The sequence below is a fragment of the Bombina bombina genome, chromosome 4 (assembly GCF_027579735.1).
Source record: "Bombina bombina isolate aBomBom1 chromosome 4, aBomBom1.pri, whole genome shotgun sequence".
NCBI lineage: Eukaryota > Metazoa > Chordata > Amphibia > Anura > Bombinatoridae > Bombina > Bombina bombina.
In genome coordinates, this window is record NC_069502.1 from 182,172,773 (window position 1) to 182,244,861 (window position 72,089).

Below are 72,089 nucleotides of genomic sequence, written 5' to 3' on the forward strand. Positions count from 1 at the left end.
TCTCACCCGGGAAACCTATGGATTGGTGAAGACAGGTGTGGCTTACGTCAGCTGTGGATCGTTTGAGAGGCCGGAATACCAGTGGAGAGGTGCAAACAACTGTGGATACTTTCTCCAGATGATCGTATTCGTGCAATCAGATTTAATCCCAAATGAAATGGTGATTGTTCAAATAAGGAAAAGTGTTCGATATCCAACCAAATATAAAATCAATAGGACATCAATATAAAATAGCAAAGAAACCGGGTCTGTATAAAAACAGAATATTTTATTTGCTACGCGTTTCTCAGTCTGTAAAGGACCGTTTCCTCAGGCATATACATAGGTGTTTCACAGGTGACTATTTATACCTGATAATGACCCGGAATCTAATCTGGAGGTCATCTCCAAACAATTGTACATTAAAAAATATATATTGTTAAAAACAAAGTAATAAAAGTGTCATATTGAGCATGGTTCGGAAATGATATACATGTCTTAAAAAAATGTATAAAACTTTTTTGCAAGTAACTGTTTAAAAGCATGTTTGCACTAGTGATGTGACCTGTAGTAATGTTACTGAAAATGCATCACCCTAACTAATATGCTCAGTAAGTGATCATTTCACAAATAGGGTAGTTAGGAAATGGCATAATAACCATTCAAAAAAAGAGAACAGCGCTTTTTTTGTCTTCAAAATATTTTAGGCTTCAATAAAGTTCTAGGTTGGGCTCGAACTCTTGACCCTATGTGTGCTAGGTTTGTGTTTATCTAAAAGAGCTAATCAAATGTAATGACAAATTAGGTAGTGTTGGTCTAGATATACCAGAAACATGCCAAAGTTATAGTATGAAAATAGATACCGAAAATTATACGGGTACCAATTTGTTAAACAATTATTATAGAGAGGCATCATGATTTGTTACATGAATAGTATAATTGGAAAATAACATAAAAAACAATCCCCAAAAAAGAGAACAGCGCTTTATCTATCTTGAAAATAATTTGAGATTCAATAAATTTCCAGGTTGGGCTCAAACCCATGACCTTATGTATACTAGGTTTGTACTTATCTAAAAGAGCTAATTGGAAGTAATAACAAATTGTGTGATGTTGGTCTTGATATACCAAAGACATGCCAAAGTTATAGTAAGAAATAAAAGCAGAAAACTATCATAGTACCAATTTGTTGAACAATTTGTTATTGCATAGCAACATGACTTGTTGCAAGAAGCAAACATGGTAATGAATATTAGATAGATGTTATTGGATTCTGAATGAGACTAAAAACATACTTCACTATGTATATTGTATGATAATTGTTAATAAAATAATATATTTGTGTATGCGGTATAGTGGTCGCAAGAATGAGTTGGATTTAGCAATGAAGATAAGTGGTAGTGATGGTGTTGTAGTTGGAAATAATATAGGTCTGATGTGAAGAAAATGATTAATGGTGAATTTTTCACCGGTTGTGGGGTGGACACGAACTCGTGTCCTTGTGTATGGCAAACCTATACTTGGTCTGATGGGCTATCTGTGAATGACAGATTATATAAGGATCTGGGTTTACTAGACTCTGAACTGGTGGGTGGATCTTATATATTATTAAGGACTAATTACAATGTTTGGTCTGATTCATTCTCTTTGTATGTATGTACCTGAAATAATGTTTGTGTAATACAGATGTGTTTATAAAACCGGTGCAGTCTATTGATGTATACAAAGTGTAATATATAATAAATTCTCTGTATTTGATGATAATGTGAATAAATTTAAATGAAGGCTGCCAAATCAACATTGGCATTCAAACCCTGGGGGTACAGTGTTTTGAGTTTGTGTATCCAATATGTTTCTAATTGTCTAAGTTTAATTAGACGATCGTAATCTGTCGAGGGGGGTACATGATCTATTGGAATGATTTTGAAAATGTCTGATCTACCATCATGTATCATTTCACAATGATTAGGAACACTATGGTTAATTTTACTTTTCTTACAATTCTTGCAGTTGCGATAATGTTCACCCCAACGGGTGCGTATGTTTCTAGTAGTACGTCCAATATATTGGACCCCACATACACAGTTTAAAAGATAAACAATGTACTTCGATTCGCAATTGAGATGATGTGAGATCCGGTAAGTAAGACCGGTGGTATTAGATTTAAATGTTTTTTGGGAACTGATAAATTTGCACATATTACATCCTCTCTTGCCACATTTATAAGAACCATATGATCTTAAAAAGTTCAGAGTTTTTTTCGGATTATTAAGAGAAGATTGGCAATGTTTGAACCCTTTTACTTGGTGCTAATTTGTTCCTAAGGGTTGGTGCCCGTCTATAGACGATTTTTGGTCTTTCTTTAACTATATTTTTCAATAAAGGGTCCTTTTGGATAATGTTCCAATGTTTGTACAATATATTGCAAATTTTTTTGTGGTTACTGTTGTATTGTGTTATAAAAAGAGGTTCGCTATCTGCCTTAGCACTAGTGGGATCACTGGAATTAGTTGTTTTGTTTTCAAATTTGTTAAAAAAGAGATTTCTGTCTAGATCTCGTGCTCTATTAAGACAACGATCGAGTAGGTCTATAGGGTATCCCTTGTCAAGAAAACGTTGGTATAGAATCTTGCTTTGTGACTCAAAGGTGTTAATATCTGAGCAATTCCTCCGTATTCTTTGGAATTGACTGAAAGGGATATTTCTTTTCCACCCCATGTGGTGGTTACTGGAAAAATCCAGGTAACTGTTGCTGTCCACCTTCTTAAAGAAGGTTTGGGAGACAACATTCCCTGTGCTATCCCAGCTCAACAGTAGATCTAAATACTCTATGGTACAATTCTGAATGTTTGCTGTAAACGTGAGACCCATATGGTTGGTATTTAGGTGTTCAACTATGGAATTGGCTGATGTGAGATCCCCTCTTAAAATAAAGATAAGGTCGTCAATGTAGCGGCCATAGAATACCAGGTTCGCCCAAAAGCCTGCAGAGTAAATATATTGGTCTTCGAAAATCCCCATGAAGAGATTGGCAAAGCTTGGGGCGAACCTGGTACCCATGGCCGTACCCTTGACTTGCAAGAAAAATTTGTCCTGAAAAATAAAATAATTGTGTTTGAGTATATATTCTATCCCTTCTAAAATAAATTCCTTTTGGAGATCAGGCATATATGGATCATTGTCCAAAAAAACAGAGATCGCATTGATTCCCATATTGTGACAGATGTTGGAATAAAGAGATCCCACGTCACAAGTGATCCATATAAGATCATTGTTGTTACAGACATTTTTGAGTTGGTATAAAAGATGTGTGCTGTCTTTGATGTAGGAGGGTAAATTGACCACATATTTCTGTAGAAATTGGTCTATATAAAAGGATAGATTGTACGTGAGATTGCCTATGCCCGCTATAATAGGGCGCCCCGGTGGATTCACTTGATTTTATGTATTTTGGGCAAATGGTAATAGTGTGCCACACTTGGATTGGTTACTTTTAGAAATTCCTTTTCTTCTTTGTTCAGAATACCCGTTGTAATACCTTTCTGTATCAGATTGCTATATCCCTTTAAAAAGGCACTAGTGGGGTTAAACATGATTTCTCTATAATAATGGGTGTCTGTTAGAATTTTATTAGCCTCTCGTAAATAATCACCAATGTCCTGTAAAACTATGCCACCGCCCTTATCAGCATCCCTGATTATCAAATTTTCGTTATTAACTAAAGTGCTTAAAGCTATTTGTTCACTTTTGTGAAAATAATATTGTTTCTTTTGATTTTTGGATAATTTTTCTAAGTCTTCAATAACTGATCTCTGAAATAACTCAATGTAATGATTGGTGGATAAAGATGGTGTAAATTGTGATTTGACCTTTATATCTGTATGTATGTAATCATCAAACAGATGAGTGGTTAGGCCCTCTGTATCAGAATATATCACTTGCATGTTATTATTTGGAGTCATATTGTTTACTAAGATTGTCTGTGTGTTTTCCGTGTGTATATATTTTTGTTGCTTGAGTTTCTTTTGTGCAAAAAATTTTTGCAGAGATCATTTCCTAGTAAATTTGTTCACATCAACAAATAAATGATATAAATTATGGGGATTGGGTGGGCAATAAGAGAGGCCCTTATGGAGTACTCTTTTTTCATTGGTAGTTAGGATGTGTGATGACAAATTGAATATGCCCATTGAATATGAGTTTTGCACAAAAGAAACTCAAGCAACAAAAATATATACACACGGAAAACACACAGACAATCTTAGTAAACAATATGACTCCAAATAATAACATGCAAGTGATATATTCTGATACAGAGGGCCTAACCACTCATCTGTTTGATGATTACATACATACAGATATAAAGGTCAAATCACAATTTACACCATCTTTATCCACCAATCATTACATTGAGTTATTTCAAAGATCAGTTATTGAAGACTTAGAAAAATTATCCAAAAATCAAAAGAAACAATATTATTTTCACAAAAGTGAACAAATAGCTTTAAGCACTTTAGTTAATAACGAAAATTTGATAATCAGGGATGCTGATAAGGGCGGTGGCATAGTTTTACAGGACATTGGTGATTATTTACGAGAGGCTAATAAAATTCTAACAGACACCCATTATTATAGAGAAATCATGTTTAACCCCACTAGTGCCTTTTTAAAGGGATATAGCAATCTGATACAGAAAGGTATTACAACGGGTATTCTGAACAAAGAAGAAAAGGAATTTCTAAAAGTAACCAATCCAAGTGTGGCACACTATTACCATTTGCCCAAAATACATAAAAATCAAGTGAATCCACCGGGGCGCCCTATTATAGCGGGCATAGGCAATCTCACGTACAATCTATCCTTTTATATAGACCAATTTCTACAGAAATATGTGGTCAATTTACCCTCCTACATCAAAGACAGCACACATCTTTTATACCAACTCAAAAATGTCTGTAACAACAATGATCTTATATGGATCACTTGTGACGTGGGATCTCTTTATTCCAACATCTGTCACAATATGGGAATCAATGCGATCTCTGTTTTTTTGGACAATGATCCATATATGCCTGATCTCCAAAAGGAATTTATTTTAGAAGGGATAGAATATATACTCAAACACAATTATTTTATTTTTCAGGACAAATTTTTCTTGCAAGTCAAGGGTACGGCCATGGGTACCAGGTTCGCCCCAAGCTTTGCCAATCTCTTCATGGGGATTTTCGAAGACCATATATTTACTTCCGCAGGCTTTTGGGCGAACCTGGTATTCTATGGCCGCTACATTGACGACCTTATCTTTATTTTAAGAGGGGATCTCACATCAGCCAATTCCATAGTTGAACACCTAAATACCAACCATATGGGTCTCACGTTTACAGCAAACATTCAGAATTGTACCATAGAGTATTTAGATCTACTGTTGAGCTGGGATAGCACAGGGAATGTTGTCTCCCAAACCTTCTTTAAGAAGGTGGACAGCAACAGTTACCTGGATTTTTCCAGTAACCACCACATGGGGTGGAAAAGAAATATCCCTTTCAGTCAATTCCAAAGAATACGGAGGAATTGCTCAGATATTAACACCTTTGAGTCACAAAGCAAGATTCTATACCAACGTTTTCTTGACAAGGGATACCCTATAGACCTACTCGATCGTTGTCTTAATAGAGCACGAGATCTAGACAGAAATCTCTTTTTAACAAATTTGAAAACAAAACAACTAATTCCAGTGATCCCACTAGTGCTAAGGCAGATAGCGAACCTCTTTTTATAACACAATACAACAGTAACCACAAAAAAATTTGCAATATATTGTACAAACATTGGAACATTATCCAAAAGGACCCTTTATTGAAAAATATAGTTAAAGAAAGACCAAAAATCAGTCTATAGACGGGCACCAACCCTTAGGAACAAATTAGCACCAAGTAAAAGGGTCAAACATTGCCAATCTTCTCTTAATAATCCGAAAAAAAAACTCTGAACTTTTTAAGATCATATGGTTCTTATAAATGTGGCAAGAGAGGATGTAATATGTGCAAATTTATCAGTCCCAAAAAACATTTAAATCTAATACCACCGGTCTTACTTACCGGATCTCACATCGTCTCAATTGCGAATCGAGAGTACATTGTTTATCTTTTAAACTGTGTATGTGGGGTCCAATATATTGGACGTACTACTAGAAACATACGCACCCGTTGGGGTGAATATTATCGCAACTGCAAGAATTGTAAGAAAAGTAAAATTAACCATAGTGTTCCTATCATTGTGAAATGATACATGATGGTAGATCAGACATTTTCAAAATCATTCCAATAGATCATGTACCCCCCTCGACAGATTACGATCGTCTAATTAAACTTAGACAATTAGAAACATATTGGATACACAAACTCAAAACACTGTACCCCCAGGGTTTGAATGCCAATGGTTGATTTGGCAGCCTTCATTTAAATTTATTCACATTATCATCAAATACAGAGAATTTATTATATATTACACTTTGTATACATCAATAGACTGCACCGGTTTTATAAACACATCTGTATTACACAAACATTATTTCAGGTACATACATACAAAGAGAATGAATCAGACCAAACATTGTAATTAGTCCTTAATAATATATAAGATCCACCCACCAGTTCAGAGTCTAGTAAACCCAGATCCTTATATAAATCTGTCATTCACAGATAGCCCATCAGACCAAGTATAGGTTTGCCATACACAAGGACACGAGTTCGTGTCCACCCCACAACCGGTGAAAAATTCACCATTAATCATTTTCTTCACATCAGACCTATATTATTTCCAACTACAACACCATCACTACCACTTATCTTCATTGCTAAATCCAACTCATTCTTGCGACCACTATACCGCATACACAAATATATTATTTATTAACAATTATCATACAATATACATAGTGAAGTATGTTTTTAGTCTCATTCAGAATCCAATAACATCTATCTAATATTCATTACCATGTTTGCTTCTTGCAACAAGTCATGTTGCTATGCAATAACAAATTGTTCAACAAATTGGTACTATGATAGTTTTCTGCTTTTATTTCTTACTATAACTTTGGCATGTCTTTGGTATATCAAGACCAACATCACACAATTTGTTATTACTTCCAATTAGCTCTTTTAGATAAGTACAAACCTAGTATACATGGGTTTAAGCCCAACCTGGAAATTTATTGAATCTCAAATTATTTTCAAGATAGATAAAGCGCTGTTCTCTTTTTTGGGGATTGTTTTTTATGTTATTGTCCAATTATACTATTCATGTAACAAATCATGATGCCTCTCTATAATAATTGTTTAACAAATTGGTACCCGTATAATTTTCGGTATCTATTTTCATACTATAACTTTGGCATGTTTCTGGTATATCTAGACCAACACTACCTAATTTGTCATTACATTTGATTAGCTCTTTTAGATAAACACAAACCTAGCACACATAGGGTCAAGAGTTCGAGCCCAACCTAGAACTTTATTGAAGCCTAAAATATTTTGAAGACAAAAAAAGCGCTGTTCTCTTTTTTTGAATGGTTATTATGCCATTTCCTAACTACCCTATTTGTGAAATGATCACTTACTGAGCATATTAGTTAGGGTGATGCATTTTCAGTAACATTACTACAGGTCACATCACTAGTGCAAACATGCTTTTAAACAGTTACTTGCAAAAAAGTTTTATACATTTTTTTAAGACATGTATATCATTTCCGAACCATGCTCAATATGACACTTTTATTACTTTGTTTTTAACAATATATATTTTTTAATGTACAATTGTTTGGAGATGACCTCCAGATTAGATTCCGGGTCATTATCAGGTATAAATAGTCACCTGTGAAACACCTATGTATATGCCTGAGGAAACGGTCCTTTACGGACTGAGAAACGCGTAGCAAATAAAATATTCTGTTTTTATACAGACCCGGTTTCTTTGCTATTTTATATTGATGTCCTATTGATTTTATATTTGGTTGGATATCGAACACTTTTCCTTATTTGAACAATCACCATTTCATTTGGGATTAAATCTGATTGCACGAATACGATCATCTGGAGAAAGTATCCACAGTTGTTTGCACCTCTCCACTGGTATTCCGGCCTCTCAAACGATCCACAGCTGACGTAAGCCACACCTGTCTTCACCAATCCATAGGTTTCCCGGGTGAGACCTCCAGCGAACTGACTGCTGGTTTTGAATGTCAGCCTGCCTGCACGCACCTTGTTGATTTAAGGTGCCACTCCACTTGTGAGTATATTTCTTATACTTTATTTCTCAGCTGATGTAAATTGATTCACACTATGTTGGCGCCCGTTGTTGCTTTTATATCCCAACAAACTACATTACTCAATTACTCCTTCTCCCTCTCAACCTTCACTGTTTATTAGCCCATCTCTCTTAAACTCACATTACTTTTGTACTCATGAACTTTACCTATTTCTAAACACTCTCTCTCCCCCCTGCACCTTGTCTCAAAAGCAGTCTCACTACTGCAAATCTGTATCTCATCTTATGTCACTCTCCCTCTTGCTTCTACTAACTGCTGGCGACATCTCCCCTAATCCTGGTCCCCAACAACTGCCTAGCCGTGCACATCCATGTGTACCATCCCACAGACTCAAAAACCAAAACTCTGACAACTTTACTCACATTCATCTTGCATCAAAAGCCACTTCCCCTTTCACTTGTGCACTTTGGAACTCTCGCTCTGTTTGCAACAAACTCACTTCTATACATGACCTCTTTATCTCCCGCTCCCTCAACCTTCTGGCCCTAACAGAAACCTGGCTCTCTCCCCTAGACACAGCATCCACTGCTGCTCTGTCACATGGGGGTCTCCTAGGTCTGGTAATAGACAAGGAGGTGGTGTTGGTATTTTATATACCGTCCTCCTGGCTCCTCAACTCAATTTCTAGATCACTTGGCTGCATGGCTACCTTATTTCCTTTCCTCAGACACCCCTTCCCTCATTCTTGGTGACTTCAACATCCCTCTTGACAATCCCACTGCCTCCTCTGCAAAACAACTTCTGCAACTCACTTCCTCTTTTGGTTTGTCACAATGGACTGATTCTCCCACTCACAAAGATGGTCACTCCCTTGACCTGATCTTTAGCTATTGATGCACCCTCTCAAACTTCACAAACTCCCCCTTTCCTCTTTCTGACCACCATCTCCTTCTTTGCAACATATCATCCCTCCCCACAACTCTCCCTTCTTCTGCTCCTCACACCAAACTTCACAGAAGCATTACGTCATTAGATCAACAACAGCTTTCTAATTCCATCAAACCTCTCCTCTCATCCTTCTCCTCCTTTTCATGCCCTGACCAATCTATCTGCCACTATAATTCCACCCTTACATCCGTCCTTGACAATCTCGCCCCTCTTACCATAGCTCAGAAATCAAACACTCATCCTCAGCCCTGGCATACTCCACTGACACGATACCTACGCAGATGTTCCTGTACTGCTGAGCGGCACTGGAGAAAATCTAGGAGTTCAGCTGATTTTCAACACTACAAATTTATCTTGAACTCCTACTACTCTGCCCTTAATTTCCATAAGCAACACTACTTCTCTACTCTTATCTCTAATCTTTCTTCAAACCCAAAACGTTTGTTCTCCACTTTCAATACTCTTCTCCGCCCTCCCCCACCTCCTAATACAACTTCTCTGTCAGCTCAAGACTTTGCCAACCACTTCAATAACAAAATCAACTCCATCAGAAATGAAATCAGCTCTCAACATAATTCTATTCCCTCACCCCCTCAAATGCTCTCAATCAACCACAACCCACATAACCTTAAACTTAGCTCATTCTCCCTTGTTACTGAGGAAGAAGTTTCGGCACTTATACTGCACTCTCACCTCACTACCTGTCCCCTTGACCCTATCCCCTCACAGCTACTCCCCTCCCTCTCTGCCACCCTTACCCCTATACTCACACACACTTTCAACCTCTCCTTCAGCACCGGTATATTTCCCTTATCGCTGAAACATGCACTGGTTACACCTATCCTCAAAAAACCTTCCTTTGATCCTACCTCCCCATCCAACTACCGCCCTATTTCCCTCCTCCCTCTTGCATCAAAGCTTCTCGAAAAACTAGCTTATGCACGCCTTTCCCATTTCCTTAGAATAAACTCCCTCCTTGACCCATTGCAATCTGGATTTCATCCCCATCACTCCACAGAAACAGCAATTGTTAAGGTTACCAACGACCTACTTACAGCAAAATCAAAAGGCCACTTCTCCATGCTTATTCTCCTTGATCTGTCCGCAGCCTTTGACACTGTTGACCACCCTCTCTTGCTCCAAACCCTCCAATCCTTCGGCATATGTGACACAGCCCTCTCGTGGTTCTCTTCCTACCTGTCAAACCGTACCTTTAGTGTAGCCTTCTCTGGGGCTTCCTCTGCCCCGTCACCACTTTCTGTCGGAGTACCGCAAGGCTCTGTCCTCAGTCCCCTTCTCTTCTCAATCTACACGTCATCACTAGGTTCCCTAATAAAGTCCCATGGTTTACAATATCATTTGTATGCCGACGACACCCAAATCTACTTCTCTGCACCAGACCTTTCTCATTCCTTGCTAACCCGTGTCACTAACTGTCTTTCTCACATCTCCAACTGGATGTCCTCTCACTACCTCAAGCTAAATCTCTCCAAAACTGAGCTCCTTATTTCTCCTACATTGGTGTGTCCGGTCCACGGCTTCATCCTTACTTGTGGGATATTCTCTTCCCCTACAGGAAATGGCAAAGAGAGCACACAGCAAGAGCTGTCCATATAGTCCCCCCTCTGGCTCTGCCCCCCAGTCATTCTCTTTGCCTGCTTTGAACAAGTAGCATCTCCACGGGGATGGTAAAGAGTATGTGGTGTTAGTTGTAGTTTTATTTCTTAAGAGTTTGTTATTTTAAAATAGTGCTGGTTTGTACTATTTACTCTACAACAGAAAGTGATGAAGAGTTCTGTTAAAAGAGGAGTATGATTTTAGCAACAGTAACTAAAATCCATTGCTGTTCCCACGCAGGACTGTTGAAACCAGAGAACTTCAGTTGGGAGAACAGTTTGCAGACTTTTCTGCTCCAGGTATGACTAGTCTCTTTTCTAACAAGACATAGTAATGCTAGAAGACTGTCATTTTCCCTTATGGGATTGGTAAGCCATTTTCTTAGACTCATAACAGAATGAAGGCTTATAAATGGGCTCTATACTGGTTGACACTATTGTGGGCTAAATCGATTGATTTATATATTATTTATATGACTTTTGGAGTGTTTTGTGACTTTGAAACACCTTTGGGAACGTTTTTATTACGTCTGGCAGTTGTTTAGACACCTAATCTAGTCAGGAAGGCCCCTTCACTCTGGTATGCAGAGGGAGGAGGCCTCATTTTCGTGCCTCAGTTGCGCAGTTACTTTTGGAAGCAGTGCATGCAGCTTCATGTAAGAGGGTCCTGTGGCCATAAAAATGATTTCAAGAAGGCTTATTTCTGTGGTGAATAACCCCCAAGGAAGGTAAAAGCTGCAGCAAAGGCTGTGGCAGGGACTGTAGTGGGTTTAAACTGGTAAATTGAACAATTAGCTCCGGTTTGCTCATATAAGGGGTTAGAGACTTGAAATTTGGTGTGCAATACTTTCAAAGCATTAAGACACTAGGGTGCAGTAAAGATTGGATATTTCCTTCATAGTTTTTCAAACATTCAGAAATAAAGTGTGCTCTGTTTATTATTTAAAGAGACAGTAACGGTTTTGTTTAAAAACGGTTTTATTGCATTAATAGCCTGCCAAAGTCTGTCTAACATGTCTATACCTTCAGATAGCATATGTTCTGTGTGTATGGAGGCCAAGGTTGTTGCCCCTTTAAATGTATGCCATGGCATCCAAACAAAGTAAGGACAGTACTGTCACATTTAATAAGGTTGCCCAAGATGATTCTACAAATGAAGGTAGTGGGGATAGTTCATCATCCTCTCCTTCTGTGTCAACACCAGTTTTGCCCGCGCAGGCAACACCTAGTACATCTAGCGTGCCAATGCTTGTTACTATGCAGCAATTAACTGCAGTAATGGATAATTCTATAGCAAATCTTTTATCCAAACTGCCAGCATTTCCCAGAAAGCGTGATTGCTCAGTTTTAAATACAGAGGATGAGCAAGTGGGCGCTGACGATAATTTATCTGTTATACCCTCACACCAGTCTGAATTGGCAGTGAGGGAGGGTCTGTCTGAGGGAGAAATTTCTGATTCAGGAAAAGTTTCTCAGCAGGCAGAACCTGATATCGTGGCATTTAAATTTAAGTTAGAACATCTCCACGCCCTGCTTAAGGAGGTGCTAACTACTCTTGATGATTGTGACTCTTTGGTGATTCCAGAGAAATTGTGCAAAATGGACAAATTCCTAGAGGTCCCTGTGCACGCTGATGCCTTTCCGATACCCAAGAGGGTGGCGGACATAGTGACCAAGGAGTGGGAGAAGCCAGGTATACCTTTTGTCCCACCTCCTATATTTAAGAAAATGTTCCCCATTGTCGACCCCAGAAGGGACGCATGGCAAACAGTCCCTAAGGTTGAGGGGGCAGTTTCTACGTTGGCCAAGCACACAACTATTCCCATTGAGGACAGTTGTGCTTTTAAAGATCCTATGGATAAAAAATTGGAAGGATTGCTTAAAAAGATATTTGTTCAGCAAGGTTTCCTTCTCCAACCAATTTCGTGCATTATTCCTGTCACCACGGCGGCGTCTTTTTGGTTCGAGGAACTAGAAAATTCGCTCCATAAGGAGACTCCATATGAGGAAGTCATGGAAAGAATTCACGCACTAAAGTTGGCTAATTCCTTTATTTTAGATGCCGCTTTTCAATTGGCTAAATTAGCAGCGAAAAATTCAGGTTTTGCTATAGTGGCGCGCAGAGCGTTTTGGCAAAAAGCTTGGTCGGCGGATGTGTCGTCCAAGACAAAACTGCTTAATATTCCTTTCAAGGGTAAGACCCTTTTTGGGCCAGAATTGAAGGAGATTATTTCAGACATCACTGGGGGAAAGGGCCATGCTCTCCCACATGATAGGCCTTTCAATGCTAAGAACAAATCTAATTTTCGTTCCTTTTGCAATTTCAGGAACGGACTGTCTCTTAACTCTGCAGCCTCTAGACAAGAGGGTAACGCTTCCCAGCCTAAACCAGCATGAAAACCAATGCAAGGCTGGAACAAGGGTAAACAGGCCAAGAAGCCTTCTGCTGCTACCAAGACAGCATGAAGGGGTAGCCCCCGATCCGGGACCGGATCTAGTAGGGGGCAGACTTTCTCTCTTTGCTCAGGCTTGGCCAAGAGATGTTCTGGATCCCTGGGCACTAGAAATAGTCTCTCAGGGGTATCTTCTAGAGTTCAAGGAACTTCCTCCAAGGGGAAGATTCCACATGTCTCGCTTATCTTCAGACCAGATAAAGAGACAGGCATTCTTACATTGCGTAGGAGACCTATAAAAGATGGGAGTGATACACCCAGTTCCAACAGCGGAACAAGGTCTGGGGTTTTACTCAAACCTGTTCGTAGTTCCCAAAAAGAGGGAACTTTCAGGCCAATTCTGGATTTGAAAATTCTAAACAAATTCCTCAGAATTCCATCATTCAAAATGGAAACCATTAAAGGATGCGTACCTACATATTCCTATCCACAAAGATCATCATCAGTTCCTAAGGTTCGCCTTTCTGGACAAACATTACCAGTTCGTGGCTCTTCCGTTCGGTTTAGCCACTGCTCCCAGAATTTTCACAAAGGTGCTAGGGTCCCTACTAGCGGTTCTAAGACCGAGGGGCATTGCGGTGGCACCTTACTTAGACGACATCCTAATCCAAGCGTCGTCCTTTTCCAGATCAAGGGCTCATACAGACATTGTATTAGCTTTTCTCAGGTCCCAAGGGTGGAAGGTGAACGTAGAAAAGAGTTCCCTGTCCCCGTCTACAAGGGTTCCCTTTCTGGGAACAATAATAGATTCTGTAGAAATGAAGATTTTTCTGACAGAGGTCAGAAAATTAAAACTTCTAAACGCTTGGCAAGTTCTTCAATCTATTCCTCAGCCTTCCATAGCTCAGTGCATGGAGGTAATAGGACTAATGGTTGCAGCAATGGACGTGGTTCCTTTTGCTCAAATTCATCTAAGACCATTGCAACTGTGCATGCTCAAACAGTGGAATGGGGATTATGCAGACTTGTCTCCCCAGATTCAAGTAGACCAGGTAACCAGAGACTCACTCCGCTGGTGGTTGACTCAGGATCACCTGTCTCAGGGAATGAGTTTCTGCAGACCAGAGTGAGTCATCGTCATGACCGAAGCCAGTCTCTTAGGCTGGGGCACGGTCTGGGACTCCCTGAAAGCTCAGGGTCTATGGTCTCGGAACGAGTCCCTTCTCCCGATAAACATTTTGGAACTGAGAGCAATATTCAATGCGCTCCTGGCCTGGCCTCACCTAGCGAAGGCCAGATTCATAAGATTTCAGTCGGACAACATGACGACTGTAGCATACATCAATCATCAGGGGGGAACAAAGAGTTCATTGGCGATGACAGAGGGATCCAAGATCATCAAATGGGCGGAGGATCACTCCTGCCACCTATCTGCAATCCACATCCCAGGGGTAGACAACTGGGAGGCGGATTATTTGAGTCGTCAGACTTTCCATCCGGGGGAGTGGGAACTCCACCCGGAGGTCTTTGCCCAGTTAACTCAACTATGGGGCACTCCAGATATGGATCTGATGGCGTCTCGTCAGAACTTCAAAGTTCCTCGATACGGGTCCAGATCCAGGGATCCCAGGGCGACACTGGTGGATGCATTAGTGGCGCCTTGGTCGTTCAATCTAGCTTATGTGTTTCCACCGTTCCCTCTCCTTCCCAGGCTGGTAGCCAGGATCAAACAGGAGAAGGCCTCGGTGATCCTAATAGTTCCTGCGTGGCCATGCAGGACTTGGTATGCAGACCTGGTGAATATGTCATCGGCTCCACCATGGAAGCTACCTTTGAGACAGGATCTTCTAGTACAAGGTCCATTCGAACATCCAAATCTAGTCTCTCTGCAACTGACTGCTTGGAAATTGAACGCTATCTAAGCGTGGGTTCTCAGATTCAGTTATAGATACTCTGGTTCAAGCCAGAAAGCCTGTGACTAGGAAGATTTACCATAAGATATGGCACAAATATATCCGTTGGTGCGAATCCAAGGGTTTTTCTTGGAGTAAAATCAAAATCCCTAGGATTCTTTCCTTTCTCCAAGAGGGTTTGGAGAAAGGTCTGTCAGCTAGTTCTCTAAAGGGACAGATATCTGCTCTGTCTGTCTTGTTGCAGCCGTGCCAGACGTACAAGCGTTTGTACAGGCGTTAGTCAGAATCAAGCCTGTTTACAGACCTATGACTCCTCCATGGAGTCTAAACTTAGTTCTTTCAGTTCTTCAAGGAGTTCTGTTTGAACCTTTGCATTCCATAGATATTAAGTTACTATCTTGGAAAGTTCTGTTATTTCATGCAGATAAGGTAGTTTTATGTACCAAACCTGGTTTTCTTCCAAAAGTAGTTTCCAACAGCAATATTCTTTGGAGGCTGTTTTTGGGAGAAAGGTTTTGCAAGCCGTGGTGCCTTCCGTTTAGGTAACCTGAGTTGCTCCCTCCCTTCATCCGTGTCCTTAAGCTTTGGTATTGGTTCCCACAAGTAAGGATGAAGCTGTGGACCGGACACACCAATGTAGGAGAAAACAGAATTTATGTTTACCTGATAAATTTCTTTCTCCTACGGTGTGTCCGGTCCACGGCCCGCCCTGGCTTTTAGTCAGGTTCGAAAATTTTTTATTCCATACACTACAGTCACCACGGCACCCTATAGTTTCTCCTTTTTCTCCTAACCGTTGGTCGAATTACTGGGGGGCGGAGCCAGAGGGGGGACTATATGGACAGCTCTTGCTGTGTGCTCTCTTTGCCATTTCCTGTAGGGGAAGAGAATATCCCACAAGTAAGGATGAAGCCGTGGACCGGACACACCAAAGGAGAAAGAAATTTATCAGGTAAACATAAATTCTGTTTTTCCCCCCTTCTTCAAAACTCTCCACCCCCAATCTCTCTATAACTGTCGACAACTCCATCATTACCCCTACCCCGCATGCCCGATGTCTCGGGGTCACATTTGACTCAGATCTTTCTTTCACTCCTCACATTCAGTCTTTGGCTAAAGCCTGCCGCTTCCACCTTAAAAACATCTCTAAAATTAGACACTTCCTTACACAAGACACAACTAAGATTTTAATCCACTCTCTCATCCCCTCCCGCCTCGATTACTGCAACTCTGTCCTCTCTAGTCTCCCCACCTACCGCCTAGCTCCTTTACAATCCTTAATGAATGCCCCTGCCAGACTCATCTTCCTCTCTGCCAATCTCTTCACTGGCTTCCTCTTGCCTCTAGGATCAAACACAAAATTCTCACTCTGACATACAAAGCCCTCAACTGCACTGCTCCCCCCTATATCTCAGATCTTGTCTCCAGATACTCTCCTTCCCGTCCCCTTTGCTCTGCTCAAGACCTCCTACTCTCCTCCTCTCTTGTCACCTCATCACACTCCCGTTTATAGGACTTCTCCAGACTGGCTCCCATCTTGTGGAACTCTCTGCCTCGCTCCACAAGACTCTCTTCTAGTTTTAAAAGCTTCAAGTGCTCCCTAAAGACTCTACTGTTCAGGGATGAATACAACCTACGCTAACCTTACTTTATACCAGTTCCTCTCCTCCATTGCTATCCCCTGAACCCCCCTAGCATGTAAGCTTAAGAGTCCAGCTGTTTGTTGATCACCTTCTCAAGAGCTGACTACAACAGTGCAACTCTTGGCAGGGCCCTCTACCCATTTGATCCCTATAACTGTTTTTTTTTGTACTCCGCCTTTGTTAATAGTGCTGCGGAATCTGTTGGCGCTCTACAAATAACCGATAATAATAATAATAATAATACATACAGATACACACACACACACAGTTATGGATACAGATAGACACACACACTGCAACATATATGGGTATCTGTAATTCATTGTATGGGGTCCTGGGGTTGGCACACACATTAGCTGGCAGTCTGTGGTTGCCACTGTTCGTTACCCTGGTATTAGCACTGCTCATTGTATAAAACTGAAGGCATGCTAGTATTATCACTAGGGGTTAGACATCATCACTACCAGATGTAGGTTAGAGAGGTCACCATTACCCGTGGTCAGAGTGTATACAGCGTTCTTACTCCTGTTTAACCCACACACCATTCCTTTTCCACAGGGAATCTAACAGGTATCTAACCCTGTAAGAGCAAAGCCAGCTGCTTCTGAGTATGGGCACAATAGAATTTAAAAAAAAAAAACATTTTTTTTTTTTTTTTTTAATGCATGGGGCAAATCGGGACAGATGGCTTGCAATCCGGGACAGGGGGACAGACCCCTAAAATCAGGACTGTCCCGCAAAAATCGGGACAGTTGGGGGGTATGCAAAAGTTATCACTGTTTTAGTGTTAACATTTTTCTCTGCATGTGCATGTGAAGCATAGCTGGATATTCTCAGTGGGCCAGAACTTTAAATACTGCAGCTGCTCAGAGCAAACGTGGGGCTTGTATCATGTCATAAATTAACAAACTGAGTTATTACCATATGGTGCAAGCGTCTTAGGCTATGTATATTACAAAACTGATTGATCCATGTGGATTGCAATTTTGGCTGGAATGTCCTTTAAGTTAACAATGTCAGCTATATTATATTAGTACCAGTTCTTTAGATAACATCATGTGATTATTATGATATTCAACATGTTTTCATGAAAGTTATAGAAATGGATTAGCAGAGCGGGTGGAAATATGGCAATTGACATGGGACATTCTTTTGCAGATGGACATGTGGCAATTGGCAGCTTTTCTCTCCTTTTCAACATTCTTTTTTATGCTCTCTCCTTGTCACACTTTCTTTCATCGCCTCCCTTTCAAACTGACATAGATTCAATAAAATCAGTACCTGAAACTAATAACTCACTGATAAACTTGTCACAGTAATGAACCTCTAAAACTGCAGTATTAAAAAGATGTACCCTTGTCACAAACGCTAGTTGTGTATGACTCTTTATTCTAATCAATAATCAATGAAGCATCTATCTTTTAATTGTTTGCCTCTTGTGCATAGAGCCAGTTCCACTGTGAAGGATTACAACATCACAAAAATGCCTTGAAAACATTTAAGATAAAACAAAACATTTCCCTCTAACAAAACTTGAAAACAGTTAAAGAGAAATAAAATTAAGATAAAATAAACAAGACAACCTTGTCAGCTTTTAAATAGCAAGACATGGATGCAAGACAAAATACTTCACTTAGGCAAGAGTCTATTGTGAATTGTGCATGCTGGGTGAAAATCCTGACCACAGATCTAGAAGGCTCCGGAATATTCATGACCAGCCATTCATCACTGTGTGCGAGATTCCTGAGACACCTATCTTTCAATACAGGGAGACTATTTTACATAAACATATATATACAAACATTTTGCAACTACAAACGTAAACAAACTGTTTGACAAGAGTTTCTGAAGTATTGCGGTAAAAATGATTGCTTTTCATATGCTAGCGGTTCTCGCTTGAGTGTTTATGTTTATGGTATGAACATCCACCTACAAATTTGGAAAATATAGGTCAAGAGATGCTCGATAAGTTTCATAACAGGAATCTCGTCCACTATCCCTCTTTCTTACTATCTGCCTAGCCATAATAACGTTTGGTATATCAGATAATTAAAAGTGAAGTTTTAACAGGTTATAATTAATTATTATTATTAGTACATTTTAGATAAATGTGTGGGAATTGTTTCTTGTGAAGTAACTCTGTCAAGAGATTCAGTGTGATCAAAACTGTTCTCTCCTATACATTACTCTCACTTTTGTGAAGAGATTATTTCAAATAAAATAATTGTCACTATTACGTAAAAGATAATTTCAGCGTTAAAAATAGACTACTTAGTCACTAGGTATAAGACCAAATAATTACTTTGCCTTAGATGTAAAACGGTAGGCAAAACAAACATGAGATGAAATGAATGTAACACCACCAACCAAGAAAAAAACAATCTACCTAGCCAAGTTAACCTTTTAATAAATGTTGAAGTTTCCTTCATTGGACACATTTTCTCCAAAACATATTGATTGCAATTACATGTCAATTAGAGTATGTATCTCCACTGGTGTGCAAAAGTTATTTCTCGTTTGTTAAAATAAACAAATTCTAACAAAACATGGAAGTTAAAGATCAAAAATGTGCGTTCTGCAAGGATTATCTTTGTTTTACTAAAGATCTAAATTGTTTAGTGTAGTTTTCAGCTTAAGGAAAATAGCAAAAATGCTTTGACTAAAAACTTTAATGAATAAATAACCTGTTCTTTCTTGTTTAAAACCTCCTACCTATTTTCCACATTACATTTTTCCCACGCTGAATGTTTTCATTTTGCTTCGGGCAAGCTGCCAATTTTAACTATGCTCAGAGACCAGATGCAGAGACAGCGTTTCCCCTCAGTGAGCTTTGGGATATATCATGCATTTTACAGAAACTTAAGAAGCAAGAACGATAATGAAGTTTAATAATGTTCAGAGTAAAGTAGCTAAATGTTCTATTCATCTTTTTAACTTTTTCTTTACATGGTCATTTAATGATTCACACATATGTTTGTAAGCAAACTAAAGAATGTGTATATATATATATATATATATATATACACTGCATACACTGACAACACACACACACACACACACACACACACACACACACATATATATATATATATATATATATATATATACTGTATATACAGTATATATACAGGTATATATACTGAATCCAAATAGTGCACTCTCACTTGCCAACCATAAACATAGACCAGGGTGCTTAAAGTAATATTCAATCAAGTCAGGTAATAAGCACTCACTGGATTTAAGCACAGCACACTTTATTAGGCAGTGACGTTTCGGGGCATTCACCCCTTCTTCAGACGAAGACGGGTCTGAAGAAGGGGTGAATGCCCTGAAACGTCACTGCCTAATAAACTGTGCTGTGCTTAAATCCAGTGAGCGCTTATTACCTGACTTGATTACAGGTATATATATATATATATATATATATACTGTATATACATTATATACAGTGTATATAATATAAAGTCATGGCCAAAAATATTGGCACCCCTGCATTTCTGTCAGATAACTTTGCCCAGTAAATTGTTGCAATTACAAAGGTTTAGGCATTCTCATGATTAATTATTTTGTTTGTATTGGTATGACACAAAAAAGTGGAGAAGAAAAAGCCAAAACTGACACATTCCATGCAAAACTCTAGAAATGGACTGGACAAAAATTATTGGCACCTTCTCAAAATTGTAAGAAACAATTGCATTCAAAGTTTGTGATGCTCCTGTAATTTGTAATTAACAGGTGCTGAAAATATAGAAATCACACCAGCAACCACTTGTTGTGTGTCTTTGTATGCCACACTGAGCATGGAGAAGAGAAAGAGCAGCAAAGAACTGTCTGAGGATTTGAGAAAAAAAATTGTGGGAAAGCATGAACAATCTCAAGGTTACAAGTCCATCTCCAGAGATCTTAATGTTCCTGTGTCCACTGTACGCAACATTGTCAAGAAGTTTACAGCCCATGGCACTGTAGCTAATCTTCCTGGATGTGGACGAAAGAGGAAAAATTGATTAAAGATTGCAACAAAGGATTGTTTGAATGGTGTATATAATGGTGTATACCTCAATCAACTTCCAGACAAATTCAAGCTGACCTTCAGGCACACGGTACAAATGTGTCAGCTCACACTATACATCGCCATTTTAATGAAAAGGGAAGCTATGGTTGGAGACCCAGGAGGACCCCACTGCTGACACAGAAACATAGAAAAGTCAACATCCTTTTGGGTGAATGTGCTGTGGATAGACAAAACAAAATTACAGCTTTTTGGTAAAGCCCATCATTCTACGGTTTTCAGAAAAAGAAATGAGGCTTTTAAAGAAAAGAATACAGTCCCTAGAGTCAAACATGGTGGAGGTTCCCTGATGTTTTTGGGTTGCTTTGCTGCTTCAGTCACTGGATGTCTTGACTCTGTGCATGGCATTATGAAATCTGTAAGACTGCCAAAGAATTCTGTGGTGCAATGTAAGGCCCAGTTTCAGAAAGTTGGGTCTCCGTCCGAGGTCATGGGTCTTACAACAGGACAATGACCCAAATCCCACATAAAAAAAACCCAGAAATGGTTTAAGACAAAGCACTGGAGAGTACTGAAATGACCAGCAATGAGTCCAGATCTCAATCCCATAGAGCACCCGTGAAGAGATCTCAAAACAGCAGTTGGGAAAAAGAACCCTTCAAATCTGAGAGACCTGGAGCAGTTGGCAAAAGAAGAGTGGTCCAAAATTCCAGTAGAGAGGTGTAAAGAAGCTCATTAATGATTACAGGAAGCAATTGATTTCAGTTTTTTACAAGGGGTCTGCTGCCAAATATTAAATTGAGGGTGCCAAGAATTTTGTCCAGTACATTTTTGGGATTCTGCATGGAATGTGTGAGATTTGGCTTTTTTTCTCCACTTTTTTGTGTCATACTAATACAAACAAAATAAATATGAGAATGCCTAAACATTTGTAATTGCAACAATTATCTCGGTGAAGTGGTGCATTATCTGACAGAAATGCAGGGGTGCCAATATTTTTGTACATGACTGTATATATATATATATATATATATATATATATATATATACACACAGTATACAGGGGTTGAACAATTCAATTGTCTCTGTCTCCCCCTTCCTCTGTGTCTCTGTTTCCCCTTCCTCTGTGTCTCTGTCTCCCCCCTTCCTCTGTGTCTTTGTCTCCCACTTCCTCTGTGTCTCTGTCTCCCCCTTCCTCTGTGTCTCTGTCTCCCCCCTTCCTCTGTGTCTCTGTCTCCCCCTTCCTCTGTGTCTCTGTCTCTCCCCTTCCTCTGTGTCTCTGTCTCTATCCTTCCTCTGGCTCTGCCTCCCCCATCCTTTGTGTCTCTGTCTCCCCCGTTCCCCTGTGTCTCTGTCTCCCCCTTCCTCTGTGTCTCTGTCTCCCCCCTTCCTCTGTGTCTCTGTCTCTTCCCCTTCCTCTGTGTCTCTAACTCCCCACTTCCTCTGTGTCTCTGTCTCCCCACTTCCTCTGTGTCTCTGTCTCCCCACTTCCTCTGTGTCTCTATCTCTCCCCTTCCTCTGTGTCTCTGTCTCTCCCCTTCCTCTGTATCTCTGTCTCTCCCCTTCCTCGGTGTCTCTGTCTCTATACTTCCTCTGATTCTGCCTCCTTCATCCTCTGTGGCTCTGTCTCTCCCCTTCCTCTGTGTCTCTGTCTCTATCCTTCCTCTGGCTCTGCCTCCCCCATCCTCTGTGTCTCTGTCTCCCCCTTCCTCTGTGTCTCTGTCTCCCCCCTTCCTCTGTGTCTCTGTCTCCCCACTTCCTCTGTGTCTCTGTCTCTCCCCTTCCTCTGTGTCTCTGTCTCTTTCCTTCCTCTGGCTCTGCCTCCCCCATCCTTTGTGTCTCTGTCTCCCCCGTTCCCCTGTGTCTCTGTCTCCCTCTTCCTCTGTGTCTCTGTCTCTTCCCCTTCCTCTGTGTCTCTGTCTCCCCACTTCCTCTGTGTCTCTATCTCTCCCCTTCCTCTGTGTCTCTGTCTCTCCCCTTCCTCGGTGTCTCTGTCTCTATCCTTCCTCTGGTTCTGCCTCCTTCATCCTCTGTGTCTCTGTCTCTCCCCTTCCTCTGTGTGTCTGTCTCTATCCTTCCTCTGGCTCTGCCTCCCCCATCCTCTGTGTCTCTGTCTCCCCCGTTCCTCTGTGTCTCTGTCTCTCCCTTCCTCAGTGTCTCTGTCTCCCCCCTTCCTCTGTGTCTCTATCTCCCCCTTCCTCTGTGTCTCTGTCTCTATCCTTCCTCTGGCTCTGCCTCCCCCATCCTCTGTGTCCCCCGTTCCTCTGTGTCTCTGTCTCTCCCTTCCTCCGTGTCTCTGTCTCCCCCCTTCCTCTGTGTCTCTATCTCCCCCTTCCTCTGTGTCTTTGTCTCTGCCCTTCCTCTGTGCCTCTGTCTCTCCCCTTCCTCTGTGTCTCTGTCTCTGCCCTTCCTCTGTGCCTCTGTCTCTCCCCTTCCTCTGTGTCTCTGTCTCTGCCCTTCCTCTGTGCTTCTGTCTCTCCCCTTCCTCTGTGTCTCTGACTCCCCCTTCTTCTCTCTCTTTCTCTCCCCCCTCTGTGTCTGTCTCTATCTCCCCTTCCTCTCTCTCTCCTCCTTCCTCTGAGTCTCTGTCTCTTTCTCTCTCCCCTTCCTATGTGTCTCTGTCTCTCTCTCTCTCCCCTTCCTCTTTGTGTGTCCCTCTCTCTCTTTCTCATCCTTCTTTCTCTGTGTTTCTATCTTCTTCACTCTGTCTCTCTTTCTCTCTGTCTCTCTCCCTTCATCTGTCTCTCGCCCCTTCCTCTGTGTTTCTCTCTGTCTCTCTCCCCTTCCTTTGTGTCTCTCTCTGTCTCTCTCCCCTTCCTCTATGTCTCTCTACTCTACTGTTGTGTGCCTCTCCCCTCTACCTCTGTGTCTCTCTCTGTCTTTCTCTCACCTTCCTCTGTCTCTCTCCCTTACTCTGTCTCTCTCTCTCTCTGTCTCTCCCCCTTCCTCTGTCTCCCTCCCCTTCCTCTGTCTCTCTCTCCTCTACCTCTGTGTGTCTCTCTCTGTCTCTCTCCTCTACCTCTGTGTCTCTATCTGTCTGTCTCTCTCCCCTTCCTCTGTCTCTCTCCCTTATTCTCTCTCTCTGTGTCTCTCTCTCTGTCTCTCTTCCCTTCCTCTGTCTCTCTCCCCTTCCTCTGTTTCTCTCTCCTCTACCTCTGTGTGTCTCTCTCTGACTCTCTCCTCTACCTCTTTGTGCCTCTCTCTCTCTGTCTCTCTCTCTCTCTGTCTGTCTCTCTCTCTGTCTGTCTCCCCTTCCTCTGTGTCTCTTTCTCTCTCCCCCCCTTTCTCTGTATCTCTGTCTCTCTTCCCAAACTGGCGCAAAGGAGAGAGGCAGGAAAACAGAGGTGAATGCGGATCTGCTGAAACCCTGGAACTCAGGGGGCCCTGCGCCACTGCCAGAATCAAAGCCCATAATGCTGGCCCTAACACGAATGTTTGTGCAGTTTGTGGGGGTCTGGAGCAGCGCTCAACTGTCAGCAAGTCCTGTGCTGCAATATGTGAAGACTGAGGGGCTAGTCATGGGCATTGGTTAGCAAGGTAAGGGCTGGAGCCTGTAGATTAATTACATATTTTTAAATGCCTTGCATATGGTCTCTTTCTTTCTCTTCCTTTCTCTCTCTCTCTCCCCCCTCCTTTCTCTCTCTCTTCCTTCTTCTGTCTCTCTCTTTTACCCTTCCTCTGTCTCTCTCTGTCTCCCATTTCTTTCTCTCTCTCTCTCGCTCTCTTTTTTTCCCTCTCTTTTTTTCCCTCTCTCTTTTTTTCCCTCCCTCTTTTTTCCCTCTCTCTTTTTCCCTCTCTCTCTCTCTCTCTCTATCTCTCTCTCTCTCTCTCTCTCTCTCTCTTTATCTCTTTCTCAAAAATTGGGGCAAAATAATGTGGATTCCAATTCTTTGAAGGGGCAGTATAAACCAATTGTCATATAACTGCATGTAATAGACACTACTATAAAGAATAATATGCACAGATACTGATATAAAAATCCAGCGTAAAACCTTTTAAAAACTTTCTTAGAAGCTTCCAATTTCTAGGGAAAGAAAATTCTAGGGTATAATGTTCCTTTTAACTGAAAGGTTATTCAGTTTATTGTATTCATTTAAGAGGAACTGTTTAAAAAAAAAAAAAAAAAGAAGCTTAAATAGGTGTGTAAAACCTGTATAGAAAGTGTATTTTTGTTAATACAAATGTGTAATATGAGCGTGTATCATGAAATCTCAATTTTACACATTCAACGATGCCAAAATATGAAGTAAACAAATGGAACCACTAAGAAATTTGATGGGACCACTAGCTCTTGGACAACTTTTCCAACCCATATATATATATATATATATATATATATATATATATATATATATATATATATATATATATATATATATATATATATATATGAGAGCTTGTATTGTGTGGCTGTTTTAGGGTCCCAGGTTTTTGGAAGGGACCTTGACGTGGTACCTGGGCTTGTCCCATTTGGCCAAATGTGGTAACTAACCCTTCCATTTTTGCTTTTAATCTTAGCTGAGAGCTTGTATGTGAGTGCTGACTTTCTCTGTGTATGTATGCGTGTATGTATATATATATATATATATATATATATATGTACATATACAGTGTATACAGTATATATACACATACAGAAAAGTGCACTCTCAGGATGAACAACTAGCTCAATAACTTGCTCACCTGTTCTATAGCAATTTACCACCTGTACACACAAACATCAGTACAAGAACCAGATAATCCTTAGCATTTATTTTCGAGCTTCTTTAATTATCAAGTTACTAGAAACTATTTTTGTCTGTATGTGATGAAAGAATATATAGTATACATTCAATTTATTTGATAGAAATGTATAACAATGGTTGTGTACCTACAACTCAAATGATAATTGCATGAAAATAGTGGACTATTTAATCTATCTATCTATCTATCTATCTACCTATCTATCTATATATCTAATTATCTATATAATCAATCTATCTATCTGTCTGCCTGTCTGTCTGTATCTGTCTATCTATCTATCATCTATTTATCTATATCATCTATCTATCTATCTATCTTTCTGCCTGTCTTTTAAAAATCTCTCTCTCTATTTCATCATTATTTTTTAATCTGACGCCAACATATTACACTGTGCTATGATGTTAGGTATAACATTGCAAAGTGCAATAATCAAAATACATTTACATGAACCATTAAGGGTAGATGAAACTGCTTGTGAGTCATCGTTAGCTACAAACAAACTTTACATGAGGCGATTGAAAAGAAAGATGGACTTGTGAACTTACAATCTTCAATATACTACAAATATTGCTATTTATTGACGTGATTGCTGGGGTACAACCTTAAAAATTTTTATATTTTTGAACCCTCATGTTTGTGTTGAGAATCTCCTGTATGTCCATTGCTCAGTACCTCCAATTTCCATTTTCTCACCACCAGTGCAGCCAATCATAAGTTTACTACTAGCCTAATTAAAAGCATGCAGACATTGTTCATGCACTTATGATGAAGTGACACTGGCTGTCATTGACTAATCAAAATCACTAAAGCAGAGGTGTGGGAGTAAGTTCTGCATGCGTTGATTAAGCTGTATGGTATGGCATCTGTACCACCCACCGTGACATTTTTTTTTTTTAAAAAGGTTTGAATAAGGGGCCACTGGGTAATCCTCTAAACAGGCACCTATGGGGGTCCAAAATATACTCTGCAAAGTTATTTTTTTGTAAGTTTCTACCTCAGTAATTAAGCCAGTATAAACAATGGTTGGAAAATGCAGAACAATTTAAGTATGTTTACTGTCGTTTTATTGCACCTTTTCCATGTCCCTTTAAATAAAATAAAAAAATCTTATTTTATATGATTGAAAATAAAGCATATTTTTATTATTTCAGTCTTGATTTTGAATTAGAACAAAAGATAAAATAAAAGCCTTAGGTAATAGTGCAAAAAACGTATTTACATTAAATTAACTGAACACCACTTTATCACATTTAGCCATTTTTTATTGGTAAAATATATATGAAGCCTGCATGAGTACTTAAAAATACGTTAACAAAAGATAGTTAAAGGTTCCTATTATTATTATTATAAAAAAGCTTCCAGATTATATAAATACATGTTCCTAGACATAACAGTGTATGAATACATCATAATATTGGACACATTTAATTTCTTCTTGGCATAGGAAATAACTTCTGGTGCCCATGAATACATGAAAATCCAAGTAATGATTTTTTGGGGGAAATTATTTTGTATTTTTTTCTGTATCAAGACACAATAAGAAGTGTTCAAAATTGTATTATTCTCCATTATCTACCTGAGAAAAAAAAACAAGATTTCTTAGGTTATTTGTCCAGCCAATTTGCATAATTATAGCTACTCCAATTGCTTGAAAATGTGTAATTGGCTTAAATTGCATCCACATAATAGTGATTACATAGCTTGAAGCAAATAGCTGAAAATATGAGTGTTTTTGCATTGCATGCTTTAAAGATGCACTGAATTGAAAAATATGCTGAATATTGCTTTAGGTCTCAAAATATTTTAACCCCTTGACTACCGGGACTTTCAGAGAAGAACTTACCCAAAATACCGGAGAATTTTTAGCATTTTTGCTATCACTTTATTTAAAAAGAAACAGAGCCTTGTTTTTTGTATTTATTTGTCAAAACAATATAATTTTTAAAGTAGACAACCCAAAGTATCGATCTAGGCCCATTTTGGTATATTTTATGGCACCATTTCACTGTCAAATGTGATTATATAAAAAATGATGAACTTTTTCACAAACTTTGGGTTTCCTACTGAAATTATTTACATACCACTTGTGCAATCATGGCATAAATTATTGTAAACACTTCTCTGGAATACCCTTTGTTCAGAAATAGCAGACATACATTGCTTTGCCATTACTTTTTGGTAATTAGAATACAACTGTTTGCAGCAGTGCACCACACTTCTATTATTCCTGGCAGTGAAGAGGTTAAGCAGGTAGCTTGTAAGGTTAAATTTAGTTTTAGTGTAGATATTATCCTCCCACCTGACATTTCCCACCCCCTGATCCTTACCTGATCCTTCCCAAATAGCTCTCTTCCCTCCATCAGCCCCCACTGGTTACCACCATCTTAGGTACTGACAGACAGTCTGCCAAAATTTTTATTGTTTAAAAAGATAGATAATTCCTTTATTACCCATTCCGCAGTTTTGCATGACAAAAACAGTTATAATAATACATGTTTTACCCCTGTAATTACCTTGTATCCAAGTCTCTGCAGACTTCCCTCTTATTTCAGTTTATTTGACAGACTTGCATTTTAGCCAATTAGTGCTCACTCCTCTGTAAATTCACGTGCGTGAGCTCAATGTTATCTATGTGAAACACATGAACTAATGCCCTCTAGAGGTGAAAAACTGTCAAAATGCTTTTAGATTAGAGGCGGCCTTCAAGGTCTAAGAAATTAGCATATGAACCTCCTAGGTTTAGCTTTCAACTAAGAAAACCAAGAGAACATAACAAAAATTCATGATAAAAGTAAATTTGAAAGTTGTTTAAAATTACATGCCCTATTTGAATTATGAAAGGTTTTTTTGGACTTGACTGTCCATTTAAGGCTTTTTTTTATTATTTTTTTTTTTTTTATTTTTTTTTCTGTTTTCTTAAGTGTAGAATCCCCCTTACCCTACTACCTACCTTATCCCTCCCAAAAAGCTCTCTAACCCTCCCACCCTTTAACTAGTGTCTGCCATAAAACAGTTTATATATATATATATATATATATATATAAATTTAGTTTTTTTTAAAAACAATTTTCTGGTCCCCCCACTTCCCCCCTTTCCACGATCATTAGTTAGGGATAAGCAGAGTACCGCACAATGTATGCAAGATACATTTGCATTTGTCCTTGATACATTTGTTAGATAGAAAATGTTTTATGATGTAAACCAGTGATTTTATTTATTTACAACTAGGATCTACTAAACAGATTATTATTCTGCTACACGTTTTACTTTTATTTGTATGGTTAAAAAACAAACAACCAATCATCATTATTATTGCTGAGTTCACTCTTTGCTTTATTGTGGTATCAAAGGATCTTGCCATAATCTCATATGATTACACCATGTTCTTGCAAGATAGAAAATTTCCTTAAAGGGACACAAAACCCAAAACATTTCTTTCATGATTCAGATAGAACACACAATGTTAAACAACTTTTTTGTTATACTTTGTTGAAAAGCAGGAAAGTAAGTTCAGGAGTGTGCACATGTCTTCAGCACTATATGGCAGTAGTTCCGTAAACATGTTATACATTAGCAAGAACACTAGATGACTGTGCATGCCAGAAGACTGTACATGCCAGATGCACACTCCCTTGCAGGTCCCAAGACAAGCATTCTGATTGGATGTTTAAGATCCCTGTACAATATGATGAACTATAGGGAAAAAAATGAGTTAAAATATTTGTATTTTTTTTTACATAGAGCTATTTATGTGATATTTTCTAGACAGCTTTTTACAGATAAGCTGAACCACTTTCAGCATATACTTGCTGGGACAAATATTTCAACAAATATGTGTATGTATGTATGTGTATGTATGTTTATGTGTGTGTGTTTGTGTGTTTGTATGTGTGTGTATATGTATGTGTGTGTATGTGTGCATGTATGTGTGTGTGTGTGTTTGTATGTATGTGTGTGTATGTGTATGTGTGTTTGTATGTATGTGTGTTTATTATATGTATGTAGTGTGTGTGTATGTATGTTTGTATGTGTATGTATGTATGTGCATGTTTGTATGTATGTGTATGTGTGTTTGTATGTATGTGTGTGTGTGTGTATGTGTGTGTATGTATGTGTGTATATGTGTTTGTATTTATGTGTTTATGTATGTGTGTGTGTGTGTATGCGTGTGTATGTATATGTGTGTTTGTATGTATGTGTGTGTATATGTATGTAACATAGTAACATAGTAGCATAGTAGATGAGGTTGAAAAAAGACCATCATGTTCAACCTATACAAATCTAAAATACAAAAAGCTCCAGTTAATCTTAAATAATCCCACTAAAAGGTGACCCATTTAATACTAGCAATCATATCCATAAATTTTGTTTCTAGACAGAAATGTATCGAAACAATGTTTAAATGTATCTAGGGTATTGGCATTCACTAACTCCTTTAGTAATGAGTCCCACAGCTTTATTGCTCTTACAGTAAAAAAATGTTTCCATTGCAGGAGATTAAATCTCCTTCCCTCCAACCTTAAATAGTGACCTCTTGTCACAAACAATTTTCTTGGAATAAACAGAGCTTCTGCCATCTCTGCACATGGGCCTTGAATATATTTATATAAAGTTATCATGTCACCTCTCAAGTGCCTTTTTTCTAAAGAAAACAGATCCAGTTTGGCTAGCCTCTCCTCATAGCTTAAATTCTCCAATCCCCTTATTAGCTTTGTGGCCCTTCTCTGAACTTTTTCTAGTTCTGCAATATCTTTTTTTTGCGATCGGTCCCCAGAACTGTGCTCCATACTCAAGGTGAGGTCTTACCAGGGATTTATATAGTGACCGAAGTATGCTTTCCTCCCTTGAATCAATGCCTCTTTTAATACATGCTAGTATCTTATTAGCCTTTGTAGCCGCTGCCCTGCATTGTGCACCCTTCTTTAGCTTGTTATTACTACTCCCAAATCCCTTTCCTCCTGTGTTTGGCTAAGCCTTGTCCCATTTAAATAATAAGTTGTCTGCTTATTTTTACTTACAAAATGTAGAACCTTGCATTTTCCCATATTAAATCTCATGTTCCATTTACTTGCCCATACTTCTGTTTGCAAGTCCTTTTGTAACGAAAGTTCATCCTACTCTTAACTAATGGCCTTACTTAACTTAGTATCATCTGCAAAAATAGAGATGTTGCTACTTAATCCTTGCTCCAAGTCATTTATAAAAATATTAAAAAGAACAGGGCCCAGTACTGATCTCTGGGGGACTCCACTGATTACCTTTGTCCAATCTGAGTATGATCCATTCACTACTACTCATTGCTCCCTATCTTTTATCCAGTTATTTATCCATGAGCTAACATTTTCAGTTATTGGCAGTCCCTTCATTTTGTGCATTATTCTCTCATGTGTCATTCTATCAAATGCCTTTGCAAACAACTGATTCCCCTTTATCTATATTTTTACTTACTTCCTCATAGAATCTAAATAGATTAGTTTGACATGATCTATTTCTCATAAAATACCATGCTGATTTGAACTCATAATCTTGTTTACACGAATGTGCTCATCAATATAATCCCTTGTGTGTTTGTATGTATGTATGTGTGTGTGTGCATGTATGTGTGCGTGTATGTGTGTGTGTATGTTTATATGTGTGTGTGTTTGTATGTGTGTGTATATGTATGTATGTGTGAATGAAGGCTACTCTATGGGGCATATTTATTAATGTGCAAGCAGACATGATACAATGTAGTGTATCATGTCCGCCGCACATCAATAAATGCCGACAACATACGCTGTCAGCATTTATCATTACACAAGCAGTTCTTGTGAACTGCTTGTCCAATACCGCCCCTTGCAGATTCGCGGGCAATCAGCCGCTAGCAGGGGGTGTCAATTAGCCCGATCGTATAGGATCGTGCGGATTGATGTCCACGGCCTCAAAGCAGATGGACAAGTTATGGAGCCGCGGTCAATCTATTTTTCTATTTTTGTATTGCATTAGCGTAATGTAGGTATTCTCCATTTAACTCTTTAGGCGCCAGAACGATCTAGGTTTTACCCTTACCTATCTCTTCTGTAAAATAACTATCTAACAGAGTTTCCACAAAGCCTTGTTTGCATACAATATATTTACAAACAAATCCATATGTATAATTGCAATGGTATTATACCTTGTGTTAAATATAGGCCTAGATTGAATCAAACCTGTACACAAAACTAATATCCTGAAAAAAAAAAAAACCACTCCACTTGTAACCTAAACCACAGTAGTTTACTCACAACTTGCTTAAATTCAACATTTTTATAAGAAATATTTTATTATACTATAATTATATAGCATCCAAGGTTGCATGTGTTATGTTTTGTATCATTATCACCATTACATACAGGGCTATATTTTGGTGTCTTTTATAATAAAAATTCATACAATTGTATAATACTAATAAAATATTCCAAGAAAAAGGCAATTCCCATGAATTCATATTTTTTTTTAGTCCAAAGATAAATATTTACAACATATCAAATAATCTCAGGTATATGTTTCAGAACAGTGACTAACAAATGGTAGGATGTTAATGCTCCTCTGTGTGAGGAAGAATATAACTTAATTAAATCATTATGCCCAAGTAGAGAAATCCTAGTCTGTTTTGAGACAACTAGAATGTGATGTGGGGGAATTATACAAAAAATAATGGGTTTTTTTTTAAGAAAACAATCTATAAAAATAATAAAAATGAAAAACAAAAACCAAATGACGTGTTTAAAGAATAACATTTATTGTTTTTATGTTCTTTATAGACAAATGTGGATCATTCCTAAAACTATATATACTGTATAAATTTTACAGTTTATTTTACAAAATTGTACAGAAAACAATTTTAACAATAAATAGCTGACAAAGGGATGTCATTTCTGAAAACTTGCAAATGTATTACCTATCAGTTAGCCATTAAAGATGAACACTTTTGTTATTTTATTATTTTTTTTTGCAAATAGATTTTTGATTTCTATCAATAAAAAAATTGGCACATGAAACTTAATGCATATACAGCGCATTATTACATGCTGGAGAAAATGAGAGTAAAAATAAATTTGTGGATAAAACAAAGATCCAAATTGCACACACGAGCAAACAACTGTGTATTGCACAGTAGATAGTCTAAAATCAAAGGAAAATGCAAGTTGGACACATGCAGCATTGGTAAATGCATGTAGTTAAATTCTATCCTACGTTGAGTTTTATAGGTCTTTAACAATAGAGCAGATGCTGTAGTCGAGCCATCTGTTCTTCCTTGCATTGGCACTTGTTTTGTGTAACAGCTCTTGGAAATATATTTAACGAAACCTGGCAGCAGGAAATGAAATCTGGTTGTGCATCTGCAGAAAAGAATAAAAAAAAGGAAAGCAGGGTGAAAACTGAATGCAAAATGTAGTATCTCTCTAAAGTTAAATTAAACTGTATATAAAAAAATATCAAATGTTGAGGTTTGTTTTCAACTGAATAATGAAAGCTTTACAAAATATAACAAATTGTGAATTCTGATGAATTCAAGGGACAGTAAACACCTTTTAATTGCATAATATTGATATTCTCTTTCTTTAGATTAACATATCTGTCAATCCTAAACATTTTTTAAACAAATGAACATCTTGTTTGCTGCAATTGTTTTTTTTTCAGTAGCCAAATTCCACCCACCACGTGTCTCTTTGGTCTCCATGGTCATGTTTTGCAGTTGTTATCGGGTAATGTAAATTATACATATATGTAGCAGGGTTAGCCTTTAGAAATTATGCCATGTGCTTTTTCAGTTCTGTATTTAGAAAAGCCACAATTTTCAGCACTAAATTACATGATGAGGGGGTCAAATAAATAATGAAAGTGTATTGCAAAGTTGTTTTACTGTATATTTAACCCCTTCGCTACCAGGAATATCAGAGAAACAATTTTTAGCATTTTTGCTATCACTTCATTTAACTGGCATTTAACATTGCACAAGCAGTTCTGGTGAACTGCTTGTGCAATGCTGCAATGCTGCCCCCTGCAAATTTGCTGCCAATCGGCCGCTAGCAGGGGGTGTCAATCAATCCAATCATACACGATCGGGCAGATTGCAGACCGCAGCCTCAGAGGAGGTGTATGAGTTAAGGAGCAGCGGTCTTAAGATGGTTGCTTCTTAACTCCTGTTTCCAGCGAGCCTATAGGCTCGCGCAGAAACAGGTGCATTAGGAAAAAACAGTCTTTAGTAGAGAAGAGAAAACAAATTCATTATAAATTCAGGCACATGTAGAATTATAGTGATCATATTGTATGTATCATAACAAATTTTAAATAGGATAAGATACATATAGAAATTTTTTCAGTGTGTTTTCCTATAACCGCATGTCTGTACCTAGATGTACTTTACAGAGACATGGTACTCAAACATTGTTTAGCATGTAAGTGAAAGAGCTACATTTAATCATGCTACATTTTTTTGTAGATACTTACATTCAGATTGAAACTATCTGGATGTGGGCAATTGTGAACAAGTGAGTCTGGACTCCACAGCTTATTGGCAGACTTGGACAACTACTAAAGAAAAAAGGGGGTTTATGCATCTTAAAAAATGCATTGCATTACATTTTAAAATATTCTATTTTAGATGTAACAGAAAAAAAGATATACATTTTAAAATAATCCCTTAGTTAAGTACATCCTTGACTAAATGACATTCCTAAGATTTACTTAAGGCCTACTTTTGACATATGATATTATTTCATTTTAAATATATATTATTTTTTTTTTTGCAATATTAGTTGTGACCATCCTTTTTTCTCATCTTTTCTTAATATAATTTCCCCTTATTCTGCCCCTAATTTTTTTCTGAAAAACCTTAGCAAAATTAAATTGTGAATAACATTTACAAAGCAAATACCGCTTCACCATCAAATCCACCTAAGAATAATAAATGTAAATGTTTTCCATTCTCCCTGTTAAATTGTAAAGAAAAATAAACTCAGCAGCTGCTCTATTGCTTAAAGAAACTAAAATACAGAAATTGCTTCCCAAAAGAATAGCCTGATAACATTTTCCAACCTAAAACAAAATATTCTCAGTCCCATAAATATATATATAATATTTTTTTTGTATTTTTATAAAAAGTATTTTTAATGAAAAATTATTTGTAACAGAAATGACCCCTACAGTTGGAACTCAGTAATGCCAATAATTACACAGACAACAAAAATGAGTGAATAATGGCCACATTTAATTTATTTTGAAATAACCAAACAGTAACAAATAAATAATTTGAACCATGAATAACTGTAAGAAACATATAACCTCACAATGCTTGCCCCCTAAATTCCAATGTGTGCAGGCATCACATAAAAGGCAGGTCCCCATTCAAATATATCTCTCCCGTTAAAACAAAACAGGAGGTACCCAGAAAAACATCCCACTTATTCACTACTTATGGCAAGCACCCCAGCAAAGCTGCAATGAAAAAATATATAGTCAATGATGGAGGGCGTGAGCTTCTCCTTACCCTTCAGAACCTGTAATGAAACCACATCCAGGCCCCACACCATGCCTCAACTCCTCTAAGTTTGACCTCTTCTTCACTAGGCCAAAGTGGGGTAATAAAACCCTTCCTTCAGATTGTTCATCTAGAGGTTGCCTTGACCAAAGTATAAAATATATGACACCCATCAATGTGATGATCTATGTGAGGAATCTTGCTAAAGACTGTAACATGCACATTATTGTATTAGCAAAGCCATATGTAGTATTATTTGATGCTACTTTAGTTTAAGAGCTTGTAATATCATTCTATTCAAACACCCTTTAGATTTGTTGTAAAAAAGGCACATGGTTGGAGTAACTATGGTGGAAATTCTTTAGACTTATTGATGAAATGGTCTCACTGATCTTACAAATACATTTTCTCACTTATGTAAAGAAGACTGAAAGGCACAAAATACTCAAACATTTTCCAGGTTAAATGGACAGTGTACAGTCAAACTGTTTTCCCCTTAATGTATTTTCAATAATGTGTTTCACCAATAGTAGAGTATAAATCGTATCAGAAATTGCTCCTTTAGGACTTTTTTTTTTATAAGAAAGGGTTTTGGTCTTTGACAGTGTAACCCTTTAAAATATACTGAGCTTGCAGGGAAATGAGATCTCGTTACTTTATCACTTTCTATACACACACAAGCTTCCTTATCTTATCTCTGTCTGTATACCAAAGACCAATACTTCTAAAAAACTATTGAAAATTAACTTTTTATGACTTATGTCTCAAACATCTCACAGGGAGTATTTCTTTTGTTAGCTATGTTTACTTAAATTTTCTATAGCCAATGTATAAGTACTGACATTGTTAATATAGGTAGGGATAACATGGGTAAAACTAGATATTTCAACTGCCAAAATAAAGGTAAACAAGATATTTAAAACAAATTCATAAACATAATTTAATATAATCCAACAGCTAAAATGGATAATTGGGAACAAAGAGAACATTTTACAGTACACTGTCCCTTTAGTTATCACTTATTTTAACTATAGGAAACAGCTTTCACTACATTTTTCATAAATATTTTACAATATTTGTACACATTATATGAAAGTTTGAATACTGTGCCCCTTTACAGAGTCATAGATGTGGCTAAAACATTTAGCAAATGTATTGGAGTACATTAAAATAAGAAGTTTATGTTATGATTTTGGGAAATGTGTACATTTGTAAGGTGGAAAACCCATGTTTTTTTAAGTGTAAGATGATCCTACGGTTAACATGTAGATAACTCATTTTAGGGAGTGTCTGTGTGTCTAAGGAACATACAAATAAAAATTAAATGTTCATTATTCAGATGGGGAGTGCAATTAAATTGTTCTCTTGTTTCATTTGATGAAGCATAAGGGACATTAAAATCAAAATTAGACTTTTATGGTTTAGAAAGAGAATGCAATTTTGAGACACTTTTTTCTCTTGATATCCTTTGTGTTATCCTTTGAAATAGTGGAAATAATTAAGACAAAGAAGGAAAAGGGTTTTATACACCCTGGTCTCAAAAATAAATCCACATTTTATCCAAAAATTAAAAAGGACACATTATAGAAGCTTTTGAAACTTTGGTACTAGAGGATAATAAAAAATTAAAAGAAGAGGAAATTAATAAAATATCATACAATTTGTAAAAAAAAAGAGACTCTGAGGGATTTAGAGAATAATAACAATATAGGGGTTAAATCTGTAGATAAGAGTATAAAGAAAATATTTATGGATTTATTAGGAGACAAAACAACCTATAAAGAAGGTGTTAGAGATCCCACTAGATTTTACAAATTGGAACAAAAAATGATATTAATAGAGGCTAAATATAAATACATAATATCAGATCAGGAATTTAAATACTTGTTGCCAGAATTCCCCAAAATTCCATTAGTTAAATTCACAAGTTTTTTTATTCTGTAGAGTATAAAATGTATCATAACACATAATTATTTCCATTTTGGTAATATATTCTATGATCAAATATGTGGGACCTATATGGGGATCAGGTTTGTTTCAAGTTATGTGAATTTATTGCAATTTTCAATTTTCAAAAAAATTACAAGAAACAAATTATTTGATACAATCAGAAATTTTAAAGAATAAATTTAATGAGAGAGGGTACAAAGAGAAAGAAATAGAAGAGGAAAGACAAAATATAAAAACTAAAGATATAGGGATTGTTCACAAAAAAAGTACTTAAGATGGCGGCAATAGTTGGGGGGGGAGGGTTAGAGAGCTGTTTAAGGGGATCAGGGAGGTTGGTGTGTTAGGGAGGATGCTACCCTGCAGAAAAAAATAAATAAAATAATTTTTTTTTTTTTTTTATATTGGCAGACAGTTTGCCAGTACTTAAAATGGGGGTGACCAGTGGGGAGTGGGGGAGGGTAGAGAGCTGTTTCGGAGGCATCAGGTGTAGGAAGTGTCAGTTGGTAGTGTATTCTCTAAACTAAACTACACTAAAGCTAAAATTAACATTACAAGCTAATTTATTAACCCCTTCACACCTGGGAATAATAGAAAACCCAAAGTTTGTTAAAAAATTAACGTTTTTTTTTATTTGATCACATTTGGCGGTGAAATAGTGAAACATACCAAAATGGGCCTAGATCAATACCTTCAGATAATTATTTTGGATCTAGTATGAAGACTGGGCAGGATACCCTTTTAAGCACTCTTTCCCTTCAAATGATACATTATATATGTGTGTGGTGTGTTTCACTGGGATAAAAATTATTTCTTTATATCTTCATATTAAAAATAGGTCAAAACACAATTAAAAACAAAATGTCTTAGGCTAATAGTATTAAGGATTGTCTCATAAGGCAATTTTTTGTTCCAGTTTCTAATATAAATGCATCCTGGAATACTATGTGGCCTCACTACTGATTATTCAGAAATAATCTGATAGAGGTTGTATCGGTATACCGGTTATTGTTTCCTACAAAAAGGCCCTTTTAAGGGCTACTGGTAGTTTATTGTAGGCTAGGGTTTTTTATTTTGGGGAACGTTTTTATTTTTATAGGGCTATTAGATTAGTTGTAATTGTTTTTATTTTGGATAATTCCGTTTGTTACTTTAGTATTTTTTATTTTTTGTAATTTAGTATTTTTTTTGTAATTGGAATTTTAAATTTAAATGTAATTTTTTTATTTGGGTTAGGTTTTTTTAAAGTATAATTTAATTATTATAATTTGTAGTTATTTTAATTTTAGTATAATAGTAATGTTAGTTTAATTTAAAGTTTAAATTTAGGTTTTTTTTAATTTCCCAGGTTAGTTTTTATTTATTTTAAGATAGGGATCTTGTAATTTTAAATTTAAGTTAGGGGGTTGTGAGGTTTAGGGGTTAATAGTTTAATTTCGTTTTTGGCGATGTGGGGGGCTGGCAGTTTAGGGGTTAATATGTTTATTTAGTGGTAGTGATGTGGGAGTCCAAAGGATTATGGGTTAATACATGTATTTAGTGCCAGCAATGTTGGGGTGCGGGGGAATAGGGGATAATAAATTGTATTAGTGGCGGCGATGTTTGCAATGTGTTTGCGATGTGGGAGGGCCTCGGTTTAGGGGTTAATAGTTAGTTTATGGGTGTTAGTGTACTTGTATAACAGTTTTGTTGTGTAAAACTCATAACTATTGGTCTCAGATTGGGGAACGGATCGTGTCGGTATAGGATGTAACGCAAGCTTTTTAGCCTCACCGCAAAACTTGTAATGGCAGCGCTATGGAAATCCCATGCAAAAACGTAATTTTTTCGAGTGCGGGACTGACGTTGCGTTACAGTCAAAAGGCTTGCAGTACAGTTACACCGACAAGAATCGTAATGGCTGCGTTGCTGTTTTGAAATTAAATGGCATTTTGTCAGCATTAAAACACAAACGCAAAACTCGTAATCTAGGTGAAAGTAATTGTTTTTATCCCAGTGAAAAACCCCACACACATAAATAATGTATCATATGAAGCGAAAGAGTACTTAAAGTGTGCCCAGTCTTCATACTGGATCCAAAATAATTGTTCAAACCTAGATACACAGCACCTTAATGAATGATAATAAAGTACATACTAATACTAGTAAGTAGTGCCATTGGTCTCCAATCTACACCTTATCAATACCTTGGGATGTCTACTTAAATTTTGTTTTTATATAGATAAATAAAAAAAAACAAGGCTCTATTTCTGTTTAAATGGAGTGATAGCAAAAATGCTACAAAATCTCCTGTATTTTGGCCAAGTTTTTCTCTGAAAGTCCCAGTATGGAAGGGGTTAAAATCATGTCCGGAATCCAAGCAATGTTTACAGGAACTTTAATTGATCACTTCTTATAAACTTGCACTATAACTTACTTTTTAACATAGCTTTGCCATTCTAATACCACTTGATCCAGCCGCTCACTTCAAACTTCATATTTTTTCAGAGCTAATGACTTGAACTATTTTTAATTGATGCTCTAGCTACAAAAAAAATGTGTCATACGGCTACAGCACAGATTGGAGAACAGTCAAAAACTTAAAGGGACAGTCAACCATAGAATTGTTATTGTTTTAAAAGATAGATTATCCCTTTATTACTCATTCCCCAGTTTTGCATAACCAACACAGTTATATTAATGTACTTTTTACCTTTGTGATTACCTTGTGTCTAGGAACCTTCTTCCAGCCCACTGATCACATGACTCTGACTGTTTATTATCTATTGTCTTAAATTTAGCATTGTATTGTGCTAGATCTTAAATAACTTTCTGTGCCTGAACACAGTGTTATCTATATAGCCCACGTGTACTTTCTGTCTCTTTGTGTTGAAAAGAGATTTAAAAAGCATGTGATAAGAGGCAGCCCTCAAAGGCTTAGAAATTAGCATATGAGCCTACCTATGTTTAGTTTAAACTAAGAATACCAAGAGAAAAAAAGCAAATTTGATGATAAAAGTAAATTGGAAAGTTCATTAAAATTAAAAGTCCTATCTGAATAATGAAAGTTTAATTTATACTTGACTGTCCCTTTAAGCTCACAAAAATGAGTTTTCAAGTGGGTGGCCAGAGTGTGGGGCATTAAAATTGCATGGGTAGATTAAAAAGTAAAATACAGAGTATCTTCATTAGAAGTTATCAATTAAAATCCATCTAAAATACTGCTTAAATTCCAGACCTGATTTTAAAACATGTCAAGTTTACCATCACTTTAAGTAACGATAAGGTTAAACGTTTGATTATTGAAATAACATAAAGGGTATGTTTGTGCAATACTGGTCCATGGGTTAGTTATATGTATATATATATATATATATATATATATATATATATATATATATATATATATATAAATACAACACATTCACTAACACACACCAATCTCAAATTGGGGAAATATAAAATGAAGATTTGTGATTTTTGTTAATAACTAAAGAGAAGGTTCACACAATGGTCCTTATTTAGCATTTAATGGATAAATAATGTTCCTAGCTAGGTAACATGTCCACCCATCTTTGTGACAAGTGGTTAGGAGAGCCTGTTGGTCTTCTGCCCACTTTTATTATTGCACAATAAAATCCTTGTGCCGCATCATCACTTGCTCTTGCTGCAGAGCCTGTAAATCACTCTGAACAAATAATTTCCGGGTGACAGTAACTTGCGGAATAAAGATAGCAAACCGGCACCGGAAATGCTCTGAAGCATCATTTTAAGGTTTAGCACTATAGCAATAAATATGAAAAGCCAGAAGTATAAGGATGATCACTATTTTTTGCAAATACGAATACTAAAAATATTTTGTTTCATTATCCACAATCTTGTAGCTAACAAGACGTTTGATGGAAAATATTACAAACATAAGATAAGATGATATAACGCAGGTTCAGCTTACACTGATGTAATTTAATAAAATTAGTGAATCTAAGAGGTTATTAGACTTTCATGAGTTTATATATTATGCAATGCAGTCATTACATAAGCATCTCAGATGCTGCTGAAGCATATAACCTATTTATGAACTGAATAACAAATTCAGAAAGCAGAATCAACCTAATTTTCAATCTCCTAAGTGCACTTTGAAGTATCAACATTCACAACATATATATATATATATATTTTATTTTTTTTTAACCAGAAATTAGAAGTAAATGTTGTGAGCATGAAATCTGCAATATCAGAATATAAATACTTAACAACCTAGCTGTAAAAATGAATTGTTTTTATTAAAAAAAAAAAAAGAAACAAACAAAAATATTTTTTATTATCAAAAATTCGACCACTTAAGGGTGGTAATATATGTAGGTATATTGTTACATATTTTGTACCGTGTATATGATTATTTTGTTGATTTCTGAAAATGTGTTGCTATTTTTCATGTCATCAGAGGTACATTTTAAATCTATGCATCCAAAAAATGTGGAAACATTTTCAGTTCCAAAATGATAACTTCCTAATATCTATCTATCTATCTATCTATCTATCTATCTATCTATCTATCTATCTATCTCTCTATCATCTATCCATCTCTCTCTCTGTCTATATACCTATCTATGGGGTTGATAACAATATATCAGCCAATCTCTATTTGCAGGTTTTCGGTTGGAACTTTTGACTTTGAGTTGATCACAATCATTATTATTATTATCAGGTATTTGTAGAGCGGCAACAGATTCCGCAGCGCTGTAAACATAGTCAATATACAGGATAGCTTTTGCAGGGATCAAGTGGGTAGAGGGCCCTGCCGAGAGTTTCACTGTTGTAGTCGGCTCTTATGAAGGCGATCTGTAAACAGCTGGGCCCATAGGCTTACATTCTAAGGGGTTCAAGGGGAAAGCAATGGCGTTAGGAAAGGTTAGTGTTGGTTGTATGCATACCCGAATAGTAGAGTTTTTAGGAAGTGCTTGAAGCTGTTAAAACTAGGGGAGAGTCTTATGGAGTGAGGCAGGGAATTCCACAAGATGGGGGCCAGTCTGGAGAAGTCCTGTAAACGTGAATGTGAGGAAGTAACAAGAGAGGAGGAGAGGAGGAGATCCTGAGCTGATCGAAGGGGACGGGAGGGAGAGTATCTAGAGACAAGTTCTGAGATGTAGGGGGGAGCAGTGCAGTTGAGAGCTTTATATGTCAGGGTGAGGATTTTATGTTTAATTCTAGAGGCAAGAGGAAGCCAGTGAAGGGATTGGCAGAAAGGTGCAGCAGATGAAGAGCGATGTGTAAGGAAGATGAGCCTGGCAGAGGCATTCATAATGGATTGTAAAGGAGCTATGCGGCAGCTAGGTAGACCAGAGAGGACAGAATTGCAGTAGTCGAGGCGGGAAAGGATGAGAGAGTGGATTAAAATCTTGATTGTATCTTGTGTAAGGAAATGTATAATTTTAGCGATGTTTTTAAGGTGGAAGCGGCAGGCTTTAGCCAAGGACTGAATGTGAGGAGTGAAGGAAAGATCTGAGTCAAGTGTGACCCCAAGACATCGGGCATGCGGGGTAGGGGTAATGATGGAATTATCAACAGTTATAGAAATTTTGGGGGTGGAGACATTGGAAGAAGGGGGAAAAATAAGGAGTTCAGTTTTGGAGGGATTTAGCTTAAGGTAGTGAGAGGACATCCAAGATGAGATGTGAGAAAGACAGTTAGTGACACGGGTTAGTAAGGAAGGAGGTAGGTCTGGTGCAGAGGGGTAGTTTTTGGTGTCATCGGCATACAAATGGTATTGAAACCCATGGGACTTTATTAAGGAACCTAGTGACGACATGTAGATTGAAAATAGAAGGGGACCAAGGACAGAGCCTTGAGGTACCCCAACAGAAAGTGGTAACGGGGCAGAGGATGTTCCGGAGAAGGCTACACTAAATGTACGGTTAGTCAGATAGGAAGAGAACCCCGGAAGAGCTGTGTCACAGATGCCAAAGGATTGGAGGGTTTGGAGCAGAAGAGGGTGGTCAACAGTGTCAAAGGCTGCAGACAGGTCAAGGAGGATAAGCAGAGAGAAGTGGCCTTTGGATTTTGCTGTAAGTAGGTCATTGGTAACCTTGACAATTGCTGTCTCTGTAGAGTGATGGGGACGAAATCCAGATTGCAGTGGGTCAAGAAGAGAGTTTAGTGTAAGGAAATGGGATAGACGTGCGTAAACTAGCTTTTCAAGGAGCTTTGAGGCAAGAGGGAGTAGGGAAATAGGGCGGTAATTGGAAGGGGAGGTTGGATCAAGGGAAGGTTTTTTTGAGGATAGGTGTGACCAGTGCATGTTTTAGAGATGAGGCAAATATACCAGTGGTGAGGGAGAGGTTGAAAATGTGTGTGAGTATGGGGGTGAGGGTAGAAGAGAGGGAGGGGAGTAGCTGTGAGGGGATGGGGTCGAGGGGACAGGTAGTGAGGTGGGAGGACAGTATAAGGGCAGAAACTTCATCCTCATTAACAGGGGCAAAAGAGCTGCATTTTTGGATATTTGCGTTTTGGGTGATCGTGAGCTTTTGAGGGGGTGGGAGATTGGAAGTATGTTGAGAGCTGATTTCACTTCTGATGGAGTCAATTTTGTTGTTGAAGTGGCTTGTAAAATCTTGAGCTGAGAGAGAGGTTGTGTTAGGAGGTGGGGGTGGGCGGAGAAGAGTGTTGAACGTGGAGAACAGACGTTTAGGGTTAAAGGAAAGAGTAGAGATGATATTAGAAAAATAATTAGGTTTTCAAGTGGTTTCCGGACCTGAAGATGCATTATCAGCTCACAGATAAAGGCCATATTGCATAACATGTAACAATCATGCGCATCATATTTGTGAAAACATTTTGACAGGTTTAGGGATAATTTTTTACTTATGAAATACGGCAAGTAGAGGGACTTGATAAAATCCTTAATAATCCTTTACTTATTTGCGAGTAAGTAAAAACTTATGATTCAGGACTGTGATCATACAAAAATATGTTGGTAATATTGTCTGAAGTTGAAAACTCGTTTTTCAGGAGCTGGTGTTAAAAAGATATATTTATTTGTATAATCTATAATCTATCTATCTATCATTTATCTATCTATCTATCTATCTATCTATCTATCTTTTAATCCAATGCTTTTGATGCAGATGACATGGTGATGTCAAAAAGCTTCGGAAACCCAGACGTGCTGGGCTACTTAACAGAGACAAGAGGAGCTGGATGATGGATGGGTATAAAAAGCTCTCAATCTCAGCACCATTAAGGCTCAGAAACCCTAAGGACATACCGTTTGTCTGCACATTTAACGTTGTGTGACTTAGGGCTATAACGTTGCTTTAAGCCCCCTTTTTTTTTTTTTAAACCTTAAAATAAAAGACACGAGTCTTGCAGGCTGTGGATCTCAATGCACTTGAAACAGGTAATCAAAAAGGCTTAGAGAACCCTTGTTTTAAAGCACAGAACTCTCTCTTATAAAGTCAGTAAATATAATATGTATAAGTAACCATTTGCATTTTTATATTATCATATATAATCCAAAATCCAAAAATGAGCACTTTCCAGATTTGATAAAAGTTAAAACATAGCTTTTATTCTAAGCGGCGCTGTGTCACTCAGGGAATACAAAGCTGTCCAGGTGTCTTGATTTTCATTTTTTTCAACCGTGTGTACCTCCCAAAAGAAAAGGATCCACAATAGTGCGGTAAAATCACAACCACCGTAGTCACAAATAGTATACACACAGGGATTAAGTGAAGAATGCACGTTTATTAAAGCATCAACCCGACATCCATTTGGTACAGCTTACAAAATTTATTAAAGTTGAATAAAAAAGCTCTATGTGTTTCAGCTATACAAAGCCTTTCTCAAGAGCACATACAGTAAAACTATATGTAACAAGCTGGAAACATAAGTTAAGAAGCAGCGGTCTTATGACCTCTGAGGTGACGGACAGCAATCAGCCCGATCAGTTGATTGACACCTCCTGCTAATCCCCTGATTGGCCGGGAATGTGCAGGGGGCGGCATTGCACAAGTATTTCACTAGAAATACTTGTGCAATGATAAATACCAACAGCGTATGTGCTGCTACAGCGGATCATGTCTGCAAACAGGTGTATAATATGTGTTAATACTTTCCCCTTCTGGTGAACCGCAGCCGTCCCACAGTCTCTCCCAAGGTCTGTGCGAATAGATCAGGTGTGCTAGCTGGAGGTGCTGGTTTAGCTAAGTGCAAACTTGTATCAGTCGTTGGTGTCTTCCTTTCTTTCCTCGGTTGTATAACTCTAGGTGCAAAATAGTGGTGCTGAAATATCAGGCAATACATCATACAAAGGTGAATATCTACTCACAGTGTATATTGCAGGTTACCGGCTCCTTCCCAATATGAAAAGACAATATCACAGATGCAATAAAAAAGTGTGTCTTTATTTGGCTCAACACGTTTCAACGGTCCCAGCCGTCTTTCTCAAGAGCAGTAAAAGTGCTTTACAAACCAACAACACCTCTACCAGAGGGCAACCTCAACTCTTTTAGAAGTGGACCGTTGTCATGGAACTCACATGAGGATCTATGAAGTAACCCAAGGAAACACTAACATACTCCATGATATATTTATAACATGCAAAAAATGAAACACAAATAAATTCTTGCAGGGGTTAGATATATTTGTCATTTATTTCTGAACAAATATAAAATCTTCTGTGGTATCTGCAGCTTTATCTGCTTTTCCCATGATGGGGAAGCGCAAGAGGAAATCTAAAAAAAATCGTGAGTGTAAGGTGTCTGTCCCGTCTGCTTCTGCTCAGGTTGACCTCCCTCATAAGTCTGATGAGGAGGATACCTCGGTAGCTTCTGAGGGTGAAATCTCATATTTGAACAATATAAATCCTTTGACTGATTCTGAAGAATTACACTTCCGATTTTAACTTGAACACCTACCTTTCTGGCTAAAAAAAGGTACTGGGTACTTTGGACAACTCCGATTCTTCTGTCGCTGTCAACCCTAAGAAATCTAGTTAGCTTAACAAATACTATGATGTTCCTTCCTCTGTGGAAGTGTTTCCTGTTCCAGACCCTGTGTCAGAGATCATTGCACAGGAATGGGATAAGCCAGAGGTACCTTTCTCCCTGTCTCCCATCTTTAAAAAGATATTTCCTGTTGCTGACTCCATTCGAGACTCATGGCACACGGTGTCTAAAGTAGAAGGGGCTATTTCTACTCTGGCTAAGAGAACCATGATTCCTATTGAGGATAGCAGTTTGTTTAAGAATTCCATGGACAAAAATCTGGAGGCTTATTTAAAGATAATGTATGTGCATCAGAGTTTACAATGGCAACCTGCAGTTTGTATTGCCACATAAACAAGTGCAGCATCTTTTTGATGCAATGCTTTGTCCAAATTGATTTTAGAGGAGACTTGGAGGAGATCCAAGATAGGATTAAGGCTCTCAAACTAGCCAATTCCTTTATCTCGGATGCTAACATGCAATCATTAGACTAGGAGCAAAGATGTCTGGCTTCACTGTCCTAGCCCATAGGGCTTTGTGGCTGAGCTGGCCAGCTGATATTACCTCCAAGTCCAAGCTCCTGTTGCTACCTTACAAGGGTAAGACCCTGTTTGGTCCTGGTCTGGCAGACATAATTTCTGAAATTACGGGTGGAAAGGGGTCCTTTCTACCACAAGACAAGAAAAATAAACCCAAGTCATATCAGAGTTCAAATTTTTATTCCTTTTGTAACTTCAAAAGTATTCCTCTCCCTCCTCCAAGCAGGAGCAGTCCAAGTCCACTTGGAGACCCAATCAGACTTGGAATAAGGGGAAACAATCAAAAAAGCCCTCATCTGAGACTATCAGCATGAAGGGTCTGCCCCTGGTCCAGGATTGAATCAAGTGGGGGGCAGACTTTCCTTGTTTTGTCAATCATGGATACAAGATGTCCCAGATCCTTGGGCTGTTGACATAGTATCTCAGGGTTACAAAATAGAATTCAAATCTTGTCTTCCCAGAGGCATTCTTAAGCTGCGTTCAGGACCTTTCCTCCCAGGTAGTGATTGTTCCAGTTCCAGTGAGGGAACAGGGTCTAGGATTCTATTCAAATCTGTTTGTGGTTCCCAAAAAAGAGGGAATTTTTGACCAATTTTAGACCTAAAGTGTCTGATGGCTTGGCCTCAATTGTCCGTTTATCAGGTTCCAGTCGGACAACATCACCTCAGTGGCCTACATCAACCACCAGGGAGGAACTCGGACTTCCTTGGTCATGAGAGAGGTGGCTCAGATTATTCAGTGGGCGGAAGCTCACAATTGTCTTCTATCTGCCATCCACATTCCAGGAGTGGACAACTAGGAGGCGGATTTTCTGAGCAGACAGACTTTTCATCCCGGGGAGTGGGCTCTCCATCCGGAGGTGTTCTCCAGGTTAAACCTCAAGTGGGGTTGCCGGAGTTGGATCTGTTGGCATCTTGTCAGAATGCCAAGCTTCCAAGGTATGGTTCAAGGTCAAGAGATCCTCAGCCCACCCTGATAGATGCTCTGGCAGTTCCTTGGGTTTTCGGTCTAGCTTACCTGTTTCCTCCATGTGTGTTCCTTCCATGAGTAATAGCTTGTATCAAACAGGAGAGAGTGTCTGTAATTCTAATAGCTCCTGCATGGCCTTGCAGGATCTGGTTTGCAGACCTAGTGAAGATGTCAACTCTTCCTCCTTGAATGTTACCTCTGAGGAAGGACCTTCTTACTCAGGGTCCTTTCCTCCACCCAAATCTCGTTTCTCTGAAACTGACTGCATGGAGATTGAACTCTTAGTTCTGGCCATGCGTGGGTTTTGTGAGTCAGTGATTGATACCATGCCATGCGTGGGTTTTGTGAGTCAGTGATTGATACCATGCTTCAGGCTTGCAAGCCTGTTACTCATAAAATTTACCATAAGGTATGGCATAAATACCTTTATTGGTGTGAATTGAAGGGCTACTCTTGGAGTAGGGTCACTATTCCTAGAATTTTGTCTTTTCTCCAGGATGGTCTGGAGAAAGGGTTGTCAGTCAGTTCTCTGAAATGTCAGATTTCAGCATTATCTATTCTTTTACATAAGTGTCTGGTGGATGTGCCAGATGTCCAATATTTTTGTCAGGCCCTGGTCAGAATCAGCCCTGTGTTTAAACCTGTTGCTCCTCCTTGGAGCCTTAACCTAGTTCTTAGAGTTTTGCAGCAGGCTCCATTTGAGCCAATGCATTCCATAGATATTAAGCTGTTATCTTGGAAGGTTTTGTTTCTTATCGCTATTTCTTCTGCTTGGAGAGTTTCCGAACTCTTGGCTTTGCAGTGCGATTCGCCTTATCTTATTTTTCTTGTGGATAATGCAGTCCTTAGTACTAAATTGGGATTTCTCCCTGAGGTGGTTTTGGTTAGAAATAGTAATCAGGAAATTGTTGTTCTCTCTGTCCTAATCCTTCTTCTCATATGGAATGTCTGTTACATAACTTGGATGTTGTGCATGCTCTAAAATTTTACCTACAGGTTACTAAGGATTTTCGCCAGTCTTCTGCCCTGTTTGTTTGTTTCTCTGGAAAGGGTAAGGATCAGAAGGCCACTTCTACTTCTCTTTCCCCTTGGGTTGGGAAGTATGATTTGTTTTGCTTATGAGACTGCTGGACAGCAGCCTCCTGAGAGAAGTACAGCTCATTCCACTAGGACTGTCTCCTCTTCTTGGGATTTTAAAAATGAAGATTCTGTGGAACATGGTCCTCTCTGAATACTTTTTACGAATTTTAAACATTTGATACTGAGACCTCTTTTGGGAGAAAGGTTCTTCAAGCAGTGGTGCCTTCTGTTTAGGTCTACCTGTCTTGTTTCCCTCCCTGCTCATTCCGTGTCCTCTAGCTTGGGTGTATTGGTTCCCACTAGTAATTGGAATGATGTTGTGGACTCTCCATGTCTTAGGAAAGAAAATAAAATGTATGCTTACCTGATAAAAAAATTTCTTTCTGGACATGGAGAGTCCACAACCCCATCCTTCAGATTAGACAGTAATTTTTCACTAAATCTCAGGCACCTGTATACCTTTGTGTTATCTTCTTTTTCCATTTCCCTTCGGCTGAATGACTGGGGTTATGGGTAATGAAAGTGACACTTAACAGCTTTGCTGGGGTGCTCTTTGCCTCCTCCTGCTGGTCAGGAGAGAATATCCCACTAGTAATTAGAATGATGTTGTGGACTCTTCATCTCCGGAAAGAAAGAAATTTATCAGGTAAGCATAAATTTTATTTTTTTATGTAAACATAGCTCCCTTCATTACTTGGTATACATGTTGTATTCTAAATTTCGTTTTTTACATGCACCGGGTTAGTGCACAAGTGAAAACAGTTTCAACTTCTAATACAAGCGCTACCAGAAGCACACAAAAATCTTACTTCTAACGTAGTTACCGCTCTAGCAGAAGCATTAAATACCACTCCACTTGTAATCTGCCCATTAATTTGTTTTAAAAATGATAAGACTTGGATGATATGTGATTCTCAGGGGTCAAGTCCAGTGGTAATGTATTAGAGGGGAGATCCTGCACTATTAGTTCCCTCTGAACAGAGAGCAGAAACGCTTCAGTAATCACTGCTGCTGCTGGTGGGAGGAGCTGGAGCACAGTCGTTAGGGGGATAGTGAGATCCTCTAGTAATGGTCAGTAACACTTTCTACAATACACTAAATGTAAATCTATCATTGGTCCTGCTGTGTGATCACCCCACACTGTGTGTACTTACATTTATGTGTGGCTTGCTCTGGGGTTATTTAGCTCTCTTAAGCAGAAATAGGACTATTGCCCCTAAAGTGGGTGAGACTCTGTGACACAGGAGTCGTCTCAGGCCCAAAGGTAACCATTCAACCATTCATTGGTTTTAATTTGCTTTCGTTGACCAAAGTGTATAGATTATATGCATATAAATACAGTGTGTTTGTATAAAAAGAATATTGTGAGAAATGTGGAAGTCTTGGTGAGTTTCCACACTTTTTTTTTGTAGGACTTGACCCCTGGTTATTCTATAGCAAAACAACAAAAATATATTGCAAACTAATTACAAAGTGTTTTGCTGTCCCTTTAAATAACTGATCTGTGCTGCTCAACTGTCCACAAAGGTCCATAAGCAACAACAGGCAGCTATAGATTATATAAGATGATTTTATGTTTTGATCACTTATTTATTATTAACTCTCATTCTTCAAAATTTACTCATTTTTATTTTAATTTTGTCTTTTTCAAACATGTGGATCAGTCTTATCTTTCAATAATGTCTTATATGTTGCAAAATAATGTAATTTAAAAACTATATTGATTGAGAAAAATAATTAGTTTACAGCTATTTCAAAGGCTTACCTTACAGAAATGTGTTGGGAGTAATGAATTTTTTTTAAAATATAAAGCCTGGAGCAGAGAAACTTCTGTGATATTACAAATTCAATTGTATTCAGTAATTTTTCCAAAATACAGAGATCCATTAAGACTCTTTGAACTCAGTGAGCACACGAAGATGTGCAAATCAAAACTGGAAATTACAGGTGTAACTGTTGCAGAATGACTTATAGCTCAGCAAAACAATTTTTCCAGGCTTTAAGTGAAATATTTTGGAAAAAATATTATTTTTGGTCTAGATTAGACATTCTATTTCTTCAAAATAATAGAAGAAATTAGCTGCAGTGTAAAGAAAATTTCCAAATTAATTTAGTAACTTATAGGGACTCTGAACATTTTTCCATCACACACACTCACATTTATACATAATTTTATTTACTTTATATGAAAAAGTAAACATTTGTATCTGATATACAGGTATATTTCCTTTTAAATGCAGAGTGGGTTTTTTTTATACTTGCAAAGATTTGCTCCTCTCCACCAATAAAGCAGAGGTAATTTTCCTTATCAGTCAGTGAGGATTAGTAGGAAGTACAAAACCAGATCAGGTTTGAACAGCTTTTACTTAAAGTAATAGAAAGGTCAAATTGAAATAGATTTTTGAGCAGGCAAGGTGGTAGATTTATGTAGGGTCGCGTGGACATGATTCGCTCCAGCAGGCAATTTTAAACAACTTTCCAATTTACTTCTGTTATCAAATTTGCTTTGTTCTCTTGGTATCTTTTATTGAAGAGTAAAGCTAGGTAGGCTTATAAGAGCTCAGGAGTAGGCATATGTCTTTAGTACTCTATGGCTGCAGTGTTTTGCAACAATATTTGTATCTTTGTTATACAATGTTGCAAAACATTGCTGCCAAGGCACATGCACACTCCTAAGCTCTTATGAGCCAACCTAGTTTTACACTTCAATAAAAGATACCAAGAGAACAAAGCACATTTGATAACAGAATTAAATTGGAAAGTTTTTTAAAATTGCATGCTCTATCTGAATCATGGAACTTTAATTTTCGTTTTAGTGTCCCTTTAATAGAGCACTCTTTTGCTTTGATGACCTGCTGTAAATGAGATGTATAGCCAGACACCAGCTTATGGCAGCGTTCCTGAGGAATCTTAGCCCATTACTCATGAGCAATGGCCTCTAGTTCAGTAATATTCTTGGGTTTGCATGCTGCAACCGCTTTCTTCAAATCCCAACAGTTATTTTCTATGGGGTTCACAACAGGTGACTGTGATGAACACTGTAGAATCTTCCAGGACTTATTCTGCAACCAAGCCTTGGTGAAATTTGAAGTATGCTTGGGATCATTGTCCTGTTGGAAGGTTGAATGACGCCTAAGCTTCAGCTTCCTCACAGACGGCATGACGTTTTCTCCTAGGATTTCCTGATACTTCAATGAATCCATTTTGCCTTCCACACGCTACAGGTTTCCAGTGCCAAAGGATGCAAAACAGCCCTGAGCATCACTGAGCCACCACCATGCTTAACTGTAGGCAGAGTGTTCTTTTCAGCGTATGCTTCATTCTTCTTCCTCCAAACATACAGCTGATTCATTGGGCTGAAAAGTTCCAGTTTTATTTTATGGCTCCACAGAACAGCATCCCAATATTTCTGTTGCTTATTTATATGATTTTGATGAAATTAGAGCTCACTTTTTTTGTGCTTTTGGGTAAATAGTGGTGTACGTCTTGGAGTTCTGGTATTTAAACCTGTGCAAACTGAAACCTCAGTGCCTGTTGCCACTAAGTCTTGCTGCAGGTGTTTTGCAGTCACTCTAGGGATTTTCTCTACCTGCCTTCTCAGAAATATGGTTGCACACACTGTCCCTTTAACTTTGGACTTGCAAACTATGCTTCCAACAGTGTCTCTAGGAACATTCAGTTCCTTCGCTATTTGTATCATGTTCCTTGTTTGTGAAGGACAATGATCTCTTCTCTTACATTTTTGGACAAATCTTTTGACTTAGCCGTATTTGACATGCAGTCAAATGTGACACTCAACAAACCCCTAGCGAGTTCAGGTATTTCATGTGTTCTAGCTCAAGCACACCTGGTTTAACTAATGAAGCCCTTGATTAGTTGCATCAGGTGTGCTTGAGACAACATTAGAGAGATGAGCAATGGCACCACTCTTGTTACTTTGAGGGAACACTATATTTAAATGTATGGAATATAATCTAATATATAGTTATACTATGTAATTGTGTATAGGCGCTGAGTATCAGAGAGAAACATATACAAGAACAATTCCAGCAAGAGACCTGGACAGGATACTAACCGGAAAAGCACTCTACCCTCATACGTATGGGCTTGGTGTATATAGGTTTTAAAATATATCAACTTTATTAGTTTTATTTAAAAAGGGTTACACACATTAAAAACAGTTGCAGCAAGTAAAAGTGGTTTTCAAACTAATGTAGTGAAAAGGGTGGATAGTTACAAATTTTTATCCTGAAATGATATCATGGATAGTAACTCCCACCTAAAGAGGATTTGTGGTAAATCTTAATGATAAAGGTATGTTTATAATCTGCTGTGGGCTAACATTCCTGCAAAATGGGCCCAGATCTATTAGGGGCCACTATTCAGTCAAAGTGTACTAATATATTGTATACCTCACTGAATATTATATGGATACTAAAATAAATTGTACCCATATGTACTCTGTGATGGAGTATTGCAACAGTAGTAGTATGGCTAGGTATTGATACCTTATAAGTTACGTGTAGTTTACACTTATATATACAAATTACTTGTTAGTGTGCTCATGGGTCACAATTAGAATATTGGTTGCTGCACAAATTAGAGCTATATCTCCGCCATCATTTGAAACCACAGGCGTTACCATGTAATCAAACGTTAAGTTACTGTGTAACCAACGACTCGCCACTAACTTTGTATTGGTTGCTATTGATTAATTATAAAGTTACATATCATATACTTTTTTTATAAGATTTTCAGCAAACCTCCAAAGGAGTGTAATACTTAGCGAGGAGACTTATACAGATTACTTGTTAGTGTGCCCATGGGTCACAGTTAGAATATTCATTGCTCCACAGATTAGAGGTATATTTCCACCGTCATATGTACAGCCCAATATCTAAAATGAAGCATTTGTATATAAATGAAACCACAGGAGTTACCATGTATTCAAAGTTAAGTTACAATGTAACCAAGGAACCACAACTAACTATGTATCGGTTGTTATTGATTAGTAAAAAAGTTACATATCGTATACTTTAATTATAAGATTTTCAGCAACCTACAAAGGAGTGTAATACTTGGCGAGGAGGCTTAACACTAAAGCTCGCCACCAGGCAGGTATGTGCAGGATATGTGATTTATTTATTATAGCAGTAACCTAAATCAGCTGGTTTTAGTAACGCCCGAACAGCAAGACTCCTATAGAGAGGTCTCTCACCCCACTATGAATTTGTATTGTCAGTTGTTAAATATCATATCATATGCTTGTAATTTGTACCGTGGGCAACCACCTCAAGAGGTTAGTAAAAGAAATATGAGTAGCACAAAATTTGCCCTAGGGTAGTAATAATTTGTGCTGAAATCACAGGTATGTGCTACATAAGTACCTTGAATTAACTAGTATCGGAATAAACCCGAACAACAGATCTCATAAGGAGATACACCTTTCCCCATAGATGATTAATTCATAAGAAATACCACTTAGACTAGTGCAAAATTAAAACTACAGGACACCCAAAAATACTTTAATTCCTCCCTTAACATGTTTCGCCTACTGGCTTTGTCAAAAGTGGAGGTGCCTCCCAGAATGCAATCTTTTATTTACTTCCTATTAGACATCACGCCCATTTCTTATGATGTCATGAATGGCTAATCAAATATACATGAAAAAAGGACCTTTATCCTAAAATTAATAATGTATTTTACTACCTGTTTTACTCCCTTATGTATTGAAAAAAGCAGGACCACATAATGTATTTGACCATACCGTTATCCACAGAGGGGATCATCATTACTAATATATACACAGTATTTTTTTGTGGATTTTCGATTAAGAAAATATGTACGTACTTTACCTTTCTAAGTCAGGGATACAATGGAGGTACTTCAGTTACTGGAAAATGTTACAGCTAGTACCTCAACCTTCTTGGTAACCACAGATGTGGAAGCATTATATACTAGAATTGGCCAGGATCTTGGAATTAAAGCTGTTGAACTTTTTTATCCACATTTTCAGAAGAATAATTTCTTCATGACAGATTTATTCTTAAACTTCTGGATTTTGTGATCAAGCGCAACTTCTTTGTGTTTGACAAACAATTCTACCTTCAGATCAGGGGTACCCCAATGGGTACAGCATGTGCCCCCACATATGCAAATTTGTTCCTGGGCTGGTGGGAACAACATGAAGTATTTATATATAAAAAAATCCAAATATACTGACTACATTCCCATCTGGCTCAGGTACATAGATGATATTTTCTTTATGTGGGAGAGACCCCGAACCATACTGGAAGAATTCCTGAATGATTTTAACAAGAACAATCTGAACATTAAACTCACATGGCAGATCGACAGTAATGAGGTCATGTTTTTGGATTTGAAAATAATCAAACAACCCAGTGGGGAGATTCATACAGACCTATACAGGAAATATACGGCTACGAATATGATTCTGCACCACTCTAGTGCTCACTCACCTCACACAGTGAAGGCACTCCCCACCGGAGAGTTTCTAAGAATCAGGAGGAACTGTACCAATTTGGAAACATTCAAAATAAGAGCAAAATAACTGGAAGTCAGACTGTTATCCTGAGGCTATAGCAAGAGGTCCTTAAAAATAGCCTGAAGGAGGGCATTGCATTCTAATAGGAAAGACCTCCTTACACCCAAAGCTAAAGCAAGAGATGACAAAAATAGACTGAAAATGAATTATAATGCTCAATCTGACACAGTGGTACAGATTATGAATAAACATCTGGGTATCCTCAAGGCAGACCCAATACTAGCAGAAATACTAGGTACAGAGAACATCCAAGTGGGATATAGAAGGACCAAGAATTTGAAGGAGATGGTGAGTCATAGTCATTTTGACAGTAAGAAAGGCAAGGGTAAATTAACATCAGGCAATTTTATCTGTCGCTCCTGTTCCATGTGTCAAAATGTGGAAAAAATAAAATCCATTACTGACAGATTTGGAAAAACTTATCACATTTAAGACAGCATAGATTGTAACATGGAAGGAGTCAATTATTGCCATACTTGCAAATGAAATTTGATCTATGTAGGGATGACCTTAAGAAAGTTCAAAGTTAAAATATATTGGAACATTTGAAACATGTCAAATCAGCCAAGAAAGATCTTGAAAATGGCAAAAAATTGACAAGTGTGGTAAACCACTTTTTACATGTTCATGAATCCAAAAAGTCAGATCTGAAATGCTTTGGGATACAAAAAATCTCACTAGGTATTCGAAGTGGAGATATGTAACGTACCCTTTTAGAAGCAGAAACACGCTGGATTTACCTTTTGAATACAGTACAACCAAATGGTTTAAATGAATACAATAATTATTTTACTTTTTTACATTAAAAAGCTCCCTTGAACATACCGGGGTCCCATGTATATTAACATTATGGAAAAGAGTGTCATTAGCCCACTAGGCACTCTATTGAATTAAAAGGAAAAATCATGTTTATTAGATTTCACTAGCATCACACGTCACAAAAATAAAAAACTACTTAGAAAAGTAGGAGAATTAATGTAATGGACAGTATAATCACAACTGTCTAAATCACAATATAATTTAGGTATTTAAAACACCACACTGTGTAAGTTTATCTAACTAATAATATTGTCATTTTAAGTTCACAACAGTAAGCACACCACAATGCATTTTAATCACTTTTACTTGCTGCAGCTGTTTTTAACGTGTGTAACCCTTTTTAAATAAAACTAATAAAGTTAATATATTTTAAAACCTATATACACCAAGCCCATACGTATGAGGGTAGAGTGCTTTTCCGGTTAGTATCCTGTCTAGCTCTCTTGCTAGAATTGTTCTTGTATGTGCTTGAGACAACACCTGTTTTGAATATTTGATTCTATTCAAGCGGTTGAATAATTTTGAGACTTCAAAATGATGCAACAAAATGTATGTTTATTGGGGAAAAAAAATATTTTGCATAATAGTGAATTGTTCACATTAGAACACAAACGTTCAACATTAAAAGTTCAACACTTTGCACTGAAATAATGTCACCAGATACAAACCTTTTTAATATTAGTTTTGCTTTTCCTTGCTAGATTTGGTAACTTCATTTGACATAGGTCTGAGGTTATGTATATAAACCTCTCTGTCATAAATTCTTCCTTTACAGACCAACCATTACAGGACTGGTATGATAGAGTATTATTACAATATGATGCCCACTTGAGAAGTAAAATACTGTGTATATATTAGTAATGATGATCCCCTCTGTGGATAACGGTATGGTCAAATACATGATTTGGTCCTGCCTTTTTCAATACATAAGGGAGTAAAACAGTTGGTATAACTCATTATTCATTTTAGGATAAAGGTCCTTTTTTTCATGTATACTTGATTAGCCATTCATGACATCATAAGAAATGGGCGTGATGTCTAATAGGAAGTAAATAAAAGGCTGCATTTTGGGCTGCGCCTCCACTTTGGACAAAGCCAGTAGGCGAAACATGTTAAGGGAGGAATGACAGGATTGTTGGGTGTCCTGTAGTTTTAATTTTGCACTAGTTTAAGTGGTATTTCTTATGTATTAATCAACTATAGGGAAAGGTGTATCTCCTTAGGAGATCTGTTGTTCGGGCTTATTCGATACTAGTTAATTCAAGGTACTTATGTAGCACATACCTGTGATTTCAGCACAAATTATTACTACCCTAGGGCAAATTTTGTGCTACTCATATTTCTTTTACTAACCTCTTGAGGTGGTTGCCCACGGTACAAATTACAAGCATATGATATGATATTTAACAACTAACAATACAAATTCGTAGTGGAGTGAGAGGCCTCGCTATAGGAGTCTTGCTGTTCGGGCATTTTTAAAACCAGCTGATTTAGGTTACTGCTGTAATAAATAAATCACATATCCTGCACATACCTGCCTGGTGGCGAGCTTTAGTGTTAAGCCTCCTCGCCAAGTATTACACTCCTTTGTAGGTTGCTGAAAATCTTATAATTAAAGTATACGATATGTAACTTTTTTACTAATCAATAGCAGCCGATGCATAGTTTGTTGCAAGTCGTTGGTTACATTGTAACTTAACGTTTGTTTACACAGTAACTCCTGTGGTTTCATTTATATACATACGCTCCATTTTAGATATTGGGCTGTACATATGACGGTAGAGATATACCTGTAATCTGTGGAGCAATGAATATTCTAACTGTGACCCATGGGCACACTAACAAGTAATCTGTATAAGCCTCCTCGCTAAGTATTACACTCCTTTGGAGGTTGCTGAAAATCTTATAACAAAAGTATACGATATGTAACTTTATAATTAATCAATAGTAACCGATATAAAGTTAGTGGCGAGTCGTTGGTTACACAATAACTTAACGTTTGTTTACACGGTAACTCCTGTGGTTTCATTTATATACACATGCTCCATTTTGGATATCGGGCTGTACAAATGACGGCGGAGATATATCTCTAATTTGTGGAGCAACCAATATTCTAATTGTGACCCATGGGCACACTAACATGTAATTTGTATATATAAGTGTAAACTACACGTAACTTACAAGATATCAATACCTAGCCATACTACTACTGTTGCAATACTCTATCACAGAGTACATATGGGTACAATTTATTTTAGTATCCATATAATACTCAGTGAGGTTTACAATATATTAGTACACTTCAACTAAATAGTGGCCCCTAATAGGTTTGGCCCCATTTTGCAGGGATGTTAGCCCACAGCAGATTACAAACATACCTTTATCATTAAGATTTACCACAAATTCTCTTTAGGTGGGAGTTACTATCCATGATATCAATTCAGGATAAGAATTTGTAACTATCGACCCTTTTCACTACATTAGTTTGAAAACCACTTTTCCTTGTTGCAACTGTTTTTAATCTGTGTAACCCTTTTTAAATAAAACTAATAAAGTTGATATATTTTAAAACCTATATGCACCAAGCCCATACGTATGAGGGTAGAGTGTTTTCCGGTTAGTATCCTGTCCAGCTCTCTTGCTAGAATTGTTCTTGTATGTGCTTGAGACAACACCTGTTTTGAATATTTGATTCTATTCAAGCAGTTGAATAATTTTGAGACTTCAGAATTCATTAAAAGTTGCATTTTCAGTTGAATTTGGGGAAACCACTTGAAGCATTCATTGTGTTAAACTATTTCAATTGCTTTTGTTTGATTTGTTCATTGCAAACAGCTGAAAGTCTGTAAATTTTGACAATAAACCTGATTTGCAATGGGAGTTGAATAATTTTGATAACAACTGTGCATATATATTTATATGTTAATATGTGTATATACACATATAAAAACATTCATGAATTTCGGACTAAATCCAATAACAAATGACAAATGTATTAAAGTATTTTGTTAAAGTGACTGTCTAGTCAAAATGAAACTTTCATGATTCAGATAGGTCATGGAATTTTAAACAACTTTCCAATTTACTTTTATTGTCAAATTTGCTCTGTTTTCTTGGTATTTGTTGTTGAAAGCTAAACCTAGGTAGGCTGATATGCTACTTTCTAAGCCCTTGAAGGCCGCCTCTTATCTCAGTGCATTTTTACAGTTTTTTTATAGCTAGACAGCTCTAGCTCCTGTGTGCCATATAGATAAAAATTTTCTCACCCCAGTGGATTTATTTATCAGCATTGATTGGCTAAAATGCAAGTCTGTCAAAAGAACTGAAATAAGGGGCAGGCTTCAGAGCCTTAGATACAAGGTAATTACAGAGGTAAAAAAGTGTATGAATGTAACAGCATTGGTTATGCAACACTGGGGAATGGGTAATAAAGGGATTATCTATATTTAAAAACATTTATTTGTAAGGCAAAAACCCCTAGGGGTTAACTATATATACAAATATAAATACATTTATAGCCAGAAACTGCAATAGACATAAAAAATGCAGCTATATACACTTAGTGGTTACAAAAATAATAAACCCCATCCTCATCAGAGAGACCTGCCTCTTACATTAACTTGCTTCTAATACTTGCAGATTTTACTTGTGTTGTTCCTCTCAAAAATACCTGTAAAACAAAATACTATCAGTACTTCAACAGTTTGTATAAATATTTTATATACAAAAACATTTATCAATGAATGAGAAAAAATGACAATCTTACTGCTGTACAACTAGTGTGAGAATACATAAATAAATCATTCCATTGAGTTAAAGAAACTGCACTAATGAACTAAAAAGGCAAATAAATAATCAAGATCTTCAGTGCTATATTGAGGAAAGATGTTATGTTTGTATTGATGTGATTGTAATGGTGGCATTAAATCACTGATATCTGAACAAAAGATTTCTTAATAATTCTCTCATCGATTAAGTAGATATGTATGAGCCTATTAAAGGAGAAATAGCATCAAAGATAAGCCATGAAGGTCAGGGAAGGGTCCCTTATAAAACAATGTTTACAATTTATTGATTTATGCCTTTCTATTTTAGGATGTAAACTATTCATTTGTTACATTGTTTATCTTCTTTATGGAGGTAAAAATGTTCTTGTTAAGTGTCATTTTTTCTATTAATACATTTTTAAAACAGTACTCCCCCTCTCTCTTTATATACATATGTATATACATATACACACACACATATATATATATATACTGTATATATAGATAACAAGCACAAACATCCGCGATAAACCCCTTTACGCTTGCGTGCAACTGTTAGCGTGCCACTCATAATCTAGCCCATTATGGGGACCAACATTTTGAGATTACTGTCTTTTCATTTTTTAAATATATTTTTTAAAAAATGGTAAAATAATTTAGTTAGGAAAAGTTGTCACATGCTGGTAGATCTGTAAGTTTCCTAAAATATGCACATAAGTAAATAGAAACATGTTAAAAAAAAACAATCTTTGAATAGTGTGACAACAATGTACTTAAAGGGACATAAGCTAGTCAAATTGTGATCCATATGTACACAGGACAATCTTAAACCATGAGGATATCTCCTAAGATTTCTAGCATACTCTAACAGAAGAAGTGCAATATATTAAAGGGAAGCTAAAAGTCAAAATTAAACTTTCAGCATTCAGATATGTTATGCAATTTTTCGAGACGTATCAGTTTACTTGTGTAATCAAATATACTTTGTTATGTTAGTGTTTTTGTTAAAAAGCATACCTACCTAGGTAGCAATGCACTACTGAGATATAGCTGGTGATTGGTGGCTACACACTTGCACCTCTTGTCATTGGCTTACCAGATGGGTGCAGCTAAGTAATCCATTGCTGGTCTGGAGCTGATTTTTATTATTATTATATTATTATTATTATTATTATTATTGTTATCATTATTTATTTGTATAGCGCCACACAATTCTGTAGCGTTGGGTACAAAGGGGTATACAACGAAAAAGGCTTGTGGTAAGATATAAATAACAGACTAAACAAAACTAGTACAGGAGGAGGAGGACCCTGCCCTAGAGAGCTTACAGCCTATAGGTTGAGTGTGCAGAGACATAGGCCTCTAGTTATCAACGTGTCTACTTTACCTGCCTTCGCCGGTCCAATACGCCCGCCTAAGCTCGCCTACCATCGCCGCCGCGGACCTGAAAAATTTCGCCTAAGTTATCAAAAAATCACCAAGTACGGGGCGATGAGCAGCGGACTGTGATAGTTATCACTCATCTGATCTCACTGCTCTTCGGCTTTTTGACAGCTTTATTGACAAGCTGTCACTAAGCACCCACACTAAACTACACTGTTCTACCCCCTATACCGGCGCCCCTGGAGCTCCTAGACCCCGCCGCAACTCTTATAAATGTATTAACCCCTAAACCGCCGCTCCCGGACACCGCCGCCACCTACATTATACCTAGTAACCCCTATCCTGCCCCCCCTATACCGTTGCCACCTATAATAAAGTTCTTGAGAACTGCTGGTGCAATGCTGCCCCCGCAGATTCGCAGCCAATCGGCCGCTAGCAGGGGGTGTCAATCAACCCGATCATATTCGTTAAGGTTGATTTCTGGCGATTTCTGGAGGAGGTTGAGGCAGTGTTTGGGAAGGCCATTTAGGAGTTTGCCGTAGTCAATATGTTGCAAAATGAGGGAATTATCCTTTTTGCATTTTTTTGAGTAAAAAAATAGTTGAATTCTGGAAATGTTGTGTAGGTGTGCACAACAGGATTTGGTTAGCGCTAGACATGTACAGCCAAGAAAATGTCGTTTTGTACTAAATTTTCGTTTTGAATATCAGGGAAATAAGTTTCCACGAATATTCAGTGGCTGTACTATTAAAACGAATGTAAATGTTTCAAATCTACAGGTGAAAAGTTCACCTGTAGCTATAATACTCACCTTAATGTGCTCTGGAGGGCATAGAGAACACACTTAGATAAATATTAACCACTAAAAAATAAAGGAAACAAATGAATACTGACAATAAGCATCTATTTTTTTATTTTCTTTATTTTCGTTGGTGCATTTCATTTCTTTAAAACAAAACAAAAATCAGATTTTTGTGATGAATGTGCATTCGTTAGAAAGCGAATGCACATATCAAATAAGCGCTTGTATACAGTATATGGAGTGAATCTGAGTTCAGAGTCAAGTGTGAGGTTAAACACATAGTTATATGCAAGCAGCATTACAATAATAAAATGGTCTAATACTCTACATGACCAAGACAAGGAAGAAAATTTGATAATAAAAGTAAATTGAAAGGTCTTTTAAAATTGCATGCTCTATCTGAATCATGCTCTGTCTGAACCATGAAGGTTTCTATTTTCAAGTCCCTTTGCAAAAAAACAAAACCCTTGTCATAAAAATCATACAGTTTGTGAATTATTATTATTATTATTATCGGTTATTTGTAGAGCGCCAACAGATTCCGCAGCGCTAATTAAACATACAAATGATGCTGTGAAAGCTTATGGAAATTGAATGCTTTTCTGCAACAAGAAATATAGGAATATGAGCCACTTTCTTAAAATAGCATCTGTGAAATATGATAGGGTGATACCTTTATGACATAGACAGTATTTTTGGTGCAAATCCAAGCTCATTTCTTGATAACGGTATTTAGAATGCAAGATTCCAGTAATTCATTAATTATAATGCAGTCAGTTTAGGAACATAAATTAGGGATGGTTACAAGATATCTGTTATATATAACTAATGTATCACTACCATTTTAGAGATGAAAGCATCTTAAAGAAAATAGTATGCAAGCAATAAAGTATTTCCATGTGAGAAACAGAAATAAACTAATCTGTAAATAAATGTAGTTTTAACATGATGTAAAATCTATCTTTCATTCTTAGAAAACACAAAGAACACAAACAAAAACCAACACATACAACTCTGAATGAATAAAATTACATCTGCTTAGATGTAACAACTTTTCAGTTAATACACTTATATAGAGACTATGTGCTGATGATCTAAAGCCCTCTGCTCATGCAAGATGATCTAAGATGTCTCATCAGTATGATGAGTTCCTTCAAAGAATTGTAGAATTTTTTTTTTTTACCTTGAGAGATGTTTATGTTAATATGCATGGTTCTGTATATGAAGAAGAAAATCCTATATTATAATATAAGGTATACCTCCCTCTAAAAGACATTCTACACCTGATATTTCTATTACAGTTTGAGACTCTATTCTCAACACTTTACCCCAGGTCTACTGTCTTGTGTCTTGGAGTCACAATTGATTCTGAACTCACATTCACTCCACATTCGCTTTCACCAAATTATATATATATATACCTTGTCTTATACCATATCCCCTTTTAACCCTTTTAAAATCTTTTTATCAGTAGTAAATATTTTTAAATAAAAAAATGTATATGTGCATTTGTCTTTGATATATTTTGTGAAACTTTTTTAACCCTTACACGTTACACAAGTTCTCCAGTTGTGTTAATTCTTTTAGAGCTATTTGAGATTTTTCTCGGGCACAACCCATAACTTTTAACTTGTAATATTAGCGCTATTTAGCTAAACCTTGTCTGATAAATCTAATTTACCAAGGACTTGTAATATCAAGTTATGTACTAATGTTAGCTCCGTCCATCGATACTACTTAACACTTCTTGTATTATCATAAGAGCATCATTTGTAATCTGTCCCAATATGCGTTATCTAAACTGGAATTATATGATCAATGAGACAAAAAAATAGACAGAAAATAATTAGTTTTAAACAAAAGATTTAATGTTCCTCACAAACCTAACATTTGACACAAATATAAATGTCTAAATGCTAAAATGCTTGTAATTCCCTTTGCTCTATTAAGAAAATAAAGCTTTAATCATCATATCAGAAAGACAAGGGAGTACAGAGCACTATAGTTCATTACTCCTTATAGTGGTACCTACAGATGCATTAACTGTAAGGTAGGGGGAAATAAAAGCCAGATTACAAATTGAGCACAAATTTATCACACGCCCGCAAAGGGGCAAATTCTCCCATTTGCGGGCGTGCAGTAAATAACCAGCCATTAAAAGTGGCTGGTTATTGCTATCACGAGCTTGCAGTAGCAATTAGCGCTCAGAAGACTAACCAGAGATCAGTTCTCTGGTAAATTTTCTAAATGTGCCCCCAATAGCCCCAAAATAAAGTGGTGTGTTTTTATTTAATAATAACAAAAAAAAGCATCTTTATTTTTTTTATTTTTTTTAAATAACTGTTAAAAGTGGCAAGTGTGGGGAAAATGGCACTAAGAAGGAGGCTCCCATTGGAGCCTATGGAAGCACACTCTTGTGAGAACAATGCTTCCATGCAATGCAAATGAAAGGTTGCGTTTGCATTGCACCTCACTTGTAATACCAGCGCACATTTGCATGCTCTAGTATTGCAAAGTTGAGCTCAAATATCGCTTTCACAGTAGTGTTATTTTGCGCTCAACTTGTAATCTGGCCCAAAATGTTTAAGGAAGCAATATGGACAACAACAAAATATCAAATATAGCTGCAAGCAGCAATAGAGGTGGCCAGCGCATTATTTTTGCAATGCCATATAAGTAGTTATGTCACAAAATAAAGCTATATAACAACTGTTTACAGTTCTAACATAAGCATTTGGAAAAAAAACACATTTTCGAAATGTTTGCATTTTTTAAAATGGCTGCCACACCATATGACCTATACTTTCAACATGAACAAATGTAACTCTAAGTGACAATATATGGTTATACAGCAAATTTCACAGTTTTAACATAAGCGATTGGAAAGAAAACACAGTTTCAAAATGTTTGCGTAAACCAATATGGCTGCCACAGCTTGTGACTAATTCCTTCAACATGAACAACTGTGAATCTAGGTCACAATATAAGACTGTACAGCAAATTTCACAGATCTTACATAAGCCGTTGCAGAGAAAATAGACTTTTGAAATTTTAGCGTAAACCAAGATGGCTGCCCGATCGTAAGATATACAGCCTCTATATTATGCACAATAGTGCTCACTATAGATGTCAATAAACATGGCAAAAATAAAGCATTTTTGTAAAACGGTTTTTGGTATATTATGAATTTAAATATATCGTTAAGCAATTTTGAACAATTAAAAATGGCTGCCAAACCACATGACGTATCAACTTCTCTTGAACAAATCTGAATGTTAGTCATAAGATAACTCTATAAACAAAATTTCTAGTCTGTCCCATAAGCGGTTTCGGAGAAGAAGATTTTTATAGTTTTTAAAAATGGCGCATACGAAACAAAATGGCCGCAAAGCTATGCAATTTATGACTTTCAAATTGCACATACTAATGCTCACTATAGACCTCTACAATTTGCAGAAGTTTCATGAAAATTTGCAAATGTTTTATTTCACGAAGGCGATTGCGCAATGCGAATTTTAATTGCAATATTGTCTTTAAGGGTTATGACTATGTGTAATCATGTGTCTATTACACTGTAATATTGTTAAATATTGTAAAACTAATGTATAAAGTGCAAAATTACGCAATTAAATGGCGATAAAAAGGTTAATGTCTCACAGCAGCCATGTTGATTATGGAAAAATTGCAATTTTAACAATCTTGGTAGAGCATACGTGCAAAATTGCGCTTTATTGCACTAAGAGGTTTAAGATAAGAAGATGTTTAAAGATTTTCGCAAAATGCAAGATGGTTGCTACATCATGTGACCAAGTCACTTCTGTTGAGCAATGGAAAATCTAGGTCATAGCATCACTAAGCTCAGCAAGTTTCAAAGTTGCAACATAAGCAGTTCCAGAGCTAAAGATTATTAAGCAGTTCTCGAAATTTGTCGCAAAAAACAATATGGCTGCGTAACCTTATGACCTATGAGTTCAATATTGCATGAGATGTAGCATAGCAATAGGCTGTACTAGCATACCTGATTTCAAGAGTTTAGCATAAGTAATTTGTGTTTTGTGAGCAATTGACTCAAAAGAGGAAGTATTGAATTACAAATATTTACGATAAACATAAAACCGATATTGCTGCCGCATCATGTGACTGATTCTCTCCTAATGAGCAATTATGAATCTAGGTAACAATATAAGACTGTACAGCAAATTTCACAGTTCTTACATAAGTGGTTGCTGAGAAAATAGACTTTCGAAATTTTCTCGTAAACCAAGATGGCTGCCCGATCGTAAGATATACAGCCTCCATATTACGCACAATAGTGCTCACTATGGATGTCAATAAACATGGCAAAAAAAAAAGCATTTTTGTAAAACGGTTTTTGTTTTATTATTAATTTAAATATATGGTTAAGCAATTTTGAACTATTCAAAATGGCTGCCAAACCACATGACGTATCAACTTCTCTTGAACAAATCTGAATGTTAGTCATAAGATAACTCTATAAACAACATTTCAAGTCTGTCCCATAAGCGGTTTCGGAGAAGAAGATTTTTATAGTTTTTAAAAATGGCGCATACGAAACAAAATGGCTGCAAAGCTATGCAATGTATGACTTTCAAATTGCACATACTAATGCTCACTATAGACCTCTACAATTTGCAGAAGTTTCATGAAAATTTGCAAATGTTTTATTTCACGAAGGCGATTGCGCAATGCGAATTTTAATTGCAATATTGTATTTAAGGGTTATGACTATGTGTAATCATGTGTCTATTACACTGTGATATTGTTAAATATTGTAAAACTAATGTATAAAGTTCAAAATTACACAATTAAATGGCGATAAAAAGGTTAATGTCTCACAGCAGCCATGTTGATTATGGAAAAATCGCAATTTTAACAATATTGGTAGAGAACCTTGCAAGGAGCATACGTGCAAAATTGCGCTTTATTGTACTAAGCGGTTTAAGAGAAGAAGATGTTTAAAGATTTTTGCAAAATGCAAGATGGTTGCTACATCATGTGACCAAGTCACTTCTGTTGAGCAATGGAAAATCTAAGTCATAGCATCACTAAGCTCAGCAAGTTTCAAAGTTGCAACATAAGCAGATCCAGAGCTAAAGATTATTAAGCAGTTCTCAAAATTTGTCGCAAAAAACAATATGGCTGCGTAACCTTATGACCTATGAGTTCAATATTGCATGAGATGTAGCATAGCAATAGACTGTACCAGCATACCTGATTTCAAGAGTTTAGCATAAGTAATTTGTGTTTTGTGAGCAATTAACTCAAAAGAGGAAGTTTTGAATTACAAATAATTACGATAAACATAAAACCGATATTGCTGCCGCATCATGTTACTGATTCTCTCCTAATGAGCAATTATGAATCTAGGTCACAATATAAGACTGTACAGCAAATTTCACAGTTCTTACATAAGCGGTTGCAGAGAAAATAGACTTTCGAAATTTTCGCGTAAACCAAGATGGCTGCCCGATCGTAAGATATACAGCCTCCATATTACGCACAATAGTGCTCACTATAGATGTCAATAAACATGGCAAAAATAAAGAATTTTTGTAAAATGGTTTTTGTTTTATTATTAATTTAAATATATCGTTAAGCAATTTTGAACAATTCAAAATGGCTGTCAAACCACCTGACCAATTGACTTCTCTTGAACAAATCTGAATATTGGTCATAAGATAACTGTACAAACCAAGTTTCACGTCTGTCTAATAAGCGGTTTCGGATAAGAAGAAGATTTTTGTAGTTTTTAAAAACAGCGCATTGGAAACAAAATGGCCGCCACACTATGCAATGTATGGCTTTCAAATTGCACATACTAATGCTCACCATAGACTTCTACAATTTGCAGAAGTTTCATGAAAATTTGCAAATGTTTTATTTCCCGAAGGCGACTGCGCAGTGCGAATTTTAACTGCAATATTGTCTTTAAGGGTTATGATTATGTGTAATCATGTGTCTATTACACTGTAATATTGTTAAATATTGAAAATCTAATGTATAAAGTGTAAATTTACCCAATTAAATGTCGATAAAAAGGTTAATGTCTCACGGCAGCCATGTTGATTATGGAAAAAGCGCAGTTTGAACAAACTTGGTAGAGGAACTTGCAAGGAGCATTTTGTGCAAAATTGTGCATCATTGCACTAAGCAGTTTAAGAGAAGAAGATGTTTGAAGATTTTCGCAAAATGCAAGATGGCTGCCACATCATGTGACCAAGGCACTTCTCTTGAGCAACAGCAAATCTAGGTCATAGTAGCACTAAGCACAGCAAGTTTCAAAGTTGTAACATAAGCAGTTCGAGAGCTAAAGATTTTTAAGCGTATGTCGAAATTTGTCGCATAAAGCAATATGGCTGCCAGAGCATGTGACCTATGAGTTCAATTTTGCATGAGATGTAGCAGAGCAATAGGATGTACCAGCATACCTGATTTCAAGAGCTTTGCACAAGCAGTTAAGCAGTTATGGGCAATTGAATAAAAAGCTTGGCGGAATAAAAAGAATAATAATAATAATAATCCTAACAATAACAATAGGTTGTCCTGCAACTTCGTTGCATGGCCACCTAAATATATTGTATTATGGGCATATGTAATGCTTATATTTTCAGTGGCTAAATTATAGCTATGGCTAATATGTTTTTTTTTTTTAAGGATGACTTTATAGGAGTAGAAAATTTAGTGGTGAAATAACTGGTTTATTGGTGAATTAATAATTTATTTGTGGCACAACTGGATTAATTCTTAGGGGCCGATTCATCAGCTCCGTAAGGAGCTGTATGCAGCTGTTTCCGTGCAAGCCTTCAGGCTCGGCATTGCACAAGTATTTCTAGTGAAATGCTTGTGCAATGATAGATGCAGACAGTATATATATATATATATATATATATATATATATAAATATATATATATATATATATATATATAGGTATGGCTGAAACACTTGAACTAAATAATTAGTAGGAGAAGCCTCATAATTTTGTCTGTTTGATGTAGCTATATATGGGGCTTTATTATGGTCTTGTAAGTGGTTTTAATAACTCAAATAAATTAAAACAAATAACTTTTGGATGTCTTAGAAATGTATTAAAAGAGCGGAAATGGGTAGTACAGTGTTATCCAGTGTATTCAAATAATGTAATAATCCTTTTCCTGGAAAATAGCACAAGCAATGTACAGGTTATACTTTTAATAAGTGACTGATACTGGATACAATTGCAAGCTTTCATGATACTGAGGTACCTTTGTCAGTGTCCTGAAAGATTGCAATTGCATCCAATATTAGTTAGCTATTAAAAGTATCACCTGTACATGGCTTTTGTTATTTTCCTTCAAAAGGATTTTTCCTTCTTTCACTGTATTACAATATCAGATTTACTATTCTAATGCTGATCTTCCCCATAGACTTCTATGGGGTGCACTAAAGAAAGCCTTTTTTATTTATCAACTGCGCGCTAACCTTAAACTGTGCTAGATAAACTGCTCTAAAGACGAGGTTACGTTAGGAATACTTTAAATTCCTATGTTCTCCACTTAGAAGAAATGATTATTTTTATTTCAATGTGTGTATATCTATGTATATATATAAATACAAAAACTCCAGCACGTCCTACCGACAGTCAACTGCCTGGGCGCAATGATGCAAAGTAATAATCAAAGGATTGCACTCACAGGGCTTTTTCAATAAGTAAACAATATACTTTAATGTAACGTTTTCGGGGATCTTGTCCCCTATGTATATATATAGATATAGTCCTTCCTGGTCCACCATGTTACTATATACCATACCATATCCCTTTGTAACACTTTTAAAACTTTTTATCAGCATTAAACAGTTTTTTTTTTTAGGTTTTTTTTTTTTTAAATAAAAAAAGTATATATACAAATGTAATACTTTATTTTAATTTCTTTTTTATGTATTTTGGGAAACATTTTTTGACTCTTAGACTTTACTTCAGGTCTCAAGTCATGCTTATTATTCTAGAACTATTTGGCCTTTTGCTATAGCGCAACCTGTAATTTTCAGCTAGTAATATCAGCGATATCTAACACACTCGTGATATCCATTGAAAGTAATTGGTGCACTAGAGCGTTTCCAGCTGTGCTAAAACTTCTCTGCTAAATCTGACTTACCATTGACTTGTAATATCAAGTTGTGTGATAATTTTAGCTTGGTCCAGCGATACTACTTATTACATCCCACACTGGCATTAGCACGCCACTGCGCTAATATGTTCATATGTGAATTAACTGTTTAAAGCAATTCATAAGTGGGACTGAAATACTAACAACAGGTATTGCTGTAAATGGCAGCTGCTATAACATAATGGCCACTGTATTCTATAACTATAACTATTATGTGTGACAACCAACATCATTGTCAACGGTCTCATCTCTCTTTGCAACCACTTTTAAGTGCAGAGAACACAATGCAGACGATAAAAAGAAACAATCTTCTGTACTGTGTTAACCGCTTTCTTTTACTAACCTCCACAGTTCCATATTCCCTAAAACAGAGATGGCACCCCAGATGTTTTGTAACTACATTTCCCATGATGCTCAACTAGACTGCAGAGTGCCTAAGCATCATGGGAAATGTAGTTTGAAAACATCTGGAGTGGCAGGGTTAGCCATCACTGCCTTAAAACATATAAACCTAACTGCCATTGGTCTGGTTCCCCACTACATATTGACCATAACCTTAATCTCCCCCACTATAAAGTACCCTCAGCACACTCTCCTCAGCCCCCACCCCACTCGTACCCTAACCATGCTATAAAGATCATGCAATTACCCATACATATATAAACCATAACCCAAAATTATCTATAAATTAACTTATTCAGATCCAATCAGTACAATAAATAATCTCTCCCATTGCAGCCCTTCTTGATCAAATACACCCCTAACGAACGTGAACCCAAAACTCGAACTACGCAAAACTCAACTTCCTGCCACAAAATTTAGATTACAAATAAAACAACAAAAAAATATAATTTTTTTTGTATTCCTGCGTCTTCAAGCACACCTGTCCACAGAAAAACATGACCTCTCCTTGAATTTACATGCCTCATTCTGAATTTATGAGGGTGCTTACTCACATTTCTGATTGGTTAACCATTATTGCACTGACTGCTACAAACAAACAAATTGTAACAAAAGCCACATGTAATCCTTATACGTGTGACTGCATAATGGTTAGAGCAAAAGCAAGTGAAAAGATTATTTCCTTTACTGTTTAAGATGAATACTTCATATAAGTGAATATTGTGCCATTTTTATATTCTAAACATATTTAAAATAAAAACAATTCTGTTCACTTATATTTATCTGATACTTTTTTTGCTGAATAAAACATTCTCATTCACAGCTCTAAATAAAGATATAGAATATTAATATTTATGTGCTTTGAATATTTCTATATACACTCTATAAATATATTTGGGTGAATTATATATGACATTATTATTTCCATCTTTGATTTCCTGAAAAATCATTATTTCCTGGTTCTACTCTATTTTTAATATTCCCAAATTGAAGAAATAATTGGAGTGTTAAAAATACTACTGCTATTTGTATGAAAATTAAACCAATTCCTTTAAACTGATTTTATTTACTTACAGTAATAACATTTACCTAATTATGATGACAATTTTTTCTGTATATTTAATCAAAAGATTGAACAATTTCTTATATTTGTTCAATGTGATTTAGGAGAAACACTAAACTAATTTTAGATTGTGGTTAAGGTTTATGGTTTATTAAAGATGAAACAATTCTTGGAGTGTGGCATAATTTTGGAATGTAGCTGCACCCATAGTGGTTAGAAGTGTCAGGGCATGCCTGTGTCAGATGTATCCAAGCACTTTCTTTATTTAGCACGTGTGTTTACTTACAGTAACCAGACGAGCTGTTCATTTCTTTATATGTGGATAGGACTACTTAAAATGAAAACACCACTTATCTCTAGTTCAAGAAGCATTTTAAAGGTCAGATATTGTACTCACACTCTCTTTAAATCATTATACCTTTGCATTAAATGAGTATCGGAGCCCAGCTTAATGTATTTCCTGTTCACACATTTGTGTTAAATAAAATATATATATATATATGTATATTTATATTCTAAATTGTACTTATGGTTCATCTTTAGTGCAGAGGTGAAAAATTATTGATACGTCATAAAGACTCCTACAGCTTGCAATATCCCCCACAGATACTG